Source organism: Nerophis ophidion, linkage group LG18, assembly GCF_033978795.1.
Source record: "Nerophis ophidion isolate RoL-2023_Sa linkage group LG18, RoL_Noph_v1.0, whole genome shotgun sequence".
NCBI lineage: Eukaryota > Metazoa > Chordata > Actinopteri > Syngnathiformes > Syngnathidae > Nerophis > Nerophis ophidion.
In genome coordinates, this window is record NC_084628.1 from 50,109,574 (window position 1) to 50,181,662 (window position 72,089).

The window sequence follows — 72,089 nt, forward strand, 5'->3', positions numbered from 1 at the left end:
TATTTATACACTAAACATGTATTTAATATTAATAAACTACACATGTGTTTAATATTCATACACTAAACATGTATTTAATATTCATACACTAAACTTGTATTTAATATTTATACACTAAACATGTATTTAATATTTACACACTGAAATATTCATACACTAAACATGTATTTAATATTAATACACTGAACATGTATTTAATAATCATATACCAAACATATATGTAATCATATACTAATCATATATTTAATATTCATACACTAAACATGTATTTAATATTAATACACTGAACATGTATTTAATAATCATATACCAAACATATATGTAATCATATACTAATCATATATTTAATATTCATACAGTAAACATGTATTTATTATCCTCTAAATAAGGCACACTCGGAAATAATTAATTTATTTGTGTGCAGTTGCGGCAGAAGTCCACAGGAGGGCGCACATTCCCTCTTAATAAGTCTGGTCAGCCATACACTAAACATAGTTTTTAATATTAATACACTAAACATATTTTTACTATTTGTACACTAAACATGTGTATATTAAATACATTAAAAAACATGTATTTAATTTTAATAAACCAAACACATATTTAATATACTTAATATTAATACACCAAACATGTATTTAATATTTATACAGCAAACATGTATTTAATATTAATACAAAAACATTTATTTAATTTTAATAAACTAAACATGTATTTAATATTCATACACTAAACATGTATTTAATATTCATACACTAAACATGTCTTTAATATTTATACAGTAAACATTTATTTAATATTAATACACTAAACTTGTATTTAATATTTATACACTAAACATGTATTTAATAATCATATACTAAACACATTTAATATTCATATAATAATCATATATTTAATATTCACACTGTAAACATGTATTTAATATTCTCTAAATAAGGCACACTCGGAAATAATTAATTTATTTGTGTGCAGTTGCGGCAGAAGTCCACTGGAGGGTACACATTCCCTCTTCATAAGTCTGGTCATTCATACACTAAACATAGTTTTTAATATTAATACACTAAACATATTTTTACTATTTGTACCCTAAACATATATTTAATATTTATACACTAAACATCTATTTAATATTCATACACTAAACATGTATTTAATATTTATACACTAAACATGTATTTAATATTTATACACTAAACATGTATTTAATATGTATACACTAAACATGTATTTAATATTAATACAAAAACATGTATTTAATTTTAATAAACTAAACATATATTTACTATAAATACACTAAACATGAATGAATGAATGAATGAATGAATGAATGAATGAATGAATGAATGGGTTTATTTTGAGCCATGCAAACAAAACAAGAGAATGACATAAAATACAAAAGAAATATATAGATACATTATTTGTACACCTACATTGAAAACATTACATGTGACTAATCTTTTGTAGATGTCAAGATTGGCTCAAAAGGAAGTGGGAAGAAGTAAACTTATTAGGTCCCACCCCTATACATATACAATATATATATATATACAATATATAATACAAAAATATATATAATATAATTCAATTCAGTGGTTGCTGCTATATATTGTCTATATAAAATACATTTAAATTCACACACACTTACATAGATACACACACATATACACACACACATATATACAATTTATATATATACATATATATATACATATATATATATATATATCTATATATATATATATATATATATATATATATATATATATATATATATATATACAATCTATATATATACCTATACACATACACACACAATCACATACATACACACATGCATATACCCAAAATACATACATATCCATCACACACACACACACACACACACACACACACACACACACACACACACACACACACACACACACACACACACACACACACACACACACACACACACACACACACACACACCTATAAAAATACTATACATATAATAGTATATATAATATACACTTTTGTCTAAACATTATTAACAGTTTATGGTGCCTATGGGAACAAGCTTTCATTTTGACTGTGATATTAGTGGTTAATAGTGGATCTGTGGCTGTGGAGCTACTTCCCCTGATCAACAGGACCTGAGGACCACCCTTATTATGTGTCCTATGCTGTGCATTAAAAGAGAGGAGGGGAGCCCCCTGCCAGAGGAGTTATCCACCAACATAAGATCCCCCACTGGCCTGCCCTGTACTCCAGATAGTGTACTTATTATGTGTCCTATGCTGTGCATTAAAAGAGACGAGGGGAGCCCCCTGCCAGAGGAGTTATCCACCAACATAAGATCCCCCACTTGCCTGCCCTGTACTCCAGATAGTGTACCTATTATGTGTCCTATGCTGTGCATTAAAAGAGAGGAGGGGAGCCCCCTGCCAGAGGAGTTATCCACCAACATAAGATCCCCCACTTGCCTGCCCTGTACTCCAGATAGTGTACTTATTATGTGTCCTATGCTGTGCATTAAAAGAGAGGAGGGGAGCCCCCTGCCAGAGGAGTTATCCACCAACATAAGATCCCCCACTGGCCTGCCCTGTACTCCAGATAGTGTACTTATTATGTGTCCTATGCTGTGCATTAAAAGAGAGGAGGGGAGCCCCCTGCCAGAGGAGTTATCCACCAACATAAGATCCCCCACTTGCCTGCCCTGTACTCCAGATAGTGTACCTATTATGTGTCCTATGCTGTGCATTAAAAGAGAGGAGGGGAGCCCCCTGCCAGAGGAGTTATCCACCAACATAAGATCCCCCACTTGCCTGCCCTGTACTCCAGATAGTGTACTTATTATGTGTCCTATGCTGTGCATTAAAAGAGACGAGGGGAGCCCCCTGCCAGAGGAGTTATCCACCAACATAAGATCCCCCACTTGCCTGCCCTGTACTCCATATAGTGTACTTATTATGTGTCCTATGCTGTGCATTAAAAGAGACGAGGGGAGCCCCCTGCCAGAGGAGTTATCCACCAACATAAGATCCCCCACTTGCCTGCCCTGTACTCCATATAGTGTACTTATTATGTGTCCTATGCTGTGCATTAAAAGAGACGAGGGGAGCCCCCTGCCAGAGGAGTTATCCACCAACATAAGATCCCCCACTTGCCTGCCCTGTACTCCAGATAGTGTACTTATTATGTGTCCTATGCTGTGCATTAAAAGAGAGGAGGGGAGCCCCCTGCCAGAGGAGTTATCCACCAACATAAGATCCCCCACTTGCCTGCCCTGTACTCCAGATAGTGGACCCTAATCCCTTTTCTTAGTTTCCATCGGCACCAATTCTTTAGTCAGAATTCATATTTGTTTTTACATTTGCAGAATATTAGTATTACTCAAATTGCATATAGGATTGTTTTTACACACACACACACACACACACACACACACACACACACGCACGCACGCACGCACGCACGCACGCACGCACGCACGCACGCACACACACACACACACACACACACACACACACACACACAATTCAATGTATTCCTCTCGATACTAATTCATATAGTTTAACTAGTTGGGTGATGTCATAGAAGTAATAATAATAATGATAATATCAACAATGACTAAACAATAATAATATCGATAATGATAACAATAATAATAACAATATGAACAATAGCAATAGCAATGACAATAAATGATGACAATAATACATATAAAATAATGAAGATGATGATGATGATGATGATAATAACAACAATAATAATAATAATAACAATAATCCTTATTAGCCAGTGATGGAGTTTAACACTTAGGCCTCCATGTTCACATTCATATACATTGCACATACCATTTTTTTGTATCTTGTTTTGAACTGATGGACATTTGAACATTGCTTGAGCTCCACATCCAATCCCTTCCAAAGTTTCACTCCACACACAGACACACACAAACTTTCCCTGGTAGTTCTTACTGTTGGAATAGTAAAGATACTACACCCCCTTAGATTATCAACTCCTTCTCTGTGTTTGAAATGTATTTGAATATTGGCAAGTAGAACCTTTTTGTTGGCTTTAAATAGTAATTGAGCTGTATTAAAATCAACTAGATCAGGCAGTTTTAATAATTTAGATTGTAAAAATAAAATATTTGTGTGGTCACAATATCCCACCTTGTGTAGAATTCTTATTGCAGGTTTTTGGAGTGTAACCAGGGGATGTAGTGAAGTTTTGTAGTTGTTTTGGAGTGTAACCAGGGGATGTAGTGAAGTTTTGTAGTTGTTTTGGAGTGTAACCAGGGGATGTAGTGAAGTTTTGGAGTGTAACCAGGAGATGTAGTAAAGTTTTGTAGTTGTTTTGGAGTGTAACCAGGGGATGTAGTGAATCAATCAATCAATCAATGTTTATTTATATAGCCCCAAATCACAAATGTCTCAAAGGACTGCACAAATCATTACGACTACAACATCCTCGGAAGAAGTTTTGTAGTTGTTTTGGAGTGTAACCAGGGGATGTAGTGAAGTTTTGTAGTTGTTTTGGAGTGTAACCAGGGGATGTAGTGAAGTTTTGTAGTTGTTTTGGAGTGTAACCAGGGGATGTAGTGAAGTTTTGTAGTTGTTTTGGACTGTAACCAGGGGATGTAGTGAAGTTTTGTAGTTGTTTTGGAGTGTAACCAGGGGATGTAGTGAAGTTTTGTAGTTGTTTTGGACTGTAACCAGGGATGTAGTGAAGTTGTGTAGTTGTTTTGGACTGTAACCAGGGGATGTAGTGAAGTTTTGTAGTTTTTTTGGAGTGTAACCAGGTGATGTAGTGAAGTTTTGTAGTTGTTTTGGAGTGTAACCAGGGGATGTAGTGAAGTTTTGTAGTTGTTTTGGAGTGTAACCAGGGGATGTAGTGAAGTTTTGTAGTTGTTTTGGAGTGTAACCAGGGGATGTAGTGAAGTTTTGTAGTTGTTTTGGAGTGTAACCAGGGGATGTAGTGAAGTTTTGTAGTTGTTTTGGACTGTAACCAGGGGATGTAGTGAAGTTTTGTAGTTGTTTTGGACTGTAACCAGGGGATGTAGTGAAGTTTTGTAGTTTTTTTGGAGTGTAACCAGGTGATGTAGTGAAGTTTTGTAGTTGTTTTGGAGTGTAACCAGGGGATGTAGTGAAGTTTTGTAGTTGTTTTGGAGTGTAACCAGGGGATGTAGTGAAGTTTTGTAGTTGTTTTGGAGTGTAACCAGGGGATGTAGTGAAGTTTTGTAGTTGTTTTGGAGTGTAACCAGGGGATGTAGTGAAGTTTTGTAGTTGTTTTGGAGTGTAACCAGGGGATGTAGTGAAGTTTTGTAGTTGTTTTGGAGTGTAACCAGGGGATGTAGTGAAGTTTTGTAGTTGTTTTGGAGTGTAACCAGGGGATGTAGTGAAGTTTTGTAGTTGTTTTGGAGTGTAACCAGGGGATGTAGTGAAGTTTTGTAGTTGTTTTGGAGTGTAACCAGGGGATGTAGTGAAGTTTTGTAGTTGTTTTGGAGTGTAACCAGGGGATGTAGTGAAGTTTTGTAGTTGTTTTGGAGTGTAACCAGGGGATGTAGTGAAGTTTTGTAGTTGTTTTGGAGTGTAACCAGGGGATGTAGTGAAGTTTTGTAGTTGTTGCCCTAGATTTCTATGCAGTAATTTAGATATGGCAAGACCAATGAACAATATAATAAATGCAGAGCTGTGTCATTTAAGAAGAATTTGGATTTATTGATAATAGAGATGGTTTTGGAGATTTTACTTTGTATATGTCTTCTTATGTGTGGTTTCCAGCTTCCTTTATTATCAATAGTGACTCCTAAGAATGTAATTTCTGACACCGTTTCTAGAATCACGCCATCTATATTTATTGCTGGTCCTGGATTGGAATAGCCGAATAACATAACTTTTGTTTTCTTTAAATTAAGGGATCATTTGTTTATATCTAACCATGTTTTTAATTTTGCAAGTTCATTATTTAGGGTGGGTACAAAATTTGTATAATTATTGTTAGATTAGAAAATATTAGTGTCGTCTGCGAATATGACTAATTTTAATACATTTGATACTGTAAATATGTCATTAATATATAAGTTAAATAACTTGGGACCAAGAACGGCTCCCTGTGGAACCCCACAAGCAATGTCCAAATGCCCAGATGTAAATATGTCATTAATATATAAGTTAAATAACTTGGGACCAAGAACGGCTCCCTGTGGAACCCCACAAGCAATGTCCAAATGCCCAGATGTAAATATGTCATTAATATATAAGTTAAATAACTTGGGACCAAGAAGGGATCCCTGTGGAACCCCACAAGCAATGTCCAAATGCCCAGATGTAAATATGTCATTAATATATAAGTTAAATAACTTGGGACCAAGAACGGCTCCCTGTGGAACCCCACAAGCAATGTCCAAATGCCCAGATGTAAATATGTCATTAATATATAAGTTAAATAACTTGGGACCAAGAACGGCTCCCTGTGGAACCCCACAAGCAATGTCCAAATGCCCAGATGTAAATATGTCATTAATATATAAGTTAAATAACAAGAACGGCTCCCTGTGGAACCCCACAAGCAATGTCCAAATGCCCAGATGTAAATATGTCATTAATATATAAGTTAAATAACTTGGGACCAAGAACGGCTCCCTGTGGAACCCCACAAGCAATGTCCAAATGCCCAGATGTAAATATGTCATTAATATATAAGTTAAATAACTTGGGACCAAGAACGGCTCCCTGTGGAACCCCACAAGCAATGTCCAAATGCCCAGATGTAAATATGTCATTAATATATAAGTTAAATAACTTGGGACCAAGAACGGCTCCCTGTGGAACCCCACAAGCAATGTCCAAATGTCCAGATGTAAATATGTCATTAATATATAAGTTAAATAACAAGAACGGCTCCCTGTGGAACCCCACAAGCAATGTCCAAATGCCCAGATGTAAAAATGTCATTAATATATAAGTTAAATAACTTGGGACCAAGAACGGCTCCCTGTGGAACCCCACAAGCAATGTCCAAATGCCCAGATGTAAATATGTCATTAATATATAAGTTAAATAACTTGGGACCAAGAAGGGATCCCTGTGGAACCCCACAAGCAATGTCCAAATGCCCAGATGTAAATATGTCATTAATATATAAGTTAAATAACTTGGGACCAAGAACGGCTCCCTGTGGAACCCCACAAGCAATGTCCAAATGCCCAGATGTAAATATGTCATTAATATATAAGTTAAATAACTTGGGACCAAGAACGGCTCCCTGTGGAACCCCACAAGCAATGTCCAAATGCCCAGATGTAAATATGTCATTAATATATAAGTTAAATAACTTGGGACCAAGAAGGGCTCCCTGTGGAACCCCACAAGCAATGTCCAAATGCCCAGATGTAAATATGTCATTAATATATAAGTTAAATAACTTGGGACCAAGAAGGGCTCCCTGTGGAACCCCACAAGCAATGTCCAAATGCCCAGATGTAAATATGTCATTAATATATAAGTTAAATAACTTGGGACCAAGAACGGCTCCCTGTGGAACCCCACAAGCAATGTCCAAATGCCCAGATGTAAATATGTCATTAATATACAAGTTAAATAACTTGGGACCAAGAACAGCTCCCTGTGGAACCCCACAAGCAATGTCCAAATGCCCAGATGTAAATATGTCATTAATATATAAGTTAAATAACAAGAACGGCTCCCTGTGGAACCCCACAAGCAATGTCCAAATGCCCAGATGTAAATATGTCATTAATATATAAGTTAAATAACAAGAACAGCTCCCTGTGGAACCCCACAAGCAATGTCCAAATGCCCAGATGTAAATATGTCATTAATATATAAGTTAAATAACAAGAACGGCTCCCTGTGGAACCCCACAAGCAATGTCCAAATGCCCAGATGTAAACTCGCCCATCTTCACAAACTGCTGTCTTTGTGTTAAATAGTTCCTTATCCAAGTCAAAGTTACTCCCCTTATTCCATATCTGTATCATTGTTTCAGTAATATTTGATGATTAATGGTGTCAAATGCTTTCCTCAGATCCATGTCCATTCCAGCTACATATTTCTTACTATCTAAGCTCTTGGTTATCTCTTCTACTGCATCAATTATTGCCAGAGATGTTGACCTTGCTGTCCTAAAACCGTATTGAATTTCATTAATTATCTTATGTTTATCTATAAATTTCTCTAATCTAGTGTTATATCATTTCTCTAAGATTTTGGAAAACTGCGGGAGCAAAGAGACAGGTCGGCAGTTTGTGAAGATGCGTTAGTTCCCATTTTTATATATTGGTATTACCTTTGCCATTTTCATTTTATTAGGAAATTGTCCTGTTTGGAAGGACAGGTTAAATATGTCAGTTAGTGGTTTGGTGATGGAATGTATGTTTTTTTCCACAAGTGTCATATCTATGTCGAAACAATCAGTAGATGTTTTATTTTTGCAATTATGAACAACATCTATTATTTCCTCTTCAGTTACTCCCAACAGAAACATACTCATTGGATTCATTTCAATCAGTGACTCCATTTCATTGCTGCTATAATCAGGGATTTTGGCTGCCAATTCTGATCCGACATTTACTAAGAAACTGTTAAAACTCTCCACAACATTATTCATATTATAATTATCTTGGTTGTTAGCAGTGAAATAGCTAGGACACAAGTTATTTTTTGATTTGCCTTTAATTATAGTGTTAAGTATTCCCCACACCTCCTTAGTGTTGTTCTTATTCCTATGTAATAGATTGCTATAATATCATTTCTTACTAGTCCTTATTATATCAGTCAATTTATTTTTATATGTTTTATATCTATGTTCAGAGTCTTCAATCAGTTTCTTTGTACATTCATTTTTGGAGCCAGGTTTTACATTACTTAATTTGATGAATTGTCTATATAAAGTGTTTTTCTTTTTACAAGCATTTTGTAAACCCTTGGTTAACCATGCGCACTTTAAAGTTTTGTTGTTGTTTCTCTTTTTTTTATTGGACATTTTTGGTTATATATTGAATGAAATATATCTATAAATGATTCAAAGGCACTATCCACCTCCTTTTTGTTGTACACGCAATCCCAGTTTTGCATTGTTAGGTCCTGATTTAATAGATTGAAAGAGTCTTCTCTTCTAACTGGTTAGTAAGTATATTTTTGCTGTGGATTCAGGTGTGTACTGGTCTCATCATTATAGACTGTGAATACAGGCAGATGATGGGTTATGTAAGTATATTTTTGCTGTGGATTCAGGTGTGTACTGGTCTCATCATTATAGACTGTGAATACAGGCAGATGATGGGTTATGTCACAGATCATTACTCCACTGATGTTTGAAGACTGCATATTATTAGTGAAGATGTTATCGATGAATACTGTGCGATGTTATTCTAGTCGGTCTTGTAATGGTTGGGTATAAACTCATACTGTGCATCCTGTTAATATAGTTTTATGTTGCTATGTGGTTATTTGGATTCATGAGATTAATATTATAATCCCCACAAATAAATATTGTTTTATTAACTATTTCTGAGAAAGTTTTTTCAGCCCACTCAGTAAATAGTTCCACATTTGAACCTGCTGACCTGTATATACAGCTAATTATGATGTTTTTCTTCCTTTCATTAATGATTTCTATTGATAAGCATTCAACTATATCATTTACTGATACAGTCATGTCTTTTAATATTTTGTATTTATATTTCTTATGAACGTACATAGCGACTCCTCCACCCATTTTATTTGTTCTGTTAATATAGTTTAAATTATAACCCTTTATCTCAAAATCAATGCCTTTTGCTTCATTAAACCATGTTTCGGATATAGCAATTATGCTAAATGGATTCACAAAATGTTGTAAGTAGTCTTGAATTGCACTGGAATTTGCATACATGCTTCTACTGTTAAAATGGATGACTGAAAATGTGCCTTTTGATTTTATTGAGTTATTATATTCCCTTTCTGAATAGTATTTGCAGTTAATGGAGTCAGATGATGGAAACATATTATCTGGATCGAGATGATATTCCAAGTCTAATGAATTGTGATCAGTATACTCAGATGATTTTAGTTCAAAAAGCTCGGAATCTAGAATCCTTTGTTGTATTGTTAAATTGTTGTCTGTAATATCAGAGGACTGATTGTATGCCATTGAATGAACTTGTAAATATACTTTTTAACTCTCCTTGTCCCACTAATTCACATATTTATTCATATCTCTTCAGTTCCTGTATGTCTCTAACAACCAGCACTTTTGCTTGTTCAGGTGATCCGTTCAGTTTTATGACTATTTTACAGTTTGTGACCCAAGTATTCTGTATTTTGTTTTGTTTCCTTAAGTGCCAGGCTTTTTTTGCAATATCTGCATTCCTTTTGATCAGGTGATCATTCAAATATACGTTGGTGCCTTTTAGCTTTCTCCCTTGTTTCATGAGTTCAGTCTTTCTTTTCCTGTTGACGAACCTCAGGATGACAGCAGGCATGACGTCCCTCTTCGCAGGCAGAGGATGACACGCTTCCATTGAGTTCTTGTCCAGATGAATGTCTCTGGAAGCCAGAAAGGCCACAACCTGCTCCTCCACCGAGCCAGCCTCCGGGTCCCTAGATGCACTCTTGCTCCCCACAGCTTGTGCATATGAGCGGGGTTTCACTTTTAGCCCCGTCACGATCACATCATTCAGTCTAGAATACTGCTCCAGATCTTCCACTTTCCTCTCCAACTCGCCAATCTTCTTATCCCTCTCCTGGATGCACATACGGAGCTCCATGACTTCGTTTAAGAATGATATCCTGTTTAATCCGTATGTCATTTACGTCTTGTGAAAGACATTGAAGTGACTTTTTAATGTCCTCGTTTTCCTCCGCCGCTGGGGTTCTCTTCGGTCCCGTGACGACGAGCCCTTAAGACCCCACAGTCTGGTCAGAGATGATATTTAGCTGCTCAGCGATGTGTTGACAACTTCTGCGTCTTTGTTAGCAGCTAACAAGCTAAGCTAACTAGCGAGCTAAGCTAAGTCAGCACGAAACGCGGCGAAATGCTTCTCGCGCACCAAGACAATCTTATCCCTAAATAAAGACTCAAAGATGTATTTTATACGACGTGAATATTTAAAAACTGGAGAAAAAGTAATGAGACTGACTTATTAGCGTTCGGCTCCCTTCTCTGTCGACGTGCGAATGATGCCAAAAAACATGAAACAAGATGGGAAATCCTTAAAGGCTTATTGTGAAAATGTAATAATGTTTATAGACATGCAACAACAGCAACATATATGCTATCTGTTGTTATGTTCCCGATTTTTGAGTGTACAAAATGAAAGTGTGTGTTGAGTCTGACTTGGACATAATATGGACTATACACAAATGCTTTTTATGAAAATGTCATTTTGTTTATAAATTATATGCAATCTGTTGTTTCCCTAATTGTTGTTGTTGTTGTACATGGATGAGGGTGTGTGTTGCTGAGCCCCACTTGGACATTACCATGAATTGATGAAGGTGGACCCCGACTTAAACAAGTTGAAAAACTTATTGGGGTGTTACCATTTAGTGATCAATTGTACGGAATATGTACTGTACTGTGCAATCTACTAATAAAAGTATCAATCAATCTGGACTGGACCTGGTTTTAAAAACCTTTAGAAAAGTCTAATTTCAATAATAACCTGGTCTTGTGAAGATAAGGTCATTTTTTATTTTATAAATAAAATCAAATAAGATAAATAAAAAATTGAAATATAAAACATTTTCTTGGATAAAAAAAGAAAGTAAAATAATATAAAACAATTACATACAAAATAGTAATTAATGATAATGTTCGGCACACACAATCATGTGTTTTTCAGGGACTGTGTCCCTTGCCGCCTGTGCTAGATATGTTGTGGGAACCACAATTTTGGTAGCAGAAAGAAACAACCCTTTTTTGTGTGAGTGGGTGTGGATGAGTGTGAATGGGGGAAGGGGGGGGGTTGATGCACTAATTGAAAGTGTATCCTGTATATTTTTATGTTGATTTAATAAAAAAAACAATGTATTGAAACGACAGTAGCATAAGGAAAGAAAAACAATAAATACATATTACACTCATGATATTATTATTGTCTTTGATGCTAATCATTTTTATAATGTATTTTAGAATGTGGGAGGTTTTCATGTTCTTTTTAAATTTATTCTGGCATTATATAAATTATATCTATATATGCAAATATATATACATATATTTATTTATTTATTGTTTTTTTTTGATTAGCTATCCATCCATCCATTTTCTACTGCCTGTCTTTTTTGAGGTCTCGTAGGAAAAGAGGCCCCAATTGGGACTTCGAGATGCAAAACAATTGACAACCATATCCTTGAAAGGAGACTACCTGTCTAGCTCAAACGCCAACCTTTAAGTTCTGACTGAAAGCAGTTGTTTTCCAGATATTTACACACCAACATCTCCTTCTGTGGTCAGGTGGTGTTGTTTAGCTTTAGCGCACACCCAGACAGTGAAAGAAGGAACATAGAAAACGATGTTCTGGCTTCTCCGGGAGAGGAGTCCTCCATATTTGACCTGACCTCCTCCCAGGAACTGCAGTCCTGTGTAAATGACGCTCTCTGGTAATTAAGCGACTTTTGCTTCAGTAAAGCGTCTCCGACGTCTGTTTGGATCCAGTCGCTCTGCCGTGTCGCCCTTCTGGCCGCACGAGGATGACAAGACCAGAAATACACTTCAAAAGCTCCAGAGTTTTACCTCAAAAATAGAGAGATAAGACAAAGTCAGAGTCAGTTGCACAAAACACCAAAAGGGATTGGCGCGGTTGGGAACTTGAGGGTTCCTGGTTTGATTCCCACCTTCTACCAACCTCGTCACGTCCGTTGTGTCCTTGGGCAAGACACTTCACCCTTGCTCCTGATGAGTCGTGGTTATTGCCTTGCATGGCAGCTCCTGCCATCAGTGTGTGAATGTGTGTGTGAATGGGTGAATGTGGAAATAGTGTCAAAGCCCTTTGAGTACCTTGAAGGTATAGCAGTATGAACCTTTCAAGTCATGGCTGCAAACTGCCAGTAAGAAGAAGAAGTAATAGAGCTGGTTGCTTGTTTCTCTCGTGAGATCTGACAACATTAATAGTTTAAATAGAACAATTGACAGGTTGACAACATCCAAACAAACCAAGTCATCTCCAATACATCTCAACATTACACACATCTTCCAGGCTGAGTTAGTCTACATGATGAAGTAAGCTGGAAACTACATGTAAGTCATATAAAGAAAACATTTAAAAATTGACTGCGATAACAAATAGAATAAAAAACATCCCCACAAATATTAACTACATTTATTGTACCCAATTGTATTTGAATCATACATTGTTTATTGCATAAAGGTCCAGGGACATACAAACCCTGTTTCCATATGAGTTGGGAAATTGTGTTAGAGGTAAATAAAAACAGAATACAATGATTTGCAAATCCTTTTCAACCCATATTCAATTGAATGCACTACAAAGACAAGATATTTGATGTTCAAACTCATAATTTTTATTATTTTTTTTAAGATAATTAACTTAAAATTTCATGGCTGCAACACGTGCCAAAGTAGTTGGGAAAGGGCATGTTCACCACTGTGTTACATCACCTTTTCTTTTAACAACACTCAATAAACGTTAAGGAACTGAGGAAACTAATTGTTGAAGCTTTGAAAGTGGAATTCTTTCCCATTCTTGTTTTATGTAGAGTTTGAGTCGTTCAACAGTCCAGGGTCTCCGCTGTTGTATTTTACGCTTCATAATGCGCCACACATTTTCCATGGGAGACAGGTCTGGACTGCAGGCAGGCCAGGAAAGTACCCGCACTCTTTGTTTTACGAAGCCACGCTGTTGTAACATATGTTGAATGTGGCTTGGCATTGTCTTGCTGAAATAAACAGGGGTGTCCATGAAAAAGATGGCGCTCAAATGGCAGCATATGTTGTTCCAAATTATTATGTCACACATGTTACTTGTGCTGATGTTACTTAAACTTAAAGTCTGGACAGTTTATTTCAAATCCTGCAGTTTCATTTGCTGCTGCTGTTCTCACCAGCACACTTGTGTTTCTTACACTGGTACTTAGAAGACAATCTTTCACCACACACACTGCAACTCAACACTTTCTCACCTGTGTGTGTTCTCATGTGTACTTTTAAACTTCGATTTATGACATAACTTTTACCACATTCTGAGCAGGAAAAAGGTTTCTCTCCCGTGTGTATTCTCATGTGTGCTTTGAATTGGTACCTTTGAGTAAAATCTTTACCGCAGATTGAACATGTAAAAGGTTTTTCTCCAGTGTGTTTTCTCATGTGTGCTTTAAAATTGTGCTTTTGAGTAAAATCTTTACCGCAAATTGAACATGAAAAAGGTTTTTCTCCAGTGTGTGTTGTCATGTGTAGTTTTAAACTTTGATTTAATACAAATCTTTTACCACATACTGAGCAGGAAAAAGGTTGTTCTCCAGTATGTATTCTCATGTGTACTTTGAAATTGTGCTTTAAAGTAAAACATTTACGACAGATTGAACATGAAAAAGGTTTTTCTCCAGTGTGTGTTCTCATGTGTCTTACCAGACGACAATGGTACTTAAAAGTTTTGTGACAGTGAGAACATGCGAAGTGAGTGTTGTCAGTGTGACATGTCTTATCATCTTTAGAGTCTTCATCATCAGTGTCAGGAGAGTGTGACGTTGTGTCCTCACTATCTGATAGTGTGGAGCTAAGAGCTTGTCTGCTTGTGATCCTCCACAGTGGTCTCCATCAGCTTCTGTTGTCATGTGTTGTGTTGAGCTGCTGCTTGGAGGCTCCCCCCCTCCCCTCTCCTCACTTTCACCTTTCACCTCATCATCTTCACTCTTCACAATCAAATGGAACTTCTCCAACCATTCTTTACTGATGCTGTGTTCCTCCTCTTCCTCTTTAAAATGCGGGGTCAGTGGGTTATTTTCTTCCCTTTGCATTTGCAATGTATGTGGCGCCTTCTCTTCCTCCTTAATGTGGAAGGGCTGTGGCTCCTCCTTGCCCATCCTGAAGCTCCACTTCTGTTGCTCAGAGAGAAGATGTTCTTCACAGACGTCTGCAGGACACAGGAAGACAAACATGGTCGAGAGGAGTCCATCTTTTTTTCAGTCACATGTCAGGAGCGATATTGATAAGATTTTACCAATTCAGATTTAATTTTCAATTCTGCTTTACGATTCGGTTATTTGTGGACTCTTTTGCTTTCAAATTCGGTAAAAAGGTGAAGAAACAGGTCGATTAGCACCTACAGTGAGGTCTTAAGAGGCCCAGACCTTACGGGTCCCCTATGGGGTGCCAGAGGACCCTAAGGAAATGTTTCTGCTTTGAAAATATCTATAAAATAAAAACATTTTTGGCTATAAATTAACAAGACACTACAAGTTATTTTGGGGTATTTCACAGAACTTTCCTCCAGAAGATCTTAGCTCCGTCCATGTCAGATGAATATCAAATGGAGCTGTTTGGCCACAATACCCAGGAATATGTTTGGAGGAGAAAAGGTGAGGCCTTTAATCCCAGGACCACCATTCCCACCATCAAGCATGGTGGTGGTAGTATTATTCTCTGGGTCCGTTTTGCTGCCAATGGAACTGCTGCTTTAAATGGGACAATGTAAAAGGAGGATTATCTCCAAATTCTTCACGACAACCTAAAATCATCAGCCTGGAGGTTGGGTCTTGGATGCTGTTGGGCGTTCCAACAGGACAATGACCCCAAACACGTCAAAAGTGGTCAAGGAATGTCTAAATCAGGCTAGAATGAAGGTTTTAGAATGGCCTTCCCAAAGTCCTGACTTAAACGTGTGGACAATGCTGAAGAAACAAGTCTATGTCAGAAAACCAACACATTTAGCTGAACTGCACCAATTTTGTCAAGAGGGGTGGTCAACAACCAAAAGCGCCTTATTGCAGTGAAACTTGCCAATGGACATGCAACCAAATATTAACATTGCTGTACATATACTTTTGACCCAGCACATTTGCTAAAACATGTACAGTAGACCCATAATCAATTCATAAAAAAAAAAAAACTTTATGAATGTTTTTAGTGAGCAACAAGTATGTGCTCCAATCACTACATCACAAAAAAATAAGAATTGTAGAAATGACTGGAAACTCAAGACAGCCATGACATTATGTTCTTTACAGGTGTATGTTAACTTTTGATCGCGACTGTATGTGTGTGTGTATATATATATATATATATATATATATATATATATATATATATATATATATATATATATATACACACACACACACACACACACATAAAACCGATTTAAGTGTACCACTAATGGTACGACAAATGTTCTTTAATTGTTTAAGTACAGTGTTTTAGTTTCCTATATTGAATGAACCTGAAAGTTCATTGAGGTGGTACTTGGACAGCCAAGTATTTTTGGTGAAAAAAGTTTGACAACTACTGACGTAGTAAACTACATTGGCAGACACCATTTTGTTTTACCTAAAACGACGTCTGCGCATAACTATCGCTTCCAATGAGATCCCGTTTTTATCTTGAGTTAACAGTAAAAGGAGAAAGCAATATCTGCGTCGTTTCATTTTTCTCTAACTACTTTCCACTGTGTTTGTTAGAAAGTTCCACAACTGTTGACGTTATCCCACGCTTGTGCTACAGCACTCATCTCATTGTGCAACATGTCAATGTTTCAAGTGGAACTAAACCTGATCCCTGAAAGAGGCACACATTATTTCCAAAGCAGGGCCCCCATCCACATATACAATACTAGAACATATCTGATGAAAGCAAACATTATTTTGTTATTTGAATTATAAGTGGGCCATACCAGCTATTAGGGTTGTACAGTATACTGGTATTGGTATAGTACCGCTAATGAATCATTCGCTGTACCGTACCCTCGCATCGAAGTCACGTCGTGACATTGCGGGTTTACGAGCAGACGAGCATGTTCGGCAGCACACAATCACTGAGTACTTACAAGCAGACACAGCGTGGAGACAGAAAAGGAACAACGGATTCATTTTGGCTTAAAAACTAACAATAAAGGTGAAGTTATAACACTGAAACACCCTCAGGAAGAGGGGCTTTAAGACATAGCAAGCTAGCTAGCGGCTAACATCCATCCGCCGTCGGTAGTGTTTTAGCTACTTCTAAATCACTAATCCTCGCCTCCATGGCAACAAATAAAGTAAGTTTCTCACAAGTAACATTATCACTGGAGGACGAGGAACAGCTAAACATGCTTCACTACACACCGTAGCTCACCGGCATAAAAATGTAAACAAACGCCACATATCTAGCCGATACTACTATGATTACGTCAATATTTTTTGGTATCACAACATTTTATTTCACTTTTTTTTTTAAATGTATACAGTATTATGTTTATAAACACAGGAAATATGTCCCTGGACACATGAAGACTTTAAAGATGACCAATGTATGATCCTGTAACTACTTGGTATCGGATTGATACCCAAACTTGTGGTATCATCCAAAAACTAATGTAAAGTATCAAAGAAGAGAAGAATACGTGATTATTACATTTTAACAGAAGTGTAGATAGAACATGTTAAAAGAGAAAATAAACAGATACTAACAGTAAATGAACAAGTAGATTAACTATCCATTTTTACAGTTTGTCCTTAATAATGTTGACAAAATAATAGGTGTATAAATGAGACAACATGTTAGTGCATATGTCAGCAGACTAATTAGGAGTCTTTGTTTGTTTACTTACTAGTAAAAGACAAGTTGTCTAGCATGTTCACTATTTTATTTAAGGACTTAACTGCAATAAGAAACATATGTTTAATATACCCTAAGTTTTTTTTGTTAAAATAAAGCCAGTAATGCCATTTTTGTGGTCCCCTTTATTGAGAAAAGTACCAAAATAAATTTGGTACCGGTAGCAAAATATTGGTATGGTTCCAACACTCCCACCTATATTTGAATATTGTGTAATGGAAATGACTGCTGTCTGATAATCACATGAATAACCAGTGTTGGCATTAATACACTTTTTATGTCTTTATACGCATTGAAATCAAAAAGGACGTGCATTTCCTTAAATCCGGGCGTCCCTGGATTGCAGAGTGTTTTTTTTTTTAACCGACCTGCCTTCTCTGGGTCAAAACTCCAGTTTGCTTGTTTTTTTTTTTTTAACAAATATCACTTTCCACCAGTGTTTTGTTTTGTTTATTGTGACGGTGCGTTCTTATCACGCCGTCACTTGAAGACCGGCATGTCAGCGGGAGTGAGCGCCCTGTCGGTTGGAAGTGTGGCCGTGCCAGCAACTTGAGGGTTCCAGGTTCGATCCCCGCTTCTGCCATCCTAGTCACTGCCATTGTGTCCTTGGGCAAGACTCTTTACCCACCTGCTCCTAGTGCCACCCACACTGGTTGAAAAGTAACTGTCCGGCTTGCCCCTGACAGTTTGGTTGTGTTTTAGTTTTTCCTCTGTGTGTAGTATTTCCTGTCAGCGCCATTATTTATCTGTTTCCTGGTTGTTTCCCTGAGTGCTGTGTCTCCCCAGCTGTGGCTGATTGGCACCTGGCCACACCTGGTGTCAATCAGCCAGATACTATTTAAAGCTGCCTTCCCCACCAGTCAGTGCTGGATTATTGTTGTGTCGTGTGGATGTCACCACTACCTGTCAATGTCATTTATACTAATCGTTGTAGCTGTGTCTACTTCTGTTCACTCTGCTCACGTCATAGTTCCTTCGTGTCACAGTAAGTGTTTTTGTTTTTAGTCCAAAGTTAGCCTTTGTGCTAGTTTTGTTCATAGCCAAGTTTGTTCTCCGCCTTGTGCGCGCCTTTTGTTTGTACCCTTTTGTTTGTTCTTGTTTTAGTGTTAAATTAAATCATGTTTTCCTGCACAATGCCTGCCGCCATCTCTGCATCTTGGGGTTCAGCAACAACACCCCCTGACAGTAATTCAGATATTAGCTTTCACTATGTAAAAACGCTTTGAGTCACTAGAGAAAAGCGCTATATAAACATAATTCACATGATTGATAAGCATTCGTTTTTAAATGGTGGTGTTAAAGGTCTACTGAAAGCCACTACTAGCGACCACGCAGTCTGATAGTTTATATATCAATGATGAAATATTAACATTGCAACACATGCCAATACGGCCGCTTTAGTTTACTAAATTGCAATTTTAAATTTACCGGGAGTTTCGTCTTCAAAATGTCGTGTATTGATGACGTGTACGCAAGACGTCACGGGTTTTTAGGAAGTATGAGCGCTGCACACACACACAGCTAAAAGTCGTCTGCTTTAACCGCATAATTACACAGTATTTTGGACATCTGTGTTACTGAATCTTTTGCAATTTGTTCACTTAATATTGGAGAAGTCACAGTAGAAAGATGGAATTGGGAAGCTTTAGCCTTTAGCCACACAAACACACGGTGATTCCTTGTTTAGAATTCCCGGAAGTGAAACTTTCCTATGGATCACAGCGAACATGGATCCCAACCGAATGTCAACCAGCAGGTTTCTCTGAGAAAATTGTGGTAAAAAGTTGCTTCTTACCTGGAGAAAAGCTGAGCTTGTGCCATCCATAAAGCTGCCGTCGACTTCCCTTAGACACTGCGCGTCAAGACACCCGTGGACGTACACCTCCGACTATCAGGTACTATTTAACTCACTAAAACACTAGCAACACAATAGAAAGATAAGGGATTTCCCAGAATTATCCTAATAAATGTCTCTAAAAACATAACTTTTTTTTAAAATTATTATTATTTTTCTAGTCCGTCGCTATTAATATCCTCAAACACAAATCTTTCACCCTCGCTCAAATTAATGGGGAAATTGTCGTTTTCTCGGTCCAAATAGCTGTTTTTGTTGGAGGCTCCCATTAAAATCAATGTGAATATGTGAGGAGCCCCCACACTTGTGATGTCATCGTCTGCACCAAAAGTTGCAAACTTTATCGTGGATGTTCTCTACTAAATCCTTTCAGCAAAAATATGGCAATATCACGAAATGATCAAGTATGACACATAGAATCTAATTTTAGCAGGCCTTTAAAAAGCAAGTATATCTCCATCTTTAGTGATAAATGTGTCCCCCGGATGAACATGTGTCACAAACATTGTATTAGATGATATGTGGATGTTGTGCTTACTTGGACTGTGATGAAGCTGTGAGGACTCAGGTGGTTTGTCTTCATGCTCTTCAGTCTTCACAGAGACAACAGTCAGTGGAAACTTGCTGACATCAGCCTCCTCCTGCCCTACAGGACACTCTCCCTCCTGACTGATCCACACTTCCTCCTCTTCCTCTTTAATGTGGGGGGGCTGTGGATCCTCCTGCTGCTGAAGGGGACGTTCTTCTTGACGAGCGTTCATCTGTTGGACGTCCGTAAGACAACACAAACAAACTTCAGCTCAGATGTGTCAAATATGTTTTGTCTATCAAATATAATATTTTCCAAGTGGACTGACTCCACTCTGTGGTGATGTTCTTCTACACATGGAATAATCATCAGTTATTGATTATTATGAATTGTGTCATTGATCCTGTTTTCTGCATTTACATTAATTATTGATGAAAAAGTAACAACTTAAAGAAAACCTCCTGCTGGGATTTTAATACCGTCATGACTGCATGAAGTCAGTCTGCACGTACAAAAGTTTCATTGTGCTGCAGCATCAAGTGACGCCAACTGGCTCCTCCCACTACCAACCTACCAGCCAACCTTGACGTGCACCTCCAAAATAGTCCCACCTCACGTCAACGGTGACCAGGACTACAGAGCTGTGGTCCGTTGGCTTTACTTTTACGCACAATATCCTCTCCTTGTTCTCCATTACCTCCCTGCTTGGCACTCAGCATCAAGGGTTGGAATTGGGGGTTAAATCACCAAAAATGATTCCCGGGCGCAGCACCGCTGCTGCCCACTGCTCCCCTCACCTCTCAGGGGGTGATCAAGGGGATGGGTCAAATGCAGAGGACACATTTCACCACACCTAGTGTGTGTGTGACAATCATTGCTACTTTAACTTTCTTCTGCGAAAGCAACATTTTTAACCCAACAGAAAACAAACAGAAGTGCAGTGAAGCACGTGGAACAAGTGGCAGCGAGTATATATATAAATATATACAGATATGTATATATATATATATATATATATATATATATACAAATTCATAAATGTAAACAAATATTTAGAATATTTGGGTACCTCATGTTTCGACTACATACAAAATATTGATGCAAATTCATTTTGTGTGCAGTATATTAAAGCTATTTTTAATATTTAACATTTATTTAATTAAATATTTATTTTAGTCCGACTGAATAAGCATTAATCGCTTACAATTGTGCAAATAGTGTATTCATAATAACAAACATCAGTTGATTTAATTTCCATGATATGTCCACCCAATGCAGCTGAGATAGGCTCCAACACCCCCCGACCCCCCCGCAACACCAAATAGGGACAAGTGGTAGAAAATGGATGGATGGATGTTATCAAGGTAATAGAAGTGCGTGCAAACATCATTTGTATTTATTGCTAATAAAGTTGACACCAACATAAAGCAGACCACTGCAATAATACATTATATTACACTGTCATTACAATAACAATAATATTTTTTTTCATCCTGTAAAGCATCTTTGAGTACACTGAAAAGCGCTATACCAAATAAAATGTATTATTATTATTATTATTATACCATGTGACTTATTCCAGACTTAAATTACAAGACGTTTGTTTCTTTCTAGTAACAAATATTTAATTATGTTAAGCGTGACTGTAATATACAACAAAAAACAGTTAAAGTATTAAATAAGTCAATATAATTCTCATAGAGAACATATAAAATACACTCCTCAAAAAAAAAACGCTCGCATTTGCTACAAAGGCCTGCTAGCGGGCTAACGCTAGCACGTTAGCTTCGAACAACATATGAGGTAAATAAGATAAATAATATGAAAATATATCATGTATATTACCTCATAAGCCGCGTGTACAAGAGAGGAGTGGAATATATTCTTCCTATTGTTACACCAGCAACTCTTTTTTGTCTTCTGTGGCCGGGCGAAGGAAGTGTGCACCACTCACTAGTGTCCCAGTGAAACACGTGTTTGAAGGAAGTGTGTACCACTCACTATTGTCCCAGTGAAACACGTGTTTGAAGGAAGTGTGCACCACTCACTATTGTCCCAGTAAAACACGTGTTTGAAGGAAGTGTGCACCACTCACTATTGTCCAAGTGAAACGCGTGTTTGGCCAACATTTGTTCCGCGGTTGAGAACACTTCGATGACGTCACACAGGAGGAAGAACAAAACAAGATGGCGTCTGGCGGAGAATACGTTGTTTTGGTTATTATGGTTTCTAGGTCTTAATTACAACGTACATGTGCACATGTGTGTCGTTTAACAGAGTAAACGTCGTTATTAATTGTTTGTATGCGGATACATTAGTCTGAGTGCACTTTGACGTGCTAGCCTAGCCTGCTGGTTAGCTTAGCTTGTTAGCTGCTAACAAAGAGAGGCGGAAGTGATCGACACATCAAAGCAGAGATCCAATGTAAGTGTAAAGTGTTTTTATTGTGTGAACATGTCTACATTACAAATGATGTGAGTGTTGCTGAATCAGCGACTAACTGCTGCCATTGAAGAAATATTTGTGATGTTAGAAAAAAAAACGATAGCAGAGTACAAGGAGGAATTTTGTCCAACAAAAGAGGAGAAGGAGCAACAACATCAACTACTGGACGCTGTTTTCAAGAAACATCAAGTTGTGTTACACATCCATCCTTCCATCTTCTTCTGCTTATCTGAGGTCGGGTCGCGGGGGCAGCAGCCTAAGCAGGGAACCCCAGACTTTCCTCTCCCCAGCCACTTCGTCCAGCTCTTCCCGGGGGATCCCAAGGCGTTCCCAGGCCAGCCAGGAGACATAGTCTATTCCCCGTTGCCTCCTACCGGTCGGACGTGCCCTAAACACATCCCTAGGGAGGCGTTCGGGTGGCATCCTGACCAGATGCCTGAACCACCTCATCTGGCTGTTCTCCATGTGGAGGAGCAGTGGCTTTACTTTGAGTTCCTCCCGGATGACAGAGCTTCTCAGCCTATCTCTAAGGGAGAGCCCCGCCACACGGCAGAGGAAACTAATTTAGAATAGAATAGAATAGACTTAATTGTCATTATATTTGCATATAACGAGATTAAAGACTCCAACTAAAGGTGCGGTAGTGGGAACAAATATGGGTTTAAATAAATAACACAAGAGCTAATAAGGGAAAACGAACACTTGAAATAAACAGACCGCTTCGGCTGCTTGTACCCGTGATCTTATCCTTTCGGTCATGACCCAAAGCTCATGACCATAGGTGAGGATGGGAACGTAGATTGACCGGTAAACTGAGAGCTTTGCCTTCCGGCTCAGCTCCTTCTTAACCACAACGGATCCATACAACGTCCGCATTACTGCAGACGCCGCACCGATCCGCCTGTCGATCTCACGATCCACTCTTCCCTCGCTTGTGAACAAGACTCCTAGGTACTTGAACTCCTCCACTTGGGGCAGGGTCTCCTCCCCAACCCGGAGATGGCACCCCACCCTTTTCTGTACGAGAACCTTGGACTCGGACTTGGAGGTTCTGATTCTCATCCCAGTCGCTTCACACTCTGTTGCAAACCGATCCAGTTAGAGCTAAAGTTCCTGGCCAGATGAAGAGACCTAATCCTGCAGCCACCAAACCGGATCCCCTCAACGCCTTGACTGCGCCTAGAAATTCTGTCCATAAAAGTTATGAACAAAATAGGCGCTTTGGTGGAGTCCAACCCTCACTGGAAAAGTGTCTGACTTACTGCCGGCAATGCGGACCAAGTTCTGACACTGATCGTACAGGGAGCGGACCGCCACAATCAGACAGTCCGATACCCCATACTCCCTGAGCACTCCCCACAGGACTTGCCGAGGGACACGGTTGAATGCCTTCTCCAAGTCCACAAAACACATGTAGACTGGCTGGGAAAACTCCCATGCACCCTCAAGAACCCTGCCCAGAGTATAGACCTGGTCCACAGTTCCACGACCAGGATGAAAACCACACTGTTCCTCCTGAATTCGAGGTTCAACTATGCGGCATAAACTCCTCTCCAGTACTTCTGAATGGACCTTCCCGGGAAGGCTGAGGATGCTTCTACATATTGACACAAATATATAAAAAACAGTAACCTTATGACGGATGCTTTTGCAATTGTTTTACTTGATCTTTCCCAACACCTGGTGGCCACAATAATTCATGAAGTCAAGCTCATGGCTCACAATGTTGAATGATGCGGGCACGTTTGTTACTGGATACTTTCTATCAGACTTTTGTTTTGGAGACTTTGTGTACGTATTAAGCAACTATAATTTTTTGATATGCTTAAAAGTGCTGTTTTAGCTTAGCTGTTGTGTAGCTGCTCGCTCCTCGTAGCCTACAGCAGGTGTGTCCAAAGTGCAGCCCATAACTATGTTTTTAATTGACAACGGGGAGTTTTGAAAATGTGGTATTTGCGTGTCGGTCCAATCAGCAGCCGTTACGCCCTGTTTCCTCATTGGACCTAAGTCTTTGGCTTGGTAGGCGGGTACGAGGCTACCAAGCCAGGTGGTACGAGCACGAGCACGGAGGAGCCTTTGTAGTGGTGTCGCAGCTCAGTGGTCGTGCCGTCAGGTAACACCAGGAAGGTTCCTTCTGTGCGATATTGACTGGTGCTTTTTTTCTCCCTGGACTCTGACTTCATATCTGGTGTTGTCCTTCAGACCTCGGCCAAGAAGCCACGTAAACAGTGTGAAGAATGTGGGCGATAAGAGTGTGTGTGCGTGGGCATGAACTTGCACCCACTTTCAACTGGAACTCAGGACATATGATTAGTTGCACGGCCTATTCTAATCTATATTAAACAGCGTCCGGGGCTTGCGTCCACTGCGGGGGTGCGTCATCGCTCTCTCGGTGTGGGTCGTTGCGCTCTTCATCTGCTGGCCGTTGTTTCCTCCTCCGTGCTGCTCTCCCGCTCGTTCCTCCCTCGCCCTTTTTGTACTCTAGCAGCAGATAGACAGATTGTAAGCAGGTGTGTAATATACGCACCTGGCTCAGATTGCCGCTGCAGTGTCGCTTCGCGTGTGTCATGCCTCTCCTCGCCGCCGCATGCCCCGCCTCCTGACCTCCAGGTGGGCCCGCGCTGCTGCTTTCCGCCCATTGTCGGCCCGTCGGCTGTGTCTCTCCACACATACAATGTCTGCTTTCACTGGGATGCCGACTGATGGGATGTTCATATCTTCCCGTTTAGATGAGGAATTAATCATCGCAAACGGTTAAAAAGGGTGGGTGCAAAAGAGCATATTACTTAATCTTTCTAGCCATCTCCAGGTCTAAGTTGGATGTCAGTGTTGACCAAGTTCTCGGTTTATGTCCACAACCTTCTACTACATAAGTGAGAAGCATGATTTATATTCTAGAATTAGCTTTCACCATCTTAGAGGTGAGGAAGCAGCTCAGTATGTCAATATAGCAGCATAAGCTAGTTACTTCTGTGATCAATGCGCCGCTAAAAGTAGGTCCTTAGCGTTAGTGCTTATAATAACAATATCACTAATATTTGGTTAATATTCAGGTCACAAAATGTAAATGGTGTATTGTTGGCAATTTTTTTGGAGGACTTTGTGGGTCTAATAGGGGAGCTCCCATTGACTCCAATGTTAGCTGATTTTTGCTCACGTTTATTTAATAATTAAATTTATAAAAGTTTAAAACATATGTCTCACATAAGGATTGTGAATGATAGGCATCATTTTAAAAAAGTGCAGTTTCCTTTGAATTTGTCAGATAAGTAAACAGTCCTTCAAATTAAAGATGTAAAACAATTGAGGTTGTTTATAGATATTATCCACTATGAAGTTACAGTCAAACTAAGCACACAAGGGAAAGTACATTCATATACACATGAAGTACACACACGTGTAAGAATCATGTTAACCACCAAAATATTGTCTTGTTCTCCTAAAGCCAATATCGAGTATCCTTTGGTGGGCTGACCGTATCGTCACACCCTTAGTTGAAAGCACACCATCCCCATGACATGACACTTCCACGAGATGTAGAACAGTAGTCCCACATTTTAAACATACACACACATCTGAAGAATATTAAAAAATAAAATTGGTGGGCCAAACAAAATGACTCGACGAACCAATGTTTGGTATGGGCGATATGACCTCAAATCTATATCCTAATAACAATATATGTCACGATATATAATTTGGTGTATAATTGATACTAGAAGAATTTTAAAGCGGGTTACAAAAGCTCCTAATTTGGCAGCTGACATATGCAGTAACATATTGTATCATTTATAATTGTATTATTTTGTTGAAAAAAATATTTTTAATGTACTTGTTTATTTACTGTTAATATCTGGTTACTTTATTTGAGAAAATAATACTGGAAATGATGTAATATTTTACTGCATATTTCAACAACTAAATTAGGAGACTCTGTAGCCTGTTTTAAAATGGTTCTATTAGTAATTCAATATGAAATAATATATCGTAAAATCAATTTTAAACCAAATCGTTTATCCATAGTAAAAAGTCCTGTTGTTCTAGTTGGTTTTTCTTTTCCTGTGAAAAATGTTGTAAAGAGTAACGTGTTTGTGCATCACTGAGATTTCAAGACAGTTCATACAATAACTTGTTTTTCCTAAGTGCATGTCAAAGTACTTAATGCATTATGTGACTGAGCAGATATGGATGTTTCTCAAACTTGTGTTTGTCTTGCAGACGTCTGTGAAGAACATCTTCACCCTGAGCAACAGAAGTGGAGCTTCAGGATGCAGACGGAGGAGCCACAGCACAACCTCATTAAGAAGGAAGAGGAATACCCACTGATCCCCCATTTTAAAAATGAAGAGGAACACCCACTAATCCCCCATTTTAAAGAGGAAGAGGAGGACCCACTGACACCCCATTTTAAAAAGGAAGCAGTGGATCCACAGACCCCTCACATTAAGGCGGAAGAGGAATACCTACTGATCCCCCATTTTAAAAATGAAGAGGAACACCAATGGCTACCCTTTTTTAAAGAGGAGATGGAGGAACCACTGACACCACATTTTAAAAAGGAAGCGGTGGATCCACCGAGCCCTCACATTAAGGCGGAAGAGGAGGACCCACTGACCCCTCACATTAAAGAGGAAGAGGAGGAACACAGCATCAGTCAGCAGGGAGAGTGTCTTGAAGGACTGGAGGAGGTTGATGTCACCAAGATGCCAGTGACTGGTGTCCCTGTGAAGAGTGAAGATGATGAGGTGAAAGGTGAAAGTGAGGAGAGGGGAGGGGGGGAGCCTCCAAGCAGCAGCTCAACACAACACATGACAACAGAAGCTGATGGAGACCACTGTGGAGGATCACAAGCAGACAAGCTCTTAGCTCCACTATCAGATAGTGAGGACACAACGTCACACTCTCCTGACACTGATGATGAAGACTCTAAAGATGATAAGACATGTCACACTGACAACACTCACTTCACATCTTCTCACTCTCACAAAACTTTTAAATACCCAAGTCTTCTGAAAGAACACATGAGAACACACACTGGAGAAAGACATTTTTTGTGTTCGATCTGCGGTAAAGATTTTACTCAAAGATACATTTTGAAAATACACATGAGAATACACACTGGAGAAAAACCTTTTTCCTGCTCAGAATGTGGTAAAAGTTTTGGAAAAAAATCAAAGTTTAAAAGTACACATGAGAACACACACAGGAGAAAAACCGTTTTCCTGCTCAGAATGTGGTAAAAGTTTTGTAAGAAATGAACGTTTAAATGCACACATGAGATCACACACTGGAGAAAAACCTTTTTCATGTTCAATCTGCGGTAAAGATTTTACTCGAAGGGACCATTTCAAAAAACACATGAGAATACACACTGGAGAACAACCTTTTTCATGTTCAATCTGCGGTAAATATTTTGCTCGAAAGAACTACTTGAAAATACACATGAGTACACACACTGGTGAAAAACCTTATACTTGTTCAGTATGTTGTAGAAGTTTTATACAAAGTATGCATTTGAAAAGACACATGAGAGTACGCACTGGAGAAAAACCTTTTTCATGTTCAGTCTGCAGTAAAGATTTTACTCAAATGCACCATTTCAAAGCACACATGACAAGACACACTGCAGACAAACCTTAAACATGTTCAGTGTGTTGTAAAAGTTGTATACAAAGTCCGTATTTTGAAAAGACTCATGAGAAGACACCCAGGAGAGAAAGTGTTGAGTTGCAGTGTGTGTGGTGAAAGATTGTCTTCTAAGTACCAGTGTAAGAAACACAAGTGTGCTGGTGAGAACAGCAGCAGCAAATGAAACTGCAGGATTTGAAATAAACTGTCAAATCTTAACTTCGACTTTGTAACAACATCAGCACGTAGATTCTAACATTTATAGATTAGATATTTCAGATTATTGCTTTTTTCAGTCAAGTACATGTTTTAATATACAACATTGTGTACTTTTATTTAAAAATGAACACAACACTTTGACTGTAAAGATGAGAATAAACAGGACAAAACATGTTACGAATACTTTTTATGTGTATAGAGATATTCAGAAATCATGTTTGATTTTTAATGATGTTGTAGAGTAACTCCTTTAAATGATGTACATATTTGTTTTACATGTGTTCATACCTTTGCTTTTGAATACACATAAATCCCTCTTAATTCAAATTTAGTGGTTCACACTTGAAACACCTTCTGGACCACTTCTGGAAACATATTATTATTTACTTTATACATTTTCAGCAGTTGTCTTTTATACAAGATCATTTACTTTTAAAATCTGTGACTTTATGAATCATTTGTTGGGTCTCAATAATCAATTTTTTTTAATTAATCTGTATTACTCTCTTTTGTAATATGAATATTGTTTTATATGTATGTCCCCTTTATGCAATATGTAGGTTAGAGAAAATGGCAACATTATATGTGGAAGGTTATGAAGGATAGTTTTGTTTTTAATAATCTACATTTCTTATTTTTTTTAAAAACTACACATGACAATTTAAAAAAAAAAAGTCGTTTATGATTTTGTTCCCCCTTTTTTAGAATCCCTCAAACATTATCAATTTCAGAAAACATGGGGACGTTTGGATTGTTAGGGAAAAGTCAATAAAAGTCAATCCATCCATTGTTTCTACCACTTGTCCCTTTCATTTTTTATGTATAGCATTTAATCACAAACTTGTCCGCCAAAGGGTGTTGTGTTTTGGAGAAACTCCTTCTGTCAGAGTGCTGTTCAACACAGTAAAGAGGAACCCAAAGATGCGCAGGACACTGAGTAAAACACTTCTTTTTCTGCGGAAATCTACTCACTAAAACAATCCAAACAGGAGGTAACAAAAAGCGACGGTGCGAAACAGAGAAGACAAAATGTGTATTGTGGACAAAATAACAAAAGATACATATATACAAAAATGAACTAAACTTGGTTTGGAGTTACAAGACGTGCACAATACAAAACAACACCAAGATGGATGGCACTGGGAATGGCCAAGGTAGCAAAATACTCGAAATATGGAATCAACTGGCGTGGAGTGGATTCACCGAGTGCCATCCAGCTGTCAATGTGCTGCTTAAGTAGCACCAGGGTCAATCGGAGGCAGCTGTGCACGTCCCACAACTCCGCCCACAAAGGCAACACAGGGACTTTAGGAGGAAGGAGAAATGTAAGAACAAGATCAACTGCACCAAAAGAGGAAAACTGACAATACAAACCACAAGGTGGCAGCAGGTGGTGACAACTTCCCTCAAATTAAGAGATAAATCATCACAAATGAAGTTAAATCATTCAAAAGTTTACCTTTGTAATTCACTTCTATCCAAATAAATCCAGGATGGTTCTCCAGAATGTTCCATTCGAGAATGCTGTCAAACTGTTATGTCTACTAGGAAAATTAAATTCCAATACATTGTTAAATATTTGAATATTTTTACGAAAATAGGTTGTATGTCTTTGTTTAGAAATTTTGAAATCGACAGGTTTACTTTTATTTTCACAATAAGTAAATAGTATATAGTAAAATAGTTTTACCGTTGTGGGAAACTGGTTGTACTTATTTCTCTCGCGAGATTTGGAAAAGAGCTGGTTACTTGTTTCTCTCGCGAGATCTGACAACACTGCGCGCGAACCAAACACGGCGAGGACAAAGCAAGATGGCGTCTGACGGTGAAGACGTTATTGCAGTCGTCACAGTTCAATGTTCTTAATCTGTGCCTCCATGTACACATATATGTCCTTTATTGCACTCTAGTAAATAGAGTAAACATCGTTAATAACTGTTTGCATCCGGTTATATTAGTCTGAGCGCACTTTGATGCTTCTCGAGCTAGCTTAGCTTGCTAGTTAGCTTAGCTTGTTAGCTGCTAACAAAGAGAGGCGGAAGTGATCAAAACACATCACTAAGTAGAGATCAAGTGTGAGTGTAAAGTGTTGTGATTGTGTGAAAATGTGCCAAAGAACGACAGCAGAGTACGAGGAGGAACTTTGTCCAACAAAAGAGGAGAAGGAGCGACAACATGAAAAACATCAAGTTGTGTTGCACAGAACAGGTTTGTTTACTTCTTACTCTCACATCTTTACTAACTTTATATTTCATTATTAACACTATTCTTAAATAGATTGTCTACAGGAAGATGAATTGTTATGTGAGGATGATGCACTAATTGTTTTATGTTGTTGATAAGAAGGAGACAGTGTCAGACACACAATATTTATGAGAGGTTGATGTTTGTAACAATGTGTATCAACATGTTTACACAAAACTCACACAGTCACCGGGGGAATATTCCAGAGAGCAGGTTAAGTGCAAAGTCCTGAGTATGTAAAGCTCGAGAGTTTTACCTCCAAAAATAAGAGAGGTAAGACAAAGTCAGAGTCAGTTACCATGGTTACTGATGCCGTAAACCTAGCCTGCTAGCTGGCAGGTTTGACAAGTTATATATGTGTGTAAAAGCATACTGACCTGTTATTTCCTTCATGTCGGTGCACCCTCCCTGAGATCGGTAGGTTGTGAGTTCAAACCCCAACCCAGTCATACCAAATACTATAAAAATGGGACTCATTACTTCTCTGCCTTGCACTCAGCATCAAGGGTTGTAATCGGCGTTTAATCACCATAAAAGTTATTCCCGGGCGTGGCCACCGCTGCTGCTCACTGCTCCCCTCACCTCCCAGGGTGTGATCAAGGGTGATGGGCCAAATGCAGGGAATAATCTCCCCACACCTAGTGTGTGTCTGACAATCATTGGTACTTTAACTTTTTAACGTGGCTGTGATTGTCAAAAAAACAAAGCCTGATCTAAAGATGACATCTTGATCTCATACCATCTCAAACCAATTGGCCGTTCATTATTAAATGAAATGTCTTATAGTCGCTTAAATTTGTCTTTAACCAAGCAACACTGTTTTTTCCAGTTACTCAACTAATCGGAAACATTTCCATTAGAACACTTGATTAATACAATTTTCATTAGCCACAGCCCTATATTTCATGTACAATTTAATACTTAGCATGTAGGAGTTAAAATGTGTTTTGTTTGTGTCCTGTAGACATCCATCAGCTGATTGGACACCAAGAAGAATGTCTCCCTCATCTGCAGGGGGACAGTTTCACTTTAGAGTATCCACAGCCCTCACATTTTAAAGGGGACAAAGATGAGCCACAGCCCTCTTATTTCAAAGAGGAAGAGGAGGGAGAGTGTCCTGTAAGGCAGGAGGAGGCTGATGTCAGCAAGTTTCCACTGACTGTTGTCTCTGTGAAGACTGAAGAGCATGAAGACAAACCACCTGAGTCCTCACAGCTTCATCACAGTCCAAGTAAGCACAACATCCACATATCATCTAATACAATGTTTGTGACACATGTTCATCCGGGGGACACATTTATCACTAAAGATGAAGATATGTTTGCTTTTTAACACCACCATTTAAATATGATTGCTCATCAATCATCAACAGTGTAATTGCTGGGGTGTAACCATGTGACCTAGAGGCCGTCCTCCTTACCTCACGTGGTCAAATGAAGGCAAACATTCAATATGGCTACTGTTTATTTACCTTAGCAGCACATATGTCAGCATATTTCAAAGGTTTAGTGGTTAAGATAAGAGATGTACACCAAGTACCATTTTTTTAATTAATACTGGTTTCTAATTAATGTCGTCCATGAGGACCGTGAAAATTTTGGATTAAAGACACAACTATTTGTATTTTTAATTCCAGCTGACTGAGGTAACTATGACACGTTGTCACATTGAGTTCAGCTGCCGCTGCTACACATTACAATCAGCTTTGAATAATGACAAATAAGGAAGCAACCAAAGTTTGATGTGTGTGTTATTGACAAGAAGATGACATAACTGCATTTCACCTTGCACTGCACACATAGTTGACTTCTTTAAGACTTCAAATAAACAGCTGCTGATAAAAGACTTCCCTGCTCTGAGATGTTACAGAACATCATGTTGGAGGTGTTCAACCTCTTGTGCTAGTAGGAATGCTATTTAAAATGACTTTTTCCACTTTTTTATTTCCACAAATGACATGTAGTACCAAAAAAAGTACCGACAAATACTGGTATCGATTAGGGTATCATATCGATACATTTCTAACGATTTATATCCCTACTTAAAATACAAGCCAGATATCTTAAAAAAATAATTTCAACGTTTGTTTGGATTTAGTTACTTCTCTGCTGTCCAGCAATGTCTCAATCAATCTAGTTTATTAGTACTAATTAGCAAAGTTGTCTTGTCTTTCTAAAGTCTTTCTTCCAATAGCCTCCTAGCGGTAAAGTTGTCCGATTGCAAACTGAGGCAGTATTTGTGACTGATAAAACTTTCGGCGAATCAAAATTTAAGAAATTGTACTGGAAAGTTAATTATGTTTGAAGATGGCTGATAAAAACACAATCAGAATCAGAAACACTTTAATAATCTCAGAGGAGAATTTAAGATTTTCAGCACAATCCCATTCAAGAGCAGACAAACATTACAGGGAGACAGAACAGGTCTGCCAACTTCCGCCGCCCCTTAAAAAAAAGGTGAGAAACTGGTAAAAAGGAGGAGAGGTGAGAAAAAAAAATCAGTCTAAGCCTGGGACCCTGGAGAGGGGATCCAGACTGAGGCCAAAGAGAAAACAAAAATCTAATATCCAGCGCCGGGGACCGGGCTCGGCGTGTAGTTGTTGACAACCTGCTGCTCCACTTTGACATGTTAGGCTTACAAGAGACATTCCTCCCAAAACTAGACCTGGGGCTGTTGAATTATATTAATGATGGGAATTGTATGAGGGAGGATAGCGGGAGGTGTTGCTGTGCTCTGGCACAAAAAGCACGATGCAGTTATTAGTGTTATTAGGCTCGAAGTGTATTGCTGTTCAGTATAAGTCCGACAATAGGGAGTTTATTGTTCTCAATGTGTACACTCCGTATGAATGTAAAGACAATGAGGATGAATCCATGTTTAAACTTGCTTTTATTAATTATTTTATACAGGATAATCACTGTACGTGTATTTATGTGGTCGGTGACTGGAATGCTGATATTTCTGATGGCAGCTCTGATAATGCAAGACACCTAATACAGTTTTGTGATGATAATGCACTCACCTTATCTAGTCAAGGGTTGTTGCCAGCTGATAGCTACTCTTATATTAGTGAAGCCTGGCACACAACATCATGGCTTCGGGTGGGGGGACGGGTCCTGACTGTTGTTTGTGCTTAGCCACCAAACAGCAGCTCAGAGTACCCACTCTTTTTGGATTCCCTTGAGGGAATACTGGAGAGTGCTCCCTCGCTGATTCCCTTGTTCTGCTGGGGGACTTCAACGCTCATGTTGGCAACGACAGTGAAACCTGGAGAGGCGTGCTTGGGAAAAATGGCCGCCCGGATCTGAACCCAAGTGGTGCTTTGTTATCGGATTGTCACGGATTGTCCATGACAAACACCATGTTCAAACATAAGGGTGTCCATATGTGCACTTGGCACCAGGACATCCTCGGCCGCAGTTCCATGATCGACTTTGTAGTTGTGTCATCGGATTTGCGGCCTCATGTTTTGGACACTCTGGTGAAGAGAGGGGCAGAGCTTTCTACCAATCACCACCTTGTGGTGAGCTTGTGAGGGTCTGCTGGGAACGCCTAGAAGAGTTTCCTGTCAGAGAGAGTTTCAATTCCCACCTCTGGAAGAACTTTGAACATGTCACGAGGGAGGCAGTGGATATTGAGTCCGAGTGGACCATATTCCGTGCCTCTATTGTCGAGGCGGCTGATTGGAGCTGTGGCCGCAAGGTGGTTGGTTCCTGTCGTGGCGGTAATCCTAGAACCCGCTGGTGTACACCAGCAGTGAGGGATTCCATCAAGCTGAATAAAGAGTCCTATCGGGTCCTTTTGGTTCATGGGACTCCAGAAGCAGTGGACAGGTACCGACTGGCCAAGCGAAGTGCGGCTTCAGCGGTCGCGGAGGCAAAAACTCGGACATGGGAGGAGTTTGGGGAAGCCATGGAAAACGAGTTCCGGGCGGCTTCGAAGCAATTCTGGTCCACCATCCGCCGCTTCAGGGTGGGAAGCAGTACACTATCAACACCGTGTATGGTGAGGATGGTTTGCTGCTGACCTCTACTGCGGCTGTTGTTAATCAGTGGAGGGAATACTTAGAAGACCTCTTCAATCCCACCAACACATCTTCGTATGAGGAAGCAGTTCCTGGAAAATCTGTGGTGGGCTCTCCTATTTCTTGGGCCGAGGTCGCCGAGGTAGTTAAAAGCTCCTCGGTGGCCGCGCTCAGGAAACATTTGGTGATTTAACCCCCAACCCTTGATGCTGAGTGCCAAGCAAGGAGGCAATGGGTCCCATTTTTATAGTCTTTGGTATGACTCGGCCAGGGTTTCAACTCATGACTTTCCAGTCTCAGGGCAGACACTCTAACCAAAAGGCCACTGAGCAGGTCGATGGTTAATGCATCCTCAATAGAAAATAAACCTTGAGCAATTGAGTCATTGGTAGCCGCTCTATTCTGCTTTCAAAGTGCTCTAAATAACATCTTAAAGGCCTACTGAAATGAAATGTTCTTATTTAAACGGGGATAGCAGGTCCATTCTATGTTTCATACTTGATCATTTCGCGATATTGCCATATTTTTGCTGAAAGGATTTAGTAGAGAACATCCACGATAAAGTTTGCAACTTTTGGTGCTGACAAAAAAGCCTTGCCTTTACCGGAAGTCGCAGACGATGATGTCACAAGTGTGAGGGCTCCTCGCGTCCTCACATTGTTTTTAATGGGAGCCTCCAGCAGCAAGAGCAGTTCGGACCGAGAAAACGACTATTTCCCCGTTAATTTGAGCGAGGATGTAAGATTCGTGAATGATGATATTGATAGCGAAGGACTAGAAAAAAAAAAAAAAAAATAATTTAAAATAAAAGGCGATTGCATTGGGATGGATTCAGATGTTTTTAGACACATTTACTAGGATAATTCTGGGAAATCCCTTATCTTTCTATTGTGTTGCTAGTGTTTTAGTGAGTTAAATAGTACCTGATAGTCGGAGGGGTGTGTCCACGGGTGTCTTGACGTCAGTCTCTGAGGGAAGTTGACGGCAGCTGCATGGACGGCGCAAGCTCAGCTGATCTACAGTAAGAGGAGAGTTTTTACCACAATTTTCTCAGCGAAACCTGCCGGTTGACAAGTGGTCGGGAACCATGTTCGCTTGACCGTTCTGATCCATAGTAAAGCCGTGTGTTTGTGTGGCTAAAGGCTAAAGCTTCCCACCTCCATCTTTCTACTGTGACTTCTCCATTATTAATTGAACAAATTGCAAAAGATTCAGCAACACAGATGTCCAGAATACTGTTTAATTGCGTGATGAAAAGAGACGACTTTCAGCCCGCAAATGGTGCTGCGCTAATATGTCCCCTCCAACCCGGGACGTCACGCGCCATCATTCCGCGACGTTTTCAACAAGAAACTCCGCGGGAAATTTAAAATTGCAATTTAGTAAACTAAAGCAGCCGTATTGGCATGTGTTGCAATGTTAATATTTCATCATTGATATATAAACTATCAGACTGTGTGGTCGCTAGTAGTGGCTTTCAGTAGGCCTTTAAATCCTCTTTTAACATTTTAAAGGGGAACATTATCAGCAGACCTATGTAAGCGTCAATATATACCTGGATGTTTCAGAAAAAAGACCATATGTTTTTTTAACCGATTTCCGAACTCTAAAAGGGTGGATTTGGCGATGTAAACGCTGTCGGAGCAATGACCTTTCACCCGTGACGTCACAATGGGAAGCAATCAGCCATTTTCTCAAACACATTACACACACCAAGTCAAATCAGCTCTGTTATTTTCCGTTTTTTCGACTGTTTTCCGTACCTTGGAGACATTATGCCTCGTCGGTGTGTTGTCGGACGGTGTAACAACACCAGCTGACTTACGTGGAGTGTGCTAATCAGACATATTACTGGAAGCTAATCGATGCTAACATGCTCTTTAGGCTAGCTGTATGTACATATTGCATCATTATGCCTTATTTGTAGCTTTATTTGCATCCAGCCTTTCCCTCCACCCACATTTAAGGCCAAACAAACACATACCAATGGACGGATTCAAGTTGCACCAGTGGTCAAAAGATGCGAAAGTCCCTCGTTTGTTCTGCACACCTTACCGACGATAGCGATGCTACGACAGAGATGGCACAGAGATGTGTGGATATACTGCGACACTCAAAGCAGATGCATTTACAAGGATAAAGTCAACGAAATCACAAAGTTGAGTTTTGTTGATGTTATTGACTTATGTGCTAATCAGAAATATTTGCTCACGGTATGACTGGAAGTTAATCGATGCTAACATGCTATTTAGGCTAGCTGTATGTACATATTGCATCATTATGCCTCATTTGTAGCTATATTTGCATCCAGCCTTTCGCTCCACCCACATTTAATGCCAAACAAGTACATACCAATTGACGGATTCAAGTTGCACCAGTGGTCAAAAGATGCAATCGTTGGTTAGAAGGCGATCGCCGAATTCGTCCTCGTTGCCGATGTCTGTCGTGATATGGCCCAATAGCTTCAGTTTCTTCTTCTATTTCTTTTTCGCTATCTGCCTCCACACTCCAACCATCCGTTTCAATACATGCGTAATCTGTTGAATCGCTTAAACCGCTGAAATCTTAGTCTGAATCCGAGCTAATGTCGCTTTCTGTTCTATCCGCCATGTTTGTTTGTATTGGCTTCACGCAGTGACGTCACAGGAAAATGGACAGGCGGATATAACGACGGTTAAAATCATGCACTTTAAAGCTGTTTTTTGGGATATTGCGTGATAGGTAAAATTTTGAAAAAACTTCCAAAAATAAAATAAGCCACTGGGAACTGATTTTTATTGGTTTTAACCCTTCTGAAATTGTGATAATGTTCCCCTTTAAATACACACTGTAAGTATATATGTAATGTAGTCACACACTTAATAACATGTCATATTTACATATCTTTCTCATTTTAAGCATACAATGTCTGCTCTCAGTGGGATGCCGACTGATGGTATGTTCATATCTTCCCGTTTAGATGAAGAATTAATCCTCACAAATGGTTAAAAAAGGGTGGGTGCAAAATAGCGTATTTTCGAATCTTTCTTGCCATCTCCAGGTCTAAGTTGGATGTCAGAGTTGACCAAGTTCTCGGTTTATGTCCACAACCTTCTACTACATAAGTGAGAAGCATGATTTATATAATCTAGAATTATCTTTCACCCTCTTAGAGGCGAGAAAGCAGCTCAATAGGCAACCTATTGACACGGAAAGGATTGACAAAATGTCTGGTGTGTTAAAGGAGGTGCTTTTTGTTGCACCCATTAACGTATTTATATATTTTTTTGTATTTGGAATTAGAGGGGGGGGGTTGCCCACATCTGAGGTCCTCTCCAAGGTTTCTCATAGTCAGCATTGTCGCTGGCGTCCCACTGAATGTGAATTCTCCCTGCCCACTGGGTGTGAGTTTTCCTTGCCCTTTTGTGGGTTCTTCCGAGGATGTTGTAGTCGTAATGATTTGTGCAGTCCTTTGAGACATTTGTGATTTGGGGCTATATAAATAAACATTGATTGATTGATTGAATATAGCAGCATAAGCTAGTTACTTCTGTGATCTATGCGCCGCTAAAAGTAGGTCCTCAAAGGCCTACTGAAATTAGATTTTGTTATTTAAACGGGGATTGTAGGTCCATTCTATGTGTCATACTTGATCATTTCGCAATATTGCCATATTTTCGCTGAAAGGATTCAGTAGAGAACATCGACGATAAAGTTCGCAACTTTTGGTGCTGATAAAAAAGCCTTGACTTTACCGGAAGTCGCAGACGATGACTTCACAAGGGTAAGGGCTCCTCACGTCCTCACATTGTTTATAATGGGAGCATCCAGCGGCAAGAGCTATTCGGACCGAGAAAGCGACAATTTCCCCATTAATTTGAGCGAGGATGAAAGATTTGTGGATGATGATATTGATAACGAAAGACTAGAATTTTTTTTTTTTATAAAATAAAATAAAAAGCGACGGCTCCGGGCAGCGGCATTGTGAGCGTTTCAGATGTAATTACACACATTTACTAGGATAATTCTGGAAGATCCCTTATCTGCTTATTTTTTAATAGTGTTTTAGTGAGATTGTAAAGACATACCTCGAGGTCGGATGGCTGCGGTGAACACCCAGTGTCTTAAAGAGAAGCAGAGGAGCCAAGCTCACAGCTGCCTTTTAAACAGCTACTGCAGGAGGACGAATAATCCAATGATGTCTCCGGTAAGATATATATCACAATTTTCCCATCCAAAAACATGCTAGTTGACGTAGAGAAACATGTTCGCTTGACCGCTCTGTGTTAAAAACAAAGGTGCAATACACCGCTTTCCACCAACAGCACTGTTGTTTATAGTCTCCATTATTAATTGAAAAAATTGCAAAAGATTCAGCAACACAGATGTCCAAATTACTGTGTAAGTATGCGATGAAAAGAGACGACTTTTAGCTGTGTGTTATGCTAAGCTAATATTTCCTGACAGTCCGTGACGTCACGCGCACACGTCATCATTCCGCGACGTTTTCAACAAGACACTCCGCGGTAAATTTAAAATTGCAATTTAGTCAACTAAAGCGGGCGTATTGGCATGTGTTGCAATGTTAATATTTCATCATTGATATATAAACTATCAGACTGTGTGGTCGGTAGTAGTGGCTTTCAGTAGGCCTTTAACGTTAGCGCTTATAATAAAAATATCACTAATACTTGGTTAATATTCAGGTCACAAAATGTAAAATGAGTATAGTTGGCAGTTTTTGGATGTTTTTTGGAGGACTTTGTGGGTCTAATAGAGGAGCTCCCATTGACTCCAATATTAGCTGATTTCTGCTCATGTTTATTTAATAATTAGAATTCATAAATATTTAAAAAATATGTCTCACATAAGGATTGTGAATGACAGGCGACATTTTAAAAAAGTGCAGTTTCCTTTGAGTTTGTCAGATAAGTAAACAGTCCTTCAAATTAAAGATGAAAAACAAGTTAGGTTGTTTATAGATATTATCCACTATGAAGTTACAGTAAAACTAAGCACACAAGGGAAAGTACATTCATATACACATGAAGTACACACGTGTAAGAATCATGTTCATCGTCACACCCTTAGTTAAAAGCACACCATCCCCATGATATGACACTTCCAAGTGATGTAGAACAGGAGTACAACATTTTAAACATACACACACATCTGAAGAATATAAAAAATAAATATATTTGATGGGCCAAACAAAATGACTCGGGGAGCCAATGTTTGGTATGGGCGATATGACCTCAAATATATATCCTAATTACAATATATGTCACAATATATAATTTGTTATATGATTGATAATAGAATAATTTCAAAGCGGGTTAAAAAATGCTCCTAATTTGGCAGCTGACATATGCAGTAACATATTGTGTCATTTCTAATTGTATTATTTTATCGAACAATTTTTATTAATGTACTTGTTTATTTACTGTTAATATCTGGTTACTTTATTCGAGGAAAAAAAATACTGGAAATTATGTATTATTTTACTGCATATTTCAGCAACTAAATTAGGAGCCTGTGTAACCTGTTTTAAGATAGTTCTATTAGTAATTCTACATGAAATAATTTAATCGCAAAATCTAATTTAAACCATATCGTCTATCAACAGTAAAAAGTCCTGTTGTCCTGGTTTGTTTTTCTTTTCCTGTGAATAATGTTGTAAAGAGCAGCGTGTTTGTGCGTCACTGAGATTTCAAGACAGTTCTTACAATAACTTGTTTTTCCAAGTGCATGTAAAAGTACTGAATGCATTGTGTGACTGAGCAGAGATGCTGTGTTTGTCTTGCAGATGTCTGTGAAGAACATCTTCACCCTGAGCAACAGAAGTGGAGCTTCAGGATGCGAACGGAGGAGCCACAGCCCTTCCACATTAAGAAGGAAGAGGAATACCCACATACCCCCCTTTATAAAGAGGAAGAGGAGGACCCACTGACACCCCATTTTAAAAAGGAAGCGGTGGATCCACTGAGCCCTCACATTAAAGAGGAAGAGGAGGAACACAGCATCAGTCAGCAGGGAGAGCATCTTGAAGGACTGGAGGAGGTTGATGTCATCAAGATGCCAGTGACTGGTGTCCCTGTGAAGAGTGAAGGTGATGAGGTGAAAGGTGAAAGTGAGGAGAGGGGAGGGGGGGAGCCTCCAAGCAGCAGCTCAACACAACACATGACAACAGAAGCTGATGGAGACCACTGTGGAGGATCACAAGCAGACAAGCTCTTAGCTCCACTATCAGATAGTGAGGACACAACGTCACACTCTCCTGACACTGATGATGAAGACTCTAAAGATGATAAGACATGTCACACTGACAACACTCACTTCACATCTTAAATCTCCTAGTAATTTGAAAGTACACATGAGAACACACACTGGAGAAAAACCTTTTTCATGTTCAATCTGCGGTAAAGATTTTACTCAGAGGTACGATTTGAAAAGACACATGAGAACACACACTGGAGAAAAACCTTTTTCATGTTCAATCTGCGGTAACGATTTTATTCATAGGCAACATTTGAATACACACAAGACAATACACACTGGAGAAAAACCTTTTACTTGCTCAGAATGCTGTAAAAGATTTGCGCGAAAAGCAGAGTTAAAAAGACACATGAGAATACACACTGGAGAAAAACCATTCATGTGCCCAATTTGTGGCAAAGGATTCTCCCAGAAGGGACAGTTGGTAAACCACACAAAAACACACACTGGAGAAAAACCTTTTTCATGTTCATCTGTAGTAAAGGATTTACTCAAAGGCACCTTTTCAAAGCACACATTAGAAGACACACAGGAGAAAAACCTTTTTCATGTTCAATGTGTGGTAAAGCTTTTACTCGAAGTGACCATTTCAAAGCACACATGAGAATACACACTGGAGAAAAAACGTTTTTATGTTCAATCTGCGGTAAAGATTTTACTCGAAGGGACCATTTCAAAGCACATATGAGAATACACAATGAATAAAAAACCTTTTTCTTGTTAAGAATGTGGTGAAGCTTTTGTACAATGAAGCACTTTGAAAGTACACATGAGAACACACACTGGAGAAAAACCTTTTTCCTGCTCAGAATGTGTTAAAGCGTTTGTATGAAAAAGCACATTGAAAGTAGCCATGAGAACACACACTGGAGACATACCTTATACATGTTCAGTATATTGTAAACGTTTTATACAAAGTCTGCTTTTGAAAAGACTCATGAGAATACACACTGGTAAGTAAGTGTTGAGTTGCAGCGTGTGTGGTGAAAGATTCTCTTCTAGGCTTCACGGTGAAAGAGGAGTGAGTGCGTCTGCCTCACAATACAAAGGTCCTGAGTAGTCCTGTGTTCAATCCCGGGCTCGGGGTCTTTTTGTGTGGAGTTTGCATGTCCTCCCCGTGAATGCGTGTGTTCCCTCTGGGTACTCCAGCTTCCTCCCACTTCCTGTCAAAGTTTGTTGTTGACGAACCCCATGATGCGGAGACGGAGTCAGGCATTGAATAAGGAAACATGGTTTTAATATAAAATACTAGAACAAAACCAAACAAAGGGTACAAACAAAAAGCACGCACGTGGGCAGATAAACTAAGAGAGCAAGCATGGGAGCTACAAAACAAAAAGGAACTTTAGAATGGAAAACAGAAGTCGTACTTGTACTTAGAAAACAAACTGGAAGCAGGGAACAAAAGGCAGTAAGCTAAAAACCGCAATCAAACATAGCTTACAGCAACGCTGCAGGGACAAGACAAGATACGACACGTAGCAAAGACAAGTGCGACATGTGGCAACGGCAATAATCCAGCACTGACTGGAGGAAAAAAGCAGGTAAAATAGGAGCGGGCTGATTGTAGCCAGGTGTAGCCAGGTGCCAATCAGCCGCAGCTGAGGGAAAAACAGCACACAGGGAGACAAACAGGAAGCTGGACTAAAATAAGAGTGCTGACAGGAACTAAGGACAGGATATTCTAAACACATAGAGGAGAAACTAAAACACAAACTGTCAGTGGCAAGCGTGACATTTCCCAAGACATGCACCTGGGGATAGGCTCCTCCCACCTCCAAAGACATACACCTGGGGATAGGCTCCTCCCACCTCCAAAGACATGCACCTGGGGATAGGCCCCTCCCACCTCCAAAGACATGCACCTGGGGATAAGCCCCTCCCACCTCCAAAGACATGCACCTGGGGATAGGCCCCTCCCACCTCCAAAGACATGCACCTGGGGATAGGCTCCTCCCACCTCCAAAGACATGCACCTGGGGATAGGTTGATTGGCAACACTAAATGGTCCCTAGTGTGTGAATGTGAGTGTGAATGTTGTCTGTCTATCTGTGTTGGCCCTGTGATGAGGTGGCAACTTGTCCAGGGTGTACACTGCCTTCTGCCCAATTGTAGCTGAGATAGGCGCCAGCTCCCCCCGCGACCCCAAAGGGGGATAAGCGGTAGGAAATGGATGGATGGATTGTCTTCTAAGTACCAGTGTAAGAAACACAAATGTGCTGGTGAGAACAGCAGCAGCAAATGAAACTGCAGGATTTGAAATAAACTGTCCAGGCTTTCATTTTGACTTTCTAACAACATCAGCACATAGATCCTAACATTTATAAATTAGATATTTTGCATTTTTAAGTCAAGTACATGTTTTAATATACAACATCCATACATCCATCCTTCCTTTTTCTACCGCTTATTCCCTTTTGGGGTCGTGGGGGGCGCTGGCGCCTATCTCAGCTACAATCGGGCGGAAGGCAGGGTACACCCTGGACAAGTTGTCACCTCATCGCAGGGCCAACACAGATAGACAGACAACATTCACACTCACATTCACACACTAGGGACCATTTAGTGTTGCCAATCAACCTATTAATATACAACATTGTGTACTTTATTAAAAAATAAACAACACTTTGACAGTAAAGGTGAGAATAAACAGGACAAAATACTTTTATATGTGTATAGAGATATTCAGAAATCATTTTTAATTATTATTGATGTTATAGATTAACATTATATGGTGTATATATTTGTTTTACATTTGTTAATACATTTGCTTTTGAGTACTCATAAATCCCGCTTAGTTCATATTTACTGGTTCACATCTGAAACATCTTCTGGACCACTTCTGGAAGCATATTATTATTTACTTTATACATCATTTCAGCAGTTGTCTTAATCCTTGTGTGGTGTTCGGCTCTGTGGGACCCGTTTTCAATGTTCATTAAAAGAAAAATAATACAATTAATTAATTTTGTTAAACTGAGACTCACTGGCTTTGGCTCATTTTCTGTGAAGAACATATATCAGAATACATATTTAATGAACACACACCATACACCCCCCTACACATTTCTGTTACATATAGGATGTTCGGGGTCCCCTGGACCCGGGGCTAATAGAAGTGTGGAAATTGATGTTCTGTTCACACACACACACACACACACACACACACACACACACACACACACACACACACACACACACACACACACACACACACACACACACACACAGCAGGCCTAGACAGGAGGAGGACAGAGTGTATGTACACAGAACATCAGAGGGTCAAACGCAAGGTTGCAACACTACCTGCCAACGCTGTTCGCTCTCCCCTTGCTGTACAACCCTGGTCCAAATGTCACCATTGATGAACAGCTGATGCAATTTAGGGCCCCCTTTTGGCAGTATCCATCCATTTTCTACCGCTTATTCCCTTTTTTGGGTCGCGGGGGGCGCTGGCGCCTATCTCAGCTACAATCGGGCGGAAGGCGGGGTACGCCCTGGACAAGTCGCCACCTCATCGCAGGGCCAACACAGATAGACAGACAACATTCACACTCACATTCACACACTAGGGCAGTAAATACCATCCAAACCTGCAAAGTATGGTATAAAGATCTGGGCTGCCAGTGATGTCACTTCCTCATATGCTTGGAACTTGCAAGTCTACACAGGGAACCTGATGGAGGAGCCCCTGAGAAAAAACAAGGAATGAGAGTAGTCCTCGACATGTCTCAGTGACTCCGTGGACACAACAACACATGCGACACTTTTTTACTTTGCACAAACTGGGACAGGAGCTCCTGAAGAGGAAGCTGACCATGGTGGGAACAATAAGGAAAAACAGGTCAGAGCTCCCACCTCAACTGCTGACTTCAAAGAACAGGCGTGTCAAGTCTTCCAAGTTTGTATACACGGCTGACACATCCCGGGTATCCTTTGTGCCGAAGAAAGGCCAGAATGTGGTGCTCATGTGTACACTGCACGGGGAAGGAAGAATCTGTGACCAGGAACATCACAAACCAGAGATCATCATGGATTATAACGCCACAAAAGGAGGGGTAGACAACATGGACAAGCTGGTGACGGCCTACAGCTGCAAACGGAGGACTTTACGCTGGCCACTGGTGATAATATTTGACATGTTGGACATCTCAGCGTACAACTCCTTTGTCATTTGGATGGCACTGAACCCAGAGTGGAAACGAGTGAAGCTCCAGAAAAGACGGCCCTTCCTTGAGGATCTGGGAATGGCATTGGTGAGACCACAAATGGAGAGAAGAGATTATGTCCCCAGAACCCCAGCCTCTGCAGCCATGGTGAGGAGGATTCAGGAGGAGAATGCTGGTGGCCTGTCTGCAGAGCCTGAAGTAAGTGTGTGATGCTGTTGATACATGTCTGCCACTCATGTCTTCTTAAAGAGAGACAGAAGTCTTAGTACAATTCCTGATCTTTTCATTATTCTGGGTTGTGAACACCAGCAACAAGAAGAAGTGTGCGGCCCCAAGATGGAGAGGAAAACAACACGTATATCTGCAACACACACACACAGTAAAGCTCTGCCCCTCAAGTGTTGTATAGGCTAGTGGCTACAGGCCATGTGTTCAATGTGTTGTCTTCACTGCTATGTTTACTCTGTGTTCATGTTGTTCAGCTTGTGTTGTGCACCACAATGGCTTACATTTCAAGTTCAACAAAATAAAAGTCAGTAGTTTCTAAAAAGCTTGCTTCACTTGCAAATTTGTTTCCACTCATATCTTGATTTTAATTGATTTTCTTTATTATGTTTAAAATAATACGTTATAAATGTGCCATAACAAAGGTAAAGGGCAAAAATTAACCATATATATTGTTTATACTCCTTGTAATTGGAATAAGGTCAACATCTTTTCAGTATTTTAACATAAATTGTTTGCTTGTGAGGCATTAAAAGTCACAAAATGCAATGGGTCCATCAGACCCAAAAACACTGGCTGAGTAACAACAATATGGACACCACACAAGGGTTAATACTTATACACTAAACATGTAAAGGAGGAATTGGAAGTCTGGGACACTAAATAAGGCACACTTGGAAGTAATGAAGTTCATTGTGTGTGCAGTTGCAGCAGAAGTCCACAGGAGGGCGCACGTTCCCTCTTCATAAGTCTGGTTCTCTCTCTCTCTCTCTCTCTCTCTATTTCTATCTCTCTCTCTTTTTTTTCTCACTCTCTTTGCCCCTCTCGCTCTCCCTCTCTCTCTCTATATATATATATATATATATATATATATATATATATATATATATATATATATATATATATATATATATATATATATATATATATATATATATATATATATATATATATATATATATATATATATATATATATATAGGGGCTTCACGGTGGCAGAGGGGTTAGTGCGTCTGCCTCACAATACGAAGGTCCTGCAGTCCTGGGTTCAAATCCAGGCTCGGGATCTTTCTGTGTGGAGTTTGCATGTTCTCCCCGTGACTGCGTGGGTTCCCTCCGGGTACTCCGGCTTCCTCCCACCTTCAAAGACATGCACCTGGGGATAGGTTGATTGGCAACACTAAATTGGCTCTAGTGTGTAAATGTTGTCTGTCTGTCTGTGTTGGCCCTGCGATGAGGTGGCGACTTGTCCAGGGTGTACCCCGCCTTCCGCCCGATTGTAGCTGAGATAGGCGCCAGCGCCCCCCGCGACCCCGAAAGGGAATAAGCGGTAGAAAATGGATGGATATATATATATAAATGTATATTTAATTCATATGCTAAACGTGTATTTAATATTTATACACTAAACACGTTTTTAATATTCATATATTCAATCCAATCCAATCCACTTTATTTATATAGCACATTTAAACAACAATAACGTTTCCAAAGTGCTGCACAGCCATGTTAAAAACAATATTATGCTCCACTAATGACTGAACAAAACAAAAAATGAATAAAAACAAAACCAATAAAAACAATATAAAAACAAATATGATTAAAAACTATTTTAAAGGGTAAAATCAATTAAAACAGTAAAATAAAAATCAAAGTGTATAAAAAACACAGAGGACAACAGAGGACAGAGGACCACACAACTCACGTAGTGTTAAAAGCCAAAGAATAAAAGTGGGATTTAAGACGAGACTTAAAACACTCCACTGTGGAAGCAGTTTGAACATGGAGGGGCAGAGTGTTCCAGAGCTTAGGGCCGACCACAGAGAAGGCCCTGTCTCCCCTGGTCTTAAGTCTGGTCTTGGGCACCACGACCTGGAACTGGCTCTCGGACCTCAGAGCGCGCGCAGGAATTTGGATGAGGTCCGAGATATATTGAGGTGCCAGTCCATGTAAAGATTTAAAAACAAACAGCAATGTTTTAAAATCAATTCTAAAATGAACAGGGAGCCAGTGCAAACTCTGAAGAATTGGGGTTATATGCTGGCGTTTCCTGGCCCCTGTTAAAAGTCCTGCTGCCGCCTTCTGGACTAACTGCAACCGGGAGAGAGCTTTTTGGCTAATGCCAGCATAAAGTGCATTGCAGTAGTCCAGGCCACTTCAAATAAAAGCATGCACGACTTCTTCAAAAAGGTTAAAAAATAAAAACGGTTTAACCTTTACTAAAAGACTAAGGTGATAAAAACACGATTTTAAAACGCCATTGACTTGTGTGTGAGGTTTAAAATGGCTGTCTAAAGTGACGCCAAGGCTGGTGACTTTGGGACGCACATCATTTTGCAATGGTCCCAAGTCAGTGAGGGCCCCACCAAAAACTAAAATTTCCGTTTTTCCCTCATTCATTATTAAAAAATTCTGGGCTAACCAAGCCTTGACGTCACATAGACAGTTAAGAAGGGGTCTCAGGGGGCCGTGGCCTTTTGAAATTGGCATATAAATTTGGCAGTCATCTGCATAAAAGTGATAAAACACTCCATGTTTCCTAAAAATATCTCCAAGAGGAAGGAGATAAAGAGCGAACAGGATGGGGCCTAAAATAGATCCTTGGGGGACACCACAGTAAAGCGGGGCAGAAGAGGAGGTGGCGTCCCCCAGCCTGACAGAGAAGGACCTCTCAGACAGGTAAGATCTGAACCACTCTGACGCAGTCCCCCTGACACCCACACAGTCTCTCAGGCGCTCTAAAAGAATTGTGTGGTGGACTGTGTCAAAGGCAGCTGTAAGATCTAAAAGCACTAAAATGGCAGAGTTGCCAGAATCAGACATTAAAAGCAAGTCATTAAAAACCTTTAAAAGTGCAGATTCAGTACTGTGCAAAGCTTTGTATCCAGACTGAAATGGATCTAAAGTGCTATTTTCATCTAAAAAAGGCTGCAGTTGTGCCAGAACACATTTCTCCAAAATATTTGACACAAAAGGTCATTTAGAAATGGGCCGATAATTTGACAAACTTGTCGGATCAAGACCTGTTTTTTTAATCAAAGGCTCAACAACAGCTCTTTTACAAAAGGAGGGGACACAGCCAGAAATCAAGCTGCTGTTGATGATGTTCCTAACAGACAAATCAATAGTGTCCCAGAATTCTTTAAAAAAGCGAGGGGGGACTGGGTCTGTGGGACATGACGAGGGTTTTAGCTTGCCGACTATTCCTGTAAGTTCAGGCATGGACACAGGCTCAAAGTGACAGAACACAGTCGAGCACTGAGTGGCCACATTAAAACTTAATGGAAAACGAGAAAGATTTGCCCGAATAGAAGCAACCTTATCATTAAAAAAGGAGAGAAATTTTTCACAAGTTTCACTTGTCATCTCCAGTGAAGTGGCTGGATTTGGTTTAAGAACATTACTAATAGTATTAAAAAGAACACGTGGCTTACTGATGCTATTTAAAATGAAGTCTGACAAATATTTTGTTTTCTCAGCTTTAACCACACTTTGATAATTTCGACAGTTTTCTTTTAAAATTTGATAGGAGACTTCCAAGTGATCCCCTTTCCACTTGCGCTCCGCCCTTCGCCACTCAAGCCGAGCTGTGTGTGTGCTTTCATTGAGCCAAGGTTCCTGTTTTGGTTTGGAACGTATAGCTCTGAGGGGCGCTATACTATCCAGAATCTTAGAACATGTCGAAAGAAAAGAGTACATCAAATGTTGAGTGTCTGCAGGGTGTGATATACTCTGCATGGACTCAGTAAACAAAGGAGAAAAGGCGGCTGCAGTGTCAGACCTAATAACACGCGCATGACGCACGGCAAGCGGCTTTACATCAGGTTCAAAAGTTAAATGAAACATAACAGGACTGTGATCACTGAACACCGCATCACCAATAACAACATTGTCAACAATAAAACCATAAGACAGTACGAGGTCTAGTGTATGCCCGCGTTCGTGTGTAGAACCACACACAGACTGTACAAAGTTAAAAGAGTCAATGACATTCAGGAAGCTCCTGGATAAAGGTTCGTCTGGGCAGCAGGTGTGAATATTAAAATCACCAACAATTAAGACACGATCGTATTTGGGCAGGATTTCGGCCAGAAATTGAGAAAAGTCCTTTATAAAGTCTTTGTGGTACTTGGGTGGTGGATATACGACGACACACAGGACGACACCAGAAAGACCCAGTTCAAACATGCATAGTTCCAAGCTTGAAAAGGAGGATTGCAGGCGGATCTGACGGCATTTAAAGTCATTTTTAAAAACCACTGCTAATCCTCCTCCTTTTCGGCCGGACGACCGCGGAGAATTAAAATAGGAACACTCCGGAGGCAGAAGTTCATTAAGAGCGGCGGACTCACCGACTCTCAGCCAGGTTTCTGTCAAACAGAGGAGGTCCAGTCCGCGGGAGACCAATAAATCCTTCAGGATAAATGTTTTGTTGGTCAATGATCTTGCGTTAACAAGACCGAACTTAACGGGGGCCGGCTCGTCCAAGGCCGCTGCTAATCCAGGTGGGGCCTGACACAGAGCCCGCAGGTGGCGGGAATTCACGCCGCGTCTCCGGGGGCGGGGACAGCAGGAGCGAGGCGGGTGACCTTCCCCCTGCAGACCGACAACAGGCACAATCCAGGACCCGGGGGGATCCAGCGAACGCGGGTGCAGGAAGAGACCAGGTACCGGACCATACCTCCTTCGGGAAGCCACGGAAAGGCGGGCCAGGAGTGCCCTAACTCTCACCAGCTGGCCGCCACGTTTGCCGGGGCGCCGGTGGCGCTTTCGCCGGGGGGGAGGAGCCAGTGGGCGAAAAAGGAAAGGAGGAATCCGGCCAGGTGAGAACGCTGACTTGGACGTCGAAAAACCAACGTCGAAGTTGATCATGTCCGTGTGAGAGGGACACAGATCCAACAGAGTTTGGCGATCATACACCAACAGTGAGTTGACAGGGACAACAAAAAACGTGAACAGCACAAAAACAAACAGAGCTGACAGCGAGAGACGGCAGGCCACAGCACACACTGGCGCCATCTTGGATTGTTATAACTGCGGCCCATCCATCCATCCATCCATTTTCTACCGCATATTCCCTTTTGGGGTCGCGGGGGGCGCTGGCGCCTATCTCAGCTACAATCGGGCGGAAGGCGGGGTACACCCTGGACAAGTCGCCACCTCATCACAGAGCCAACACAAATAGACAGACAACATTCACACTCACATTCACACACTAGGGCCAATTTAGTGTTGCCAATCAACCTATCCCCAGGTGCATGTCTTTGGAAGTGGGAGGAAGCCGGAGTACCCGGAGGGAACCCACGCATTCACGGGGAGAACATGCAAACTCCACACAGAAAGATCCCGAGCCTGGATTTGAACCCAGGACTGCAGGACCTTTGTATTGTGAGGCAGACGCACTAACCCCTCTTCCACCGTGAAGCACTAATATTAATAAGGTAAACAAGTTATCTTTTGAAGGTGTAGTCAGTAATCTGATTACTTCTTCCCAGTTTAACTGTGGTGACACTATCTAAATGAAAGCAAAACAGATGTCATCTTTCTTGGCCAACATGTTGACTGTGCTCATGCTTCTTTTATAACAGACATGTCTCTAAAGATGAATGTGAAAATGACAGTAGTTATTGTCCACCAGCAGGGGGAGCTCATCACTAGTACTACTGTGTGGAGGCTGGCATGTGGTACATTATTTCCTGTGTGTGTATGACTTATTCAGAGGGAGAACAGCACACTTTCACGTATGGCGTCTACCATTAAGGATTGCAGGAATGACTTTTAGACTGTTTTTATATGAATAAGGTGGATTGAACGTTGGCCTGGGAAGACATTCCCCTGAAGGTCTTCTTCATGTGTCAGCTGGAAGTACCCTGACTGCTGTGAGGGGAAACTGATGAGATTGTGAGATCATATGTTGGTGCAGGAAAATGTCTCATGTGACTGAGCAAAGCTGGACTTTTCTAAAGAATATTTGTTTTCTCCTGTCCCGCAGACCTCAATGAAGCACATCGTCCTCGTGAGCAGGAGGATGAACCACAGTCCTCCAACATACATGAGGAAGAAGAGGTACCACATTCCCAACATATCAAAGAGGGAGGAGAGGAGCCACAACCCCCCCCCCCCCCCCCCCCCCACATTAAAGAGGAAGACGAGACGCCACAGACCCATAATGTTAAACTGACCCTTCACATTAAAGGGCAAGCGGAGGACCCACTGATCTCACACATTCAAAATGCAGAGGAGGACCCACTGACCCCTCACTTTAAGGAGCAAGAGAACCTGCTGACCCCTCACAATAAAAAGGAAGAGGTGGACCCACAGACACCCTACTTTAAAGAGGAAGAAGAGGACCAAGAGCCGCCGCACATTAAAGAGGAAGAGGAGGAAGAGGGCATCAGTCAGCCTAAATGGTTGGAGGAGTTCCCAGTGACTGGTGTCCCTGTGAAGAGTGAAGATGATGAGGTGAAAGGTGAAAGTGAGGAGAGGGGAGGGGGGGAGCCTCCAAGCAGCAGCTCAACACAACACATGACAACAGAAGCTGATGGAGACCACTGTGGAGGATCACAAGCAGACAAGCTCTTAGCTCCACTATCAGATAGTGAGGACACAACGTCACACTCTCCTGACACTGATGATGAAGACTCTAAAGATGATAAGACATGTCACACTGACAACACTCACTTCACATCTTCTCTCTGTCACAAAACCTTTCAATACCATTGTCGTCTGAAAAGACACATGAGAACACACACTGGAGAGAAACCTTATTCTTGTTCACTCTGTAGTAAATGTTTTACACAAAATCACAATTTGAAAGTCCACATGAGAACACACACTGGGGAAAAAAAATGTTCTGAGGTAAAGGTTTTGCACAAAATCTGGATTTGAAAAGACACATGAGAACACACACTGGAGAAAAACCTTATGTCTGTTCAATCTGTGGTAAAGGTTTTACACAAAGTCCATATTTAAAAGTACACATCAGCATACACACAGCTGAAAAACCTTATGTCTGTTCAATCTGCGGTAAAGGTTTTACACAAAGTCAATATTTGAAAGTACACATGAGCACACACACTGGTGAAAAAACTTTTTCCTGTTCAATATGTGGTAAAGGTTTTACACAAAGTCAGGATGTGAAAAGACACAAGAGAACACACACTGGTGAAAAAATATTTTCCTGTTCAATCTGTGGTAAAGGTTTTACACAAAGTCAATATTTGAACCTACACATGAGAACACACACTGGTGAAAAACGTTTTTTCTGTTCAACCTGTGGTAAAGGTTTTACAAAACGTCAAGATGTGAAAGTACACACTGGTGAAAAACCTGTTTCTTGTTCAATCTGTGGTAAAGGTTTTACACAAAGTCTATATGTGAAAGTACACATGAGAACACACACTGGTGAAAAATCACATTCCTGTTCAATCTGCAACAGAAGCTTTTGTGAGCGATCAAAGCTTGTAGCACACATGAGAAGACACCCAGGAGAGAAAGTGTTGAGTTGCAGTGTGTGTGGTGAAAGATTGTCTTCTAAGTACCAGTGTAAGAAACACAAGTGTGCTGGTGAGAACAGCAGCAGCAAATGAAACTGCAGGATTTGAAATAAACTGTCCAGACTTTCATTTTGACTTTCTAACAACATCAGCACATATAACATGTGTGACATTGTTGTTTGTCTAACAATCTGTTTAATATGATCTTTACATTTATTGCTGAGATATTTTATGACAGTGCTTTTTTCAGTCAAATACATGCATAAATATGCAACATTGTGTACTTTTATTAAAACATGGACAGAACAATTTGAGTAAAAAGGTGGGAATAAACAGTACGGGACATATTTTACATGCAATAATCATTTAATGGGTGTATATATATAAATATATGTATATGTGTGTACGTATATATGTGTGTATGTATATGTATATATATTCAGCATACAATTTTAGACTTATTCATATGAAATATTGAAGTATTACATATTTGTATTTGTAATTGTTAATAATCCCATAGATTATCACCTTTATATGATATACATATGTACTGGTTCACATCTGAAACATCTTCTGGACCACTTCAGGAAGCATATTATTATTTACTTTATACATCATTTAAACAGTTGTCTTTTATACAATTGTAAAATGTGTGACTTTTTCAATCATCTCTTGGGTCTCTATAATCTATTTTATTCATTATCCTTATTACGATTGTGTATTATGATTGTGTTGTGATTGTTTTATATGTATGTCCCCAGACCTTTATGCAATATAAAAGTGAGAGAAAATGTCTGAATTGTTTGTGGAAGGATGGCTTTGTTTTTACTTACATTTGTGGATACATCAAATAAATCCAGTATTGTGTTTTAAATATTTTTATGTTTTTTTTTGTTTTTTTAACATCCCCAAAACAACATCAATATCAGTCAAAGTTTGGAGTGTCAGACAAAAGCCAATATTGTACATCATCCCACAGAGATTTACTTTGCATACATTCTTAAAATAAACTGTTTATTTTGTTTCCCAGTCACAAAAACAAACAAGTGTTGTCGTCAATTGCAAAACAACATCCTAAAAAATATTTTAAGTGGTTAATTATGTTTTTTTTTTTAATAAATTAACTCCTTTGCCTTAGGAAGAATGGAAACTTTCAAGTTATGAGTTTTGTTTTGTTCCAGAGAACATACAGTAAAGAAGAAATAGTAAATAATTAAAAAGAATGATATACTGTAATTAAAATATTTTGAATGAAAGCCTTTTTAATTTTGTAATATTTTTAATTGCAGGTTGCACCTAATGAAATCTTCAAATAATAAAATACTTCTATCAGTCAATAAGTGCATCAGCGACCAAATGCCTTTTTCAAACCATTGCTGTTCAAAGATGGATTTGTTTCTCATTTTAATATAAGAACAATTCCATAGTGGAGTATTGTGTGTGATGAAGTTGTGTTTGTAAATTAGTTTCCAGTACAACAACACTTGCTGGTAGGGATGGGTACTGTTCACTTCTAATTCCATGTTTTATGTGTTATATATGTCAATATATTGTGTGTTTGTATTTTGCCAACATGGTAGAATCACATGATAGGCAGGTTGTATCATGTTTTTCTGTCACCTTGAGGAAATGGCATAAAGCGGAAGATGACAATATAATGTCACTTGGACAATGATGTACAGAACAGAGGAGATGTATTTCATTTTTATTTTTGCTTTTAGGTGATTTTTTTTTAAAATTATTATTTCACAAAATCTCTCCATTATCCAGCTATGGATTTCTGGTAGCTGCTTAAAAAGAGATGGAAGGAGATAGTGAGCTGATGTATGAGGAAGGTATGGACATGGATAGGACTAGAGGGGGGAGAGGAAAGAAGGGGAGAGGAGGTCATGAAGGAAAGTAGCGCACTAAAAGAGTAGAAAGGATGAAAAAGATGATGGTAGATAATTGCAAGATTATATAAAAATTGAAGTCAGATCAAGACATGAAGGATATTAGTTTGATGACACTGGTTAAGAGATGAAAGAAGGACATTGGAGAGGTGGAGATGGCCAAAGGGCTAAAGGACGGAAGTCTTTGGACTAAATGTAAAAATGGAGAGTAAAAGAACAAAAGCAATGCGATTGCAAAAGCTGTGCAATAAGGTAATAAAGGAAAGAATGGAAGTGGGAGAATGAAAGGGGGCAAGAGGAGTGGTGACAGGAATCCCAAGAGCAGAACATTTAGAAGATTTGAAAAGAGAAATAAAAGGGGGAACTGTCACAATGATGAAGATAATGATGGCATTTAGAAATGGAGAAAAGATGGAGAGCGAATCTGTGCTTGTGCAGTTTGTCCAGGAAGTCCTCCCAGAAAGAATCATGATAGGGTTTTTAAGCTTTTAGGTTAGAACTTACGTGCCACCCCCAGTACCTTGTTTCAAGTGCCAACACTCTGGGCACATAGTAGTGTGTGTCATGCCAAGATGAGATGTGGAAGGTGTGGAGGGGAGCAGGAATATGGACAATGTGGAAAATAATGGTGACTGGGAACAATTTATGGAAATAACAGACATGATATTAAAGGAAGTGGATACAAATCAAGTTATTGTGCAAATGAATGTAGATGTTACAAAGTGCATAATGGAAACAGCCAAATAGAGCATACCAAGGAGTAGAATAGGGAGAAGAAGGAAGATGGTGGACACATGTGTGACACTTACAATTAGTAGTCACAAGTGTTTTGCAAAATGAATGTGGAAATATAGTATCCTAATCTAGTTGGAGGTATTTTCATACCTAAAGTAACAGTTAAAGGCCTACTGAAAGCCACTACTACCCACCACGCAGTCTGATAGTTTATATATCAATGATGAAATATTAACATTGCAACACATGCCAATACGGCCTTTTTAGTTTACTAAATTGCAATTTTACATTTCCCGCCAAGTGTCGTGTTGAAAACGTCGCGGTATGATGACTCGTATGATGACGCGTGCGTTTGACGTCTCGGGTTGTAGTGGACATTATTTTCCAGCCTCATCCCAGCTCTAAGTAGTCTGCTTTAATCGCATACTTACACAGTATTCTGGACATCTGTGTTGCTGAATCTTTTGCAATTTGTTCAATTAATAATGGAGAAGTCAAAGTAGAAAGATGGAGGTGGGAAGCTTTTAGCCTTTAGCCACACAAACACAGCCGGTGTTTTCTTGTTTACATTCCCGGAGGTGAAGCTTTACTATGGATCAGAGTGGTCAAGCGAACATGGATCTCGACCACATGTCAACCGGCAGGTTTCGGTGAGAAAATTGTGCTAATAAGTTGGCTCTTACCGTAGTTATGAGCGGAGCCAGCGTCGTCCTGCAGCTGCTGCAGCGACTATTAACTCCTCCCACGAACACACTGGCCGTCACCACACCCGTGGCCACACCCCTCTGACTTTCAGGTACTGTATAATCTCACTAAAACACTAGCAACACAGTAGGCAGATAAGGGATTTTCCAGAATTATCCTAGTAAATGTGTCTAATAACATCTGAATCGCTCTCACTGCAATCGCCTTTTTTTTTCTAGTCCTTCACTCTGAATTTCATCATCCACAAATCTTTCATCCTCGCTCAAATTAATGGGGAAATCATCGTTTTCTCGGTTCGATAACCTCTAGCTGCTGCTGGCTATGATTATAAACAATGTTCAGATGTGAGGAGCCCTACAACCCGTGACGTCACGCGCACATCGTCTGCTACTTCCGGTACAGGCAAGGCTTTTTTATTAGCGACCAAAAGTTGCGAACTTTATCGTCGATGTCCTTTTTCTTTCTTTTCTTAGTTTATTTGGAATATGAATATTTACAACACAATACAATACGGACAATACAATATTACCTCACATTTCATCAGGAGTAGGAAAAAGCAAATCTTATTTAATCCTACCCCTCTCCCACTTCAGAGCGCCCACAAATACATACATACATACATCTACTCACCCTCTTTACAGCAGAATATCAAAATGACATCCGTGAATGAGCAATACAACGGTTCTGTTACATGCAATTAACTAATCCAGTCGTTACCAACATACTAAGATGAAGAATATCTTATTTTCAATAAGGTTGAAAGTGTTTCTCATAATTCTTCTTCTTTGTACTTTGTAAGCACTATTCATTTAAACATCTTCTTAAAATGGATCATATCGGTAAAATGTTTAATTTCTTTACTTAATTCATTCCATAATTTAATTCCACATACTGATATGCTAAAGGTTTCAAGTGTTGTATGTGCATGTTTTAAATTAGATTTTCCTCTAAGGTTATATTTGTTCTCTACTAAATCCTTTCAGCAAAAATATGGCAATATGGTGAAATGATGAAGTATGACACAGAATGGACCTGCTAGCCCCGTTTAAATAACAACATCTCATTTCAGTAGGCCTTTAAAACTCTGATTGTTAAGACCTTTTCTAGGTATAGTCAGGTAACAAAATGTGTAATTGTAATTGATTTATAGTGACAGTGACAATCTAGAAAAAAGAAAGCAGCAATATTAAAAGGAGGCCATGTCAGGATACAGTACAAACATGTCAAGGGAAGAGGTTTATTCAAGCAACAGTAGACATGTTTAATAAAAGAGTCAGGCCACACCCTGCCATGAGAAGACAATCAAGCACTTTGTGTCTTCTTTTTATTCCTGTAAAAGAGAACAGGACACATGATTGGGAACACTAGGACCAGGCTACTCAGTGCGAGGCCTGTAACATGAGCACTGAAGTGAACACTAGGACCAGGCTACTCAGTGCGAGGCCTGTAACATGAGCACTGAAGTGAACACTAGGACCAGGCTACTCAGTGCGAGGCCTGTAACATGAGCACTGAAGTGAACACTAGGACCAGGCTACTCAGTGCGAGGCCTGTAACATGAGCACTGAAGTGAACACTAGGACCAGGCTACTCAGTGCGAGGCCTGTAACATGAGCACTGAAGTGAACACTAGGACCAGGCTACTCAGTGCGAGGCCTGTAACATGAGCACTGAAGTGAACACTAGGACCAGGCTACTCAGTGCGAGGCCTGTAACATGAGCACTGAAGTGAACACTAGGACCAGGCTACTCAGTGCGAGGCCTGTAACATGAGCACTGAAGTGAACACTAGGACCAGGCTACTCAGTGCGAGGCCTGTAACATGAGCACTGAAGTGAACACTAGGACCAGGCTACTCAGTGCGAGGCCTGTAACATGAGCACTGAAGTGAACACTAGGACCAGGCTACTCAGTGCGAGGCCTGTAACATGAGCACTGAAGTGAACACTAGGACCAGGCTACTCAGTGCGAGGCCTGTAACATGAGCACTGAAGTGAACACTAGGACCAGGCTACTCAGTGCGAGGCCTGTAACATGAGCACTGAAGTGAACACTAGGACCAGGCTACTCAGTGCGAGGCCTGTAACATGAGCACTGAAGTGAACACTAGGACCAGGCTACTCAGTGCGAGGCCTGTAACATGAGCACTGAAGTGAACACTAGGACCAGGCTACTCAGTGCGAGGCCTGTAACATGAGCACTGAAGTGAACACTAGGACCAGGCTACTCAGTGCGGGGCCTGTAACATGAGCACTGAAGTGAACACTAGGACCAGGCTACTCAGTGCGAGGCCTGTAACATGAGCACTGAAGTGAACACTAGGACCAGGCTACTCAGTGCGAGGCCTGTAACATGAGCACTGAAGTGAACACTAGGACCAGGCTACTCAGTGCGAGGCCTGTAACATGAGCACTGAAGTGAACACTAGGACCAGGCTACTCAGTGCGAGGCCTGTAACATGAGCACTGAAGTGAACACTAGGACCAGGCTACTCAGTGCGAGGCCTGTAACATGAGCACTGAAGTGAACACTAGGACCAGGCTACTCAGTGCGAGGCCTGTAACATGAGCACTGAAGTGAACACTAGGACCAGGCTACTCAGTGCGAGGCCTGTAACATGAGCACTGAAGTGAACATTAGGACCAGGCTACTCAGTGCGAGGCCTGTAACATGAGCACTGAAGTGAACACTAGGACCAGGCTACTCAGTGCGAGGCCTGTAACATGAGCACTGAAGTGAACACTAGGACCAGGCTACTCAGTGCGAGGCCTGTAACATGAGCACTGAAGTGAACACTAGGACCAGGCTACTCAGTGCGAGGCCTGTAACATGAGCACTGAAGTGAACACTAGGACCAGGCTACTCAGTGCGAGGCCTGTAACATGAGCACTGAAGTGAACACTAGGACCAGGCTACTCAGTGCGAGGCCTGTAACATGAGCACTGAAGTGAACATTAGGACCAGGCTACTCAGTGCGAGGCCTGTAACATGAGCACTGATGTGAACACTAGGACCAGGCTACTCAGTGCGAGGCCTGTAACATGAGCACTGAAGTGAACACTAGGACCAGGCTACTCAGTGCGAGGCCTGTAACATGAGCACTGAAGTGAACATTAGGACCAGGCTACTCAGTGCGAGGCCTGTAACATGAGCACTGAAGTGAACACTAGGACCAGGCTACTCAGTGCGAGGCCTGTAACATGAGCACTGAAGTGAACACTAGGACCAGGCTACTCAGTGCGAGGCCTGTAACATGAGCACTGAAGTGAACACTAGGACCAGGCTACTCAGTGCGAGGCCTGTAACATGAGCACTGAAGTGAACACTAGGACCAGGCTACTCAGTGCGAGGCCTGTAACATGAGCACTGAAGTGAACACTAGGACCAGGCTACTCAGTGCGAGGCCTGTAACATGAGCACTGAAGTGAACACTAGGACCAGGCTACTCAGTGCGAGGCCTGTAACATGAGCACTGAAGTGAACACTAGGACCAGGCTACTCAGTGCGAGGCCTGTAACATGAGCACTGAAGTGAACACTAGGACCAGGCTACTCAGTGCGAGGCCTGTAACATGAGCACTGAAGTGAACATTAGGACCAGGCTACTCAGTGCGAGGCCTGTAACATGAGCACTGAAGTGAACACTAGGACCAGGCTACTCAGTGCGAGGCCTGTAACATGAGCACTGAAGTGAACACTAGGACCAGGCTACTCAGTGCGAGGCCTGTAACATGAGCACTGAAGTGAACACTAGGACCAGGCTACTCAGTGCGAGGCCTGTAACATGAGCACTGAAGTGAACACTAGGACCAGGCTACTCAGTGCGAGGCCTGTAACATGAGCACTGAAGTGAACACTAGGACCAGGCTACTCAGTGCGAGGCCTGTAACATGAGCACTGAAGTGAACACTAGGACCAGGCTACTCAGTGCGAGGCCTGTAACATGAGCACTGAAGTGAACACTAGGACCAGGCTACTCAGTGCGAGGCCTGTAACATGAGCACTGAAGTGAACACTAGGACCAGGCTACTCAGTGCGAGGCCTGTAACATGAGCACTGAAGTGCCTTGATCTCACACGTGGCTCACTCTTGGTGATACTGCAAATCTTACTTTCAATCCCAAACCCAGTCAAAACTAAACAAACATGTTTTGGGTGGAGAGCAGCGTTTTGTTTGGACCAGCAATATGTAGCTGTATTGACAAGTATGGCAAGTACCGACAGCCTTTGTGACAAAAGCAAAAGGGGAAAAGAGGCGCCCTATGCTGGGAGCGTCGCCAAAAGCTTATGTAACTGTTGTGGGTCAGCACAATGATGAGACTTGTTCCACTGTTCTCAGCTTTATTTATTTTCCTTCCAACCTGCGGGCGACAATCTTACGCCCTCAGCCATGTAGAACTTTTCTGTGTAAATATACATCTTTAACAATTTACAATGAAAAAGACAGATACTATTCAAACTAAATACAGGTTACAGGACTGCTAAGTGAAGTCTTTGCAGAAATGTAAAGAAGATAGCTGGAGTTGCCTGCATAAGGACTTGAACCCTGGACCCTCAGATTAAAAGTGTGATGCTCTGCTGTCTGAGCTACCCAGTCCCTCTTCAAACCTGATTTGCCCAACATCTAAGAGAACAGCCATATTGGCAACCTCAGATGAACGTCGATTAGTTAGGATGTTCAGTGACAAGCTGGGAACTGTCAAAGCTCAACTCACCAATTTCTTCAACACAAACCTCATTATTGACAATTAAGACACTTTTACATCCTCATCAAGTAAGAAGGTTTTGACCAAAAAAGAAGCTACTCTCCCGAAGTTGGAGCCAAATGCCTTGGGGACACAAGTTTAATAGTCAGTTGAGACAAATAGTCAGCTACTTTTGTTAAAGTCCAATTAACAGCAACATGGCTGAACAAGGTACACAACAGGGTATTCAAACAAGATGGTTTCAAAGGGTTTCAGGCAGGTTACATGAAGTTTAATTGTATGCAATATTCCTAACATTTATGGTAGTAAAACATTCTTCAATGACGTGGCCTCATTTTGGTATATTTTTAATTACATCTGCGGTCCCCTCCAAGGTTTCTCATTGTCATCCCATTGGGTTGAGTTTTTTCTTGCCCTGATTTGGGATCTGAGCCCAGGATGTTGTTGTGGCTTGTGCAGCCCTTTGAGACACTTGTGATTTAGGTCAACTAAGTCAACTTTGATTGTTTGATACTAAAGTGACTCAAAAATCAGAGTTAGTATGAGGTGATACTAACCTTCGATAGCTCAGTTGGTAGAGCGGAGGACTGTAGTTGCTCATGCTGGAATCCTTAGGTCGCTGGTTCAAATCCGGCTCGAAGGATTACTCTTTTTTTTTTAAATGATTAAATCAAGATAAACAACACAATATACACTTACAATTAGTGCACCAACCCAAAACATCCCTCCCTCATTCTCACTCATTCATACATTACATTTCTGTGTGACGTGGTTCAAATAAGAATCCAAATAATGTCTTACATCCTGAGGATGTAAACTGTGTGTTGTTTTGGCGTAAGATATTTACGAAACACAACCTGTCCTACAGTAAGATGTTTCTTTCTGTAGGGATAGTGATGCAATGGATTATGTGTCTCACTACGGACTAGAAGATTCTAGGTTCAACTCCTAGCCAGCGTGCTGTTGTTTGTTAACTCAACTGAAACAGTATTCTGTACAATTTTGGGGGGAAGTTATTTTGCTTTTTTTTTTTTTTTTAAATATATTAACTGAAATATGTGTTTTTTTTCTCTTTATTATTGCGAATGTATAACTGGTAGTTGTATCTGTTCTTATACCGTTTAAACTACCTTTCTTCTAAGCAAGGTTCATCTACACTTGAAGAATTAATTATTAGCCAGCTAAGAACTTTTGAACATTTCTGAAAAATCTGCCAAATGTTTGCAATAATCATAACATTCTCCGTAGTAAAACATTCTTCAGAAGCATTTAGGTACATTTTTTAGAGACCCTGAAATGCTCAGTCATGGAGCGCAAGACATTCTTTTTGAGCTTCCGGGACTCAAGTACCTGTTCTGCTGACCAATACTAGACTTTGAGACCCCTTGGAAAGACCTCCTTCCACCCCTCAAAAGTCACCAATAGGGCAGACCTTGGTTACATTTGAATGTGTAAACCCATGAAGGTGTTGCGTAGCTGAAATAGCTCAGTTGGGAGAGTGTCAGACTGAAGATCTGAAGGTCCCTGGTTCGATCCCGGGTTTCAGCACAACTCGCTGAGTTTCTGAATCAAATCTTCTTACTAAAAAGCCTTCTGTGGCTCTTACAATACTGAAATGGTCTCCCTGACCTGCCAACCTTGCTGGTGGAATCCTAGTATCAGTAGTGACACACCTTTCCTCTCTTTTTAATTTGGACAACTGTTACGTGGTTTAACAGTGTATCGTTCCTGAAGCCAATGTTTGGTCTTTAACTGAGCCTTACATCGGGCTGTTTCAAACACAAATGTGTTGCCTTAGGGGTTTGTCTTGGACTGTATAACTTGAAACTGAGAGTAATAAAGCTGAGCTCAGTGTGAGGTGAAGGTGCATCCAACACACCTACAGCAAAATATTAACCACAACTTTTTCATACAGATACACTGTCTAACAATTTGTGTTTTAGGTATTGTGGTTAAACCTTCAGATGATCACACTAACGCTCTCCCACCTGAACTAAAGTGGATGTGAGGGATGTTTTTGAATATCAGTTTTTCAAATTAAACAGAGGAAAAACAATCATTGTTGAAAACTATTTAAATTAAATATAGATTCGAAGGACTGCTGCAGGGGGGCAAAGGGACATTTTTTGAGAAATGTATGGTGGTCAGCATCAGCCACTTGAACAGGGACTTGAACCCTGGACCCTCAGATTAAAAGTCTGATGCTCTGCCGACTGAGCTACCCAGGACCTTTGATGTGCTGATATGTCCAACATCTGAGATAACATGAATATTGGCAATCTCAGGTGAAAGTGAATTATTCAGCATGTTCAGTGACAAGCTGGGAACTGTCAAAGTTCAAGCTCCCCAAGTGCTTGAACCCAAAGCTCATTTTTGACAGATAGGCCAGTTTTACATCCTCATCAACAAAGAAGGTTTTGACCAAAAAAGACGCTCCTCTCCCGAAGTTGCCAACTCTGAGCTGGATGCTCCCCAAAATATTGCCAGAAGCATTTTGCTTAAATTTTTAGTGGAGGTTAGCTGCAACAGGTAGAGCTGGTGAAGGCCCAGGCTGCAACAAATAGAAGGTCACTAGATTTTAAAGTCCAACATAAGCAGTCAGTAAAGCCCTGTTTTGGTAGTAAGCCTCATGTAAACTGTGTGTTCTTTTGGCGTAAGATGTTTACGATATACAACCTGTGTTAGAGTAAAGCCTTTCTTCACATAAGGCTAGTGGCTCAATGGATAACACGTCTGACCACAGACCAGAAGATTCTAGGTTCAACTCTTGGCTAGCTAATTGGTTTTCGTTAATTGAACTGAAACAAAATTCAGTGCTGTTTCTTTGAGTGTTTTTTTGCATTTAAAATAAATATCTACTAACTGGAACATTTTGTCTTGTTATCATTGTGAATAGATAACTGGACGTTGTATCTGTTGGTATACTCGGGACATTTATTTAGAATAAAGTGGGTGAGGAAAAAGGTGAAACAAAACAAATCTTGCCTGAGCACGCCTTCCTCTTGTTAGAGTAAAAATTGTTGGGGCTTGGTCACTAGCATTCAAACTAGATGTGACTATTCTGTCTATGAACATGAACAGGGAAGCAAACACATTCTCAGTCTGGATGGTTTGTTACAGCCGTGATGGTATAGTGGTTAGTACTCTGTGTTGTGGCCGCTGCAATCCCAGTTCGACTCCGTGTCATGGCACCATACCCTTTCTTCAAGCTATACTTTTTTGATGATGATTTTTGAAAAAAGAGGTATCTTGTTCCCTCTGGTAAGTGGTTGAACAAGATGTGAAACCAACCAGGTACTCTGGCGAAATTAAAAATATCTATTTGATGTCATTACAGTATTGTCCTTGATGCATCATTTAATATGACTGATGTGTGCTTTGTGCTGTTACTTTATCACTTGGTAAAATTGTATTATAAACTCAGTCAGTCGATCAATACTTTCTTTCTTTTATTTCTTTCTTTAGTTTATTTTGAACATGAACATACTTACAACATAATACATCAGACACTTTAATACCATTTCACATTACATCATGTCCGAAAAGGAGTAGGAAGAAGCAAAGCTTATTTAATCCTACACCTTTCCCACTTCAGAGCGTTTACAAATATATACATTCATTTACTGACATTTTTTGTAGTAAAATGACATCCGTGAATGAGTAATACAACAGTTTTGTAATATGTCATTCATTAATTCAGTCATTATTAGTGTACTGAGATGAAAAATATCGTATTTTCAATAAGGTTGAAGTTTTTCTCATAATTCCTCTTCTTTGTACTTTATAAGCACTATTAATTGGAACAACCTCTTAAACTGGATCATATCAATACAATGTTTAACTTTTTACTTAATCCATCCATCTTCTTCCACTTAACCGAGGTCAGGTCGTGGGGGCAGCAGCCTAAGCAGGGAAACCCAGACTTCCCTCTCCCCAGTCACTTTGTCCAGCTCTTCCCGGGGGAACCCAAGGCGTTCCCAGGCCAGCCGGGAGACATAGTCTTCCCAACGTGTCCTGGGTCTTCCCCGTGGCCTCCTACCGGTTGGACGTGCCCTAAATCCTGACCAGATGCCCGAACCACCTCATCCGGCTCCTCTCCATGTGGACGAGCAGCGGCTTTACTTTGAGGTCCCCCCGGATGACAGAGCTTCTCACCCTATCTCTAAGGGAGAGACCCACCACCCAGGCGGAGGAAACTCATTTGTGCCGCTTGTACCCGTGATCTTGTCCTTTCGGTCATGACCCAAAGCTCATGACCATAGGTGAGGATGGGAATGTAGATCGACCGGTAAATTGAGAGCTTTGCCTCTCGGCTCAGCTCCTTCTTCATCGATACAGCGTCCGCATTACGATCTGCCTGTCGATCTCACCATCCACTCTTCCCTCACTCGTGAATAAGACTCCGATGTACTTGAACTCCTCCACTTGGGGCAGGGTCTCCTCCCCAACCCTTAGATGGCACTCCACCCTTTTCCGGGCAAGAACCATGGACTCACACTTGGAGGTGCTGATTCTCATCCCAGTCGCTTCACATTCGGCTGCGAACCGATCCAGTGAGAGCTGAAGATCCTGGCCAGATGAAGCCATCAGGACCACATCATCTGCGAAAAGCAGAAACCTAATCCTGCAGTCACCAAACCCGATCCCCTTAACGCCTTGACTGCGCCTCGAAATTCTGTCCATAAAAGTTATGGACTTGAATCCTGGAAGTCAGAATGAAAGTCTGATGTTCTTACGACGGAGCAATTCAGGGTTTCTTCACAACACGTAAAAATAAATAAAAATGAAGCAAGATGCTTCTGGCAACATTTTGCTTACATATTTGACCCCGTTCTTGGAAATACTGGTAGATTTGATTGAAATGTGTTGCTTTCTTGACACAGAGCCAGTTCAAAGCAATGTTCTCAAATGTTTAGCAGGGTTAAGGTCCAGTCTCTGGAACGGACATTCCAGAAACCTGCCTGAAACCCTTTGAAAACAGTTTTCATGTGTGTTTAATATTGTTGTCTTGTTGGAAAAGCTGCTTGTGTACAAAGATCAGCCTTTTCACTCCTGATTGGAGGTGAGGCAAAGTCTCATCTGACCTGTAAACTTTTCTCCCAAAACTGCTTTGGGTTCAAGCACTTGGTGGGCTTGAGGTTTGACAGTTTCCACTCTGTCACTAAACATCCATCCATCCATTTTCTACTGCTTATCCCTTAAAACTGGACAATTCAAGGCATGAGCCGACTACAGCAGTGATGAACAAACAATATGAAAGTAGGTTTGAGGTTCTAGGTCACATGACTGAAGCTACTGACAATTGAAATGTTCTTAGTGAGCTAATGACAAGTACTTTATTGACGGTCCCTTAAAGTAAAGCACTTGTCAGCAGGGACTGACAGACGTGGCATGAGTTTTCAAACAGTCAGCCTGGCTGGATGTTGAATGTCTGTTGAATATCCAACTTGGAACTCATTTGACCTCTGTTTGGCATTTGGAGATCACTCCAGCAGCACTGAGAGCAGTCTGAGTCAAACTACCTTGAGATAAATGTTTCAATTGTCAATGCCATCAAAGAAATGGACTCAAAAACGCTATAAAAGTTATGGTAGCTTGATGCTAATATACATTGGCTTTGCTATTGACATGCTACTGATTAGCATTAGCAATTTCTCATGACGTTAACACCCACCAAATGAGTTGATTAAAACTATAACTAAGATGAATGTTAGAATCAGACAGCTGGTGCATAATAAATCCAATATTTACAATATTAAAACTTTTTGGGGCGCAACAAAAGACATCATGAATTTACACTACTGCCATCTAGCGTACTGGACTTGCAAATGTAAATAAAGCTACATTTAATGATGATATGACAACTAAAAAGAACAAAGGGTAACGAAAGGACTGCAGTTAATAATAATCTTATTTTTAAACGTTGCAATACAAATTTATCACAAACAATCAAAATTATTAACAGGCACAAAAGTACCAAAAAATCATACTGTTGAGGCTTGGTATTGATTTGGAGGTAGTGGAATGTGTTCCGAATCAGTTGAAAAGTGAACAGTACCCATCCCTACCAGCAAGTGTTGTTGTACTGGAAACTAATTTACAAACACAACTTCATCACACACAATACTCCACTATGGAATTGTTCTTATATTAAAATGAGAAACAAATCCATCTTTGAACAGCAATGGTTTGAAAAAGGCATTTGGTCACTGATGCACTTATTGACTGATAGAAAAAGTTTATTATTTGAAGATTTCATTAAGTACGACCTGGAACAAAAAAATACTCTTAACTTAAAAGTTTCCATTCTTTCTAAGGCAAAAGACTTAATTTAAGAAAAAAAAGACGGAATTGACCACTTAAAGTAATATTTTGAATGTTGTTTTGCAATTGAAGACAACACTTGTTCGTTCTGTGATTGGGAAACAAAAAAAGCAGTTTATTTTTAAAATGTATGCAAAGTCAATCAATCAATCAATCAATGTTTATTTATATAGCCCCAAATCACAAATGTCTCAAAGGACTGCACAAATCATTACGACTACAACATCCTCGGAAGAACCCACAAAAGGGCAAGGAAAACTCACACCCAGTGGGCAGGGAGAATTCACATCCAGTGGGACGCCAGTGACAATGCTGACTATGAGAAACCTTGGAGAGGACCTCAGATGTGGGCAACCCCCCCCCCAGATGTGGGCAACCCCCCCCCCCTCTAGGGGACCGAAAGCAATGGATGCCGAGCGGGTCTAACATGATACTGTGAAAGTTCAATCCATAGTGGCTCCAACACAGCCGCGAGAGTTCAGTTCAAGCGGATCCAAGACAGCAGCGAGAGTCCCGTCCACAGGAAACCATCTCAAGCGGATCAGCAGCGTAGAGATGTCCCCAACCGATACAGGCGAGCGGTCCATCCTGGGTCTCGACTCTGGACAGCCAGTACTTCATCCATGGTCATCGGACCGGACCCCCTCCACAAGGGAGGGGGGGACATAGGAGAAAGAAAAGAAGCGGCAGATCAACTGGTCTAAAAATGAGGTGTATTTAAAGGCTAGAGTATACAGATGAGTTTTAAGGTGAGACTTAAATGCTTCTACTGAGGTGGCATCTCGAACTGTTACCGGGAGGGCATTCCAGAGTACTGGAGCCCGAACGGAAAATGCTCTATAGCCCGCAGACTTTTTTTGGGCTCTAGGAATCACTAATAAGCCGGAGTCTTTTGAACGCAGATTTCTTGCCGGGACATATGGTACAATACAATCGGCAAGATAGGCTGGAGCTAGACCGTGTAGTATTTTATACGTAAGTAGTAAAACCTTAAAGTCACATCTTAAGTGCACAGGAAGCCAGTGCAGGTGAGCCAGTATAGGTATATATGTATGTATATATGTATATAAAGGTATATACAGTATAGGTATATATGTATGTATATATGTATATAAAGGTATACACAGTATAGGTATATATGTATGTATATATGTATATAAAGGTATATACAGTACAGGCGTAATATGATCAAACTTTCTTGTTCTTGTCAAAAGTCTAGCAGCCGCATTTTGTACCAACTGTAATCTTTTAATGCTAGACATGGGGAGACCCGAAAATAATACGTTACAGTAGTCGAGACGAGACGTAACAAACGCATGGATAATGATCTCAGCGTCTTTAGTGGACAGAATGGAGCGAATTTTAGCGATATTACGGAGATGAAAGAAGGCCGTTTTAGTAACGCTTTTAATGTGTGACTCAAAGGAGAGAGTTGGGTCGAAGATAATACCCAGATTTTTTACAGAGTCACCTTGTTTTATTATTTGGTTGTCAAATGTTAAAGTTGTATTATTAAATAGAGGTCGGTGTCTAGCAGGACCAATAATCAGCATTTCCGTTTTTTTGGCATTAAGTTGCAAAAAGTTAGCGGACATCCATTGTTTAATTTCATTAAGACACGCCTCCAACTGACTACAGTCCGGCGTGTTGGTCAGCTTTAGGGGCATGTAGAGTTGGGTGTCATCAGCATAACAGTGAAAGCTAACACCGTATTTGCATATGACGTCACCCAGCGGCAGCATGTAGATGCTGAAGAGTACAGGGCCAAGGACCGAACCCTGGGGAACTCCACACGTTACCTTAACGTAGTCCGAGGTCACATTGTTATGGGAGACACACTGCATCCTATCAGTAAGATAAGAGTTAAACCAAGACAGGGCTGAGTCTGACATACCAATTCGTGTTTTGATACGCTCTAATAAAATATTATGATCGACGGTATCGAAAGCAGCGCTAAGATCGAGGAGCAGCAACATAGATGACGCATCAGAGTCCATCGTTAGCAATAGATCATTAGTCAATTTTGCGAGGGCTGTCTCAGTCGAGTGATTTGCCCTGAAACCGGATTGAAAGGTTTCACATAGATTGTTAAACGCTAAGTGTTCATTTAGCTGCTCTGCAACAATTTTTTCTAGGATTTTCGAAATAAAGGGAAGGTGAGACACCGGTCGGTAGTTTACCATGAGGTCAGGATCGAGGTTAGGTCTTTTAAGGAGAGGATGAATAACCGCTTTTTTGAATGCAATGGTAACAGTGCCCGAGGAAAGTGATAAGTTTATAATATTTAGCACTGATGGACCTAATAATACAAAAAGCTCCTTGATAAGTTTCCCAGGAAGTGGGTCAAGTAAACATGTTGTTTGTTTAAAGTAAATCTCTGTGGGATGATGTACAATATTGGCTTTTGTCTGACACTCCAAACTTTGACTGATATTGATGTTGATTGGGGGATGTTATAAAAGAAAAAAATAACATTAAAAAAAGGTTTAAAACACAATATATATAATACATCCACAAATGTAAATTTGTAAAAACAAAACCATCCTTTCCCAAAAAAATTAAATAAAAAATCTGCCATTTTCTCTCACTTGTATACTGCATAGAGGTCTGGGGACATACATATAAAACAATCACAACACAATCATCATAATACAGAGTAATGACGATAATGAATAAAAATGATTATAGAGACCCAACAAATGGTTTAAAAAGACACATTTTAAAATTGTATAAAAGACAACTGTTCAAATGATGTATAAAGTAAATAATAATATGCTTCCTGAAGTGGTCCAGAAGATGTTTCAGATGTGAACCAGTACATATGTATATCATATAAAGGTGCTAATCTATGGGATTATTAACAATTACAAATACAAATATGTCACACTTCAATATTTCAAACTATCCAATCTATAAATGTAAAGATCATATTAAACAGATTGTTAGACAAACAACAATGTCACACATGTTATATGTGCTGATGTTGTTAGAAAGTCAAAATGAAAGTCTGGACAGTTTATTTCAAATCCTGCAGTTTCATTTGCTGCTGCTGTTCTCACCAGCACACTTGTGTTTCTTACACTGGTACTTAGAAGACAATCTTTCACCACACACACCACAACTCAACACTTTCTCTCCTGGGTGTCTTCTCATGTGTGCAACAAGCTTTGATTGTTGACAAAAGCTTCTGTTGCAGATTGAACAGGAATGTGAATTTTCACCAGTGTGTGTTCTCTTGTGTACTTTCAAACACCAGTTTTCTGTAAAACCTTTATCACAGATTGAACAGGAAAAAGGTTTTTCACCAGTGTGTATTCTCATGTGTTCTTTCAAACCCTGACTTCGTGTAAAACCTTTACCACAGGTTGAACAGGAAAAAGGTTTTTCCTCAGTGTGTATTCTCATGTGTCTTTTCCATTTGTTAGTATGTGCAAAACCTTTACCACAGATTGAACAGGAAAAAGGTTTTTCACCAGTGTGTCTTCTCACGTGCACTTTCAAATGATGACTTTGTGTAAAACCTTTACCACAGATTGAACAGGAAAACGGTTTTTCACCAGTGTGTGTTCTCATGTGTACTTTCAACCATCGACTTTCTGTAAAATCTTTACCACAGATTGAACAGACAAAAGGTTTTTCACCAGTGTGTGTTCTCATGTGTACTTTTAAAAGGGGACTTTGTACAAAACCTTTACCACATTCTGAGCAAGAAAAAGGTTTTTCACCAGTGTGTGTTCTCATGTGTACTTTCAAATGTTTACTTTGAACAAAATCTTTACCACATTCTGAGCAAGAAAAAGGTTTTTCACCAGTGTGTGTTCTCATGTGTACTTTCAAACTCGGACTTTCTGTAAAACCTTTACCACAGGTTGAACAGATAAAAGGTTTTTCACCAGTGTGTCTTCTCATGTGTACTTTCAAATTGATTCTTTGTACAAAACATGTACCACAGATTGAACAGACATAAGGTTTTTCACCGGTGTGTGTTCTCATGTGTACTTTCAAATTGTGACTTTCTACAAAACCTTTGCCACATATTGAACAGATAAAAGGTTTTTCTCCGGTGTGTCTTCTCATGTGTGTTTTCAGAAGACTATGGTATTTAAAGGTTTTGTGACAGAGAGAACAAGTGAAGTGAGTGTTGTCAGTGTGACATGTCTTATCATCTTTAGAGTCTTCATCATCAGTGTCAGGAGAGTGTGACGTTGTGTCCTCACTATCTGATAGTGGAGCTAAGAGCTTGTCTGCTTGTGATCCTCCACAGTGGTCTCCATCAGCTTCTGTTGTCATGTGTTGTGTTGAGCTGCTGCTTGGAGGCTCCCCCCCTCCCCTCTCCTCACTTTCACCTTTCACCTCATCATCTTCACTCTTCACAGGGACACCAGTCACTGGGAACTCCTCCAACCATTTAGGCTGACTGATGCCCTCTTCCTCCTCTTCCTCTTTAATGTGCGGCGGCTCTTGGTCCTCCTCTTCCTCTTTAAAGTAGGGGGTCTGTGGGTCCATCTCTTCCTTTTTAATGTGAGGGGTCAGCAGGTTCTCTTGCTCCTTAAAGTGAGGGGTCAGTGGGTCCTCCTCTTCATTTTTGATGTGTAAGATCAGTGGGTCCTCCGCTTGCCCTTTAATGTGAAGGTTCAGTTTAACACTATGGGTCTGTGGCTCCTCTACTCCCTCTTTGATGTGTTGGGAATGTGGTACCTTTTCTTCCTCGTGTATGTTGGAGGACTGTGGTTCCACCTCCTGCTCACCAGGAAGATGTTCTTCATCGAGGTCTGCGGGACAGGAGAAAACAAACATTCTTTAGAAAAGTCCAGCTTTGCTCAGTCACATGAGACATTGTCCTGCACCAACATATGATCTCACAATCTCATCAGTTT

At 40.3% G+C, this 72,089-nt stretch overlaps 4 protein-coding genes and 3 non-coding genes across 7 annotated transcripts in view; 5 read left to right on the plus strand and 2 right to left on the minus strand.

Moving 5' to 3' along the window:
• The first annotated feature begins 22,320 nt into the window (after positions 1-22,320).
• On the plus strand, positions 22,321-29,226 carry LOC133537316 (zinc finger and SCAN domain-containing protein 12-like). Its single transcript, XM_061878347.1, has 2 exons — positions 22,321-22,571; positions 26,811-29,226. Exon 2 carries the CDS (start codon positions 26,861-26,863, stop codon positions 27,830-27,832), a length of 972 nt encoding a protein of 323 aa, XP_061734331.1. The 5' UTR covers positions 22,321-22,571; positions 26,811-26,860; the 3' UTR covers positions 27,833-29,226.
• A 1,007-nt stretch (positions 29,227-30,233) lies between these two features.
• On the plus strand, positions 30,234-41,689 carry LOC133537317 (sarcoplasmic reticulum histidine-rich calcium-binding protein-like). The gene is made up of 3 exons (XM_061878348.1): positions 30,234-30,647; positions 31,648-31,914; positions 40,493-41,689. Exons 1-3 carry the CDS (start codon positions 30,545-30,547, stop codon positions 41,032-41,034), a joined length of 912 nt encoding a protein of 303 aa, XP_061734332.1. The 5' UTR covers positions 30,234-30,544; the 3' UTR covers positions 41,035-41,689.
• Positions 41,690-44,180: 2,491 nt separating this feature from the next.
• Positions 44,181-45,621, plus strand: LOC133537318 (uncharacterized). Its single transcript, XM_061878349.1, has 2 exons — positions 44,181-45,329; positions 45,441-45,621. The coding sequence occupies exons 1-2, from the start codon at positions 44,721-44,723 to the stop codon at positions 45,543-45,545; spliced, it is 714 nt and encodes a 237-aa protein (XP_061734333.1). The 5' UTR covers positions 44,181-44,720; the 3' UTR covers positions 45,546-45,621.
• Positions 45,622-61,444: 15,823 nt separating this feature from the next.
• On the plus strand, positions 61,445-61,531 carry trnay-gua (transfer RNA tyrosine (anticodon GUA)). The gene is given in 2 exon segments: positions 61,445-61,481; positions 61,496-61,531. It is a non-coding gene; the product is annotated as a tRNA-Tyr (tRNA).
• An 832-nt stretch (positions 61,532-62,363) lies between these two features.
• On the plus strand, positions 62,364-62,436 carry trnaf-gaa (transfer RNA phenylalanine (anticodon GAA)). Its single transcript has one exon. It is a non-coding gene; the product is annotated as a tRNA-Phe (tRNA).
• Positions 62,437-63,043: 607 nt separating this feature from the next.
• trnak-uuu (transfer RNA lysine (anticodon UUU)) lies at positions 63,044-63,116 on the minus strand. The gene has a single exon. It is a non-coding gene; the product is annotated as a tRNA-Lys (tRNA).
• A 6,796-nt stretch (positions 63,117-69,912) lies between these two features.
• The window catches only part of LOC133537312 (gastrula zinc finger protein XlCGF57.1-like), an 11,819-nt gene continuing 9,642 nt past the window's right edge, over positions 69,913-72,089 (minus strand). The window contains exon 3 of the mRNA XM_061878344.1: positions 69,913-71,984. Coding sequence (XP_061734328.1) covers positions 70,249-71,718 — 1,470 coding nt within the window. The 5' untranslated portion in view covers positions 71,719-71,984 and the 3' untranslated portion in view covers positions 69,913-70,248. The remainder of the gene's footprint in view (positions 71,985-72,089) is intronic.

Bases quoted from the DNA above. Each gene is read 5' to 3' on its own strand.
- LOC133537316 (XM_061878347.1), top strand. From the start codon at position 26,861: ATGCAGACGGAGGAGCCACAGCACAACCTCATTAAGAAGGAAGAGGAA.
- LOC133537317 (XM_061878348.1), top strand. From the start codon at position 30,545: ATGTGCCAAAGAACGACAGCAGAGTACGAGGAGGAACTTTGTCCAACA. The intron at 30,648-31,647 runs GTTTGTTTACTT...TGTGTCCTGTAG, and splicing joins AGTTGTGTTGCACAGAACAG to ACATCCATCAGCTGATTGGA. The intron at 31,915-40,492 runs GTAAGCACAACA...TTTGTCTTGCAG, and splicing joins ACAGCTTCATCACAGTCCAA to ATGTCTGTGAAGAACATCTT.
- LOC133537318 (XM_061878349.1), top strand. From the start codon at position 44,721: ATGCGACACTTTTTTACTTTGCACAAACTGGGACAGGAGCTCCTGAAG. The intron at 45,330-45,440 runs GTAAGTGTGTGA...TGTGAACACCAG, and splicing joins GCCTGTCTGCAGAGCCTGAA to CAACAAGAAGAAGTGTGCGG.